The sequence below is a fragment of the Erigeron canadensis genome, chromosome 1 (assembly GCF_010389155.1).
Source record: "Erigeron canadensis isolate Cc75 chromosome 1, C_canadensis_v1, whole genome shotgun sequence".
In the NCBI taxonomy this organism is placed as follows: Eukaryota; Viridiplantae; Streptophyta; class Magnoliopsida; order Asterales; family Asteraceae; genus Erigeron; species Erigeron canadensis.
Window position 1 is genome coordinate 41,525,311 of NC_057761.1, and position 72,089 is coordinate 41,597,399.

Consider the following 72,089-nt stretch of genomic DNA (forward strand, 5'->3'; position numbering starts at 1 on the left):
GTGTATTGAACATGTATGTTATGAAGATGCTATTAAAGATGATAAATGGGTTGATGCTATGAACAAAGAGATTGAAGCTCTTCATAGAAATGACACTTGGGAGATCACTGATCTTCCTTTAGGAGGGGAACCAATTGGTTGTAAATGGATATATAAAGTTAAGTATAAAGCTTCTGGTGAAATAAAGAGATATAAAGCTAGGTTAGTAGCTAAAGGTTATAGTCAAAGACATGGATTAGATTATGAGGAAACCTTTAGTCTTGTGGTTAAAATGGTTACTGTGAGATGTTTAATTAGCCTTGCAGTTTGCAAGGGTTGGCCATTATATCAACTTGAAATTAATAATGCATTTCTTTATGGTGATTTGGATGAAGAAGTGTATATGGACATACCTTTAGGGTGTGGTCATGATAATAAGAATAAAGTATGTAGGTTAAAAAAGTCTTTGTATGGTCTTAAGCAAGCCCCAAGGCAGTGGAATGCTAAGCTAACTGCTGCCTTGGTTGAGCATGGCTTTGTGCAAAATATGCATGATTATTCTTTATATATTAAGGAATCCAATGATGTATTTATAGCTTTGTTAGTATATGTTGATGACATTGTTGTCACTGGAAACAATGAAAAGGAAATTCAAAACTTTAAACAGTTTTTGAAAAGTAAATTTATGATTAAAGATTTTGGGTCTTTAAAGTACTTTTTAGGAATAGAGGTTTTGGAAAACAAAAAAGGTTTGTGTATGTCTCAAAGGAAGTATTGTTTAGAATTATTACATGAGTATGGTCTTTTGGCTTGTAAACCTATTGACACTCCTATGGAGACTAATGTTGTTCTTAGTTGTGTTGAAACTGAAAAAGATAAGTATCTTAATAGTCCAACTGTTTATCAGAAACTTGTAGGAAAATTGATATATCTTACTCATACAAGGTCTGATATTTCTTATTCTGTTCATTGCCTAAGTCAACATATGCATGCACCCTTGCAGTCTCACTTTCAGGCTGCTTTAAGGGTGTTAAGGTATCTTAAAGGTTCACCTGGTTTAGGTATTCAAATCAATAAAGATAACAATTTAAAATTAAGTATCTATGCAGATTCTGACTGGGCTAAATGTCCTAAAACTAGGAAATCAGTTTCTGGTTAGTGTTTTTCTTGGAAATTCTTTGATCTCTTGGAAAAGTAAGAAACAAGCTACTTTGTCTAGGTCTTCTACTGAGGCTGAGTACAGAAGCATGGCTTCTGCTACTTGTGAAGCTATATGGATTTCAAATTTGCTGTCAAGTTTTGGTCTAAAAGACTTGCTTCCTATAAATATGTTTTGTGATAATAGTTCTGCAATACAGATTGCAGGAAATCCTATATTTCATGAGAGATCTAAGCACTTTGAAATCGATCTTCATATTGTAAGAGAAAAGGTTTCTTCTGGTTTCCTTAAAACTGTCAAGGTTAATTCAGATAACCAAATTGCAGATATTCTTACTAAAGGTCTTGGAAAGATTCAACATAAAAACTTGAGATCCAAGCTTTATTTGGTGGACATGTTTTGTTATCAATAGTATTGTTTGTTTCTGCAGGTTATAAGATTGAGGAAGGGTGTTAAAAATATTTTTTGATTATGTGCTATACAATCTTAAACCTGCAGGGACTATTCTTGCCTAGTTACAAAGTTATACAGGTATGTTTAATAAAGATTGTTCTAGTTTTGTATTGTTTATTTATGCAGGGACTAAAAGAGTAACTTCAAGATTGAGAGCTATATATACTGGTCTTATATCAGTTTTTAGGGATACAACAATTCGATATATATTTTCTCTCTGTATCTATAGTCTGTATCTTCTTCTTTGTCTGTCTAAAAGATCATCTTGATCTTGATTGAGGGTTATTGATTCGTTTGAGAGTTGTAGTGAGGATTTATGTAAGTGTGATTCTGTATTAGTGAATCGAATCCATTAAGGGGACGATTCTTTCTCTTGTAATAAGTAGCACTCGTTTGAGGACTACTTTGTTTGATGTAATCTTTAAGCAATAATATTAGATTATTGCATTATTTTGATTGTGTTCATATTTCTTTTCAGAGCACTCCTAAATCATATAGTGTGAGTTGTATAATTTAGAATAAGGGTGCCCTATTTGGAATCCCTTTTCGTGGTTTCCTTTCCTTCGGAGATATCTCTGTTGCATTATGTACACCATGATCCGACTCTTCTTCAACTTTGATTTCGGTAATATTATTATCAACAGAAATCCTTTCGGCGTTTACATTTTTCATATAAATATGTAACCCCATTACCTTAGATGGAAAAGCAGTTGAAAATTTGAACATATGTAACCCCATTACCTTAGATGGAAAAACCACAGAAAGTAAGGGAGTTCAAAAGCTAAAGCAATCCGCACTACAACAACAACCTAAATACACACGATCAAACCCTCGAGTACAAGCCTCAAAGTACAAGAGCATCTAAAACGAGTGTTTAAGTGTGCATGTAGTTGGGCAATACAAAAGCAACTGAAAATTTTATAATATATGTAACCCTATTTAATAAAATATCATCAAAGAATAGGTGGGAAATACAAAAGCAATTTGAAAAAGTTATAACATATGTAACGCCATTAACTAAAATGTCATCAAAGAAAATATAGCAGTCATAAGAAAAATACTTAATACATACGATGAGTTATATAAAAAACAAAGTATATTATTAAAATACATAAAATCAACTCATATAAACAGGAATATTAGCTATACTATATATGAACAGGTACACTGCCCGCAAGTGTGTAGTAGTCAGTAGTTAGGTGAGTTTTTGTTTATAAATTTAAGACTCGATTTTACACATCAGTTGATTAGCCTAACATTTTAACCTTAATCTTCAACTAAAAACTCTTGTGTGTGTTTTACCTCTCACGGCTCTCACTCCTAACCATGAACAACATCCCATCATAATACAATCATATCGTTTTGGGACCCCGAAATGACTGATAAGTATGCTTAATGCTATTACAGGTTCATTAGGATCAACGGGTATGTTTTGCTATCATATTTTTTTATATTATTTATTGAATTAAATATGAATCATAACTATTCGAACAGTTTTAAAGAGTTAAGGTTTTAACTCATTCTCTTTATACATATAAGCAAAGGAGATTGTAAGAAATGGTTGAGACTTGAGATAGCGCGTTACAAATAATGTTACAAAACACACACAATGATAAATATTAGAGATAGATTTACACTTAGCAGAGATTCATTAATTTATAGCTTTTAATTACTTTAAGCACATTGATAATTTACATTATTGTACAGGCGTTGTCTATGTCGTCTTCATTGTCCGAATACATCCCGCCTGCTGGATGTTCTATGCCTTCTGGCTTATCTCGTCGAACTCTGCGTCGCGTCCTTTTGACGACCTCTGTTGCTTTTTCTTTGAATGATTCCAAAGTAACTGGAGATTCAAAAAAAGAATTACACAGCGGAATGATATTATATATAAAACATGTTTTATTTATAATAAAGATATTATAGAACATGTAATTTTGATGTTTTAAACCACCTTCGTGATGGTCTTATCAGGTTCGAACACCAAGTAAATTTTCGGGGTAACCAAAAATAAAATATTTCAAAGTATGAACATATTCGAGTTAAGATAATGTCAATTACTCGTAATTAACAAGTATACATATGAACATATTAAAATGTGCAAACATAATATATAGCCCTAACATGCAATTAATTAATTTATTGTTGGAAGTTTGGAACAACATTATCCGAGCAAATTACTTCGGATCCTAACCCAGTTATTTTCATATATATATCAAACCTGGTAGTTGAACAGATATTCAAAATAGAATGCAAACAAGTATCAGAGCAAAATTGCTTTATAACTACGTACAGACTAAAATGAGAACAAAAAATGAATACATACATGCGGTGAAAAGTTTTTTTAGAAACCCTAAAAATTACAAGAATCTTTACATGATGATTATTTTTGATTATTTTTTGAGTAATTTTAGATTTTACAATTATGTAGACACATTGATTATCATTCGTTATACAATTATGTGGAGATATAAATTATATGATCACATGTGCATGAATAGTACTATGCAAGTATTGTATAAATCAATGTTTTCATGAGATAAGTGGTAATCAAATGTATGTAGATAGTCATATGAACATAAGTAATCATATAGTATATAATCTCTAAATATATATAAAAGAAAAACCTTAATTCATAATTGAAGAAGTATGGATCTTTAGATGATATTCAACTTTTAATTAGAGTATTAGATCAAATAATGAAGTCATATACCTTATTTAACTTTTTATATTTAATTTAATTTTAATAAATTTAAATTATTAATATTACCTTATTTAAGTTTGTAGAAATTAATAATTAATATTTTAAATGATATAATTATGAAAACTAATATTTTAGTGTATCACTAAATTTTTCGAGCAAAACATTAAAGCATAAATACAATGACAATACAGACATATGTGGATGAATGGAAGACATCCATTTCGGGCCATTAATTTATCAAAATTTTCTTATAGGCCGTCAGAGTTTCTATTTCGTTTCTCATTTAACAATTTTATATATTATATCTATTTTTAAATTAGTATTGTGTTTACAATATATATAGGGAAAAGTGAATATAAGGTTGTCCGGCATTTAAGCTTAGGTGTGGAACCCCTCACTTACAAATTTTTTAATATTTCTTGATGAATGAATAAATGTTTGGGCCCCCATGAATTTATGGATTAAAAAAACAATATGTGAGTGTTCCACACCTAAGCTTAGGTACCTAACAATCTTATATTCTCATCCCCCATATATATATATATATTTGTAGGTTTTAGGTAAAATAAAATAACTATTAAAGTAAAACAAATAAAACAATAGGTTTTTGTTCTCGAAAAAAAACCGTGCATCATGAAAATCATCGTGTTTCAATTGTTTCTTGAATCTTCGTGCATCAATTTTATCATGATCTAAGTCAAGATCTTGTCCTATTTATTTTACGTTAATACTTGTTTTACAATTCTCAACTTCTATATATATATATATATGTCTTAGGTAAAATAAAACAAGTATTAAAGTAAAACATGTAAAACAATAGGTTTTCCTTCAGTAGAAATTACCGTGCATTATGAAAATCATCGTGCATCAATATATATGCGAATCTCTATGCATCAATTTTATCATGATCTAAGTGTCAAGATCTTGTCTTATTTGTTTTACTTTAATATCTGTTTTACAATAACTAACATATATATATATATACCAATAAACTAAAACAGGATTGAGATATTTTTAAAACAACATGTGACGTAATCCTTGATCGACACGTGTCCTTTTGATTTATATATTTTGTTGAATTAGTTTTTTTAGTTGTATATAGATTCAATTTATTTATAAACTTACATTTAAACTCTAACACTTGCCTTATATAGATACAAAATAAATATAACCTTATTTGATTGATCGTTTAAACTCTAACACTTGCCTTATATAGATACAAAATAAATATAACCTTATTTGATTAAATTAAACTCTAACACTTGCCTTATATAGATACAAAATAAATATAACCTTATTTGATTGATCGTTTTCTCATTAATAAAATTTGTTTATGTTCTTTCTCAATTCTTCAAATTCTACAACTTATATTACTTATAATAAGTTATTAACATGAAGACTACAAACTTTTGAATTTACGATCGAAATCACAAGGATATTTACCGTCATCCACGTACTATGCTTACAACTTCCAAATTTGATGTCATCGTAAAAATTTAAGGTAAATCCAAAACTCTAACTAAACATATTATATTTATCATTAGTGCTTATTAATAATTAAGCTTCGATTATCAGTTTACATTAACCATAATTTATTTCATACTCACGAATCAACTATATATGAGTCATATTCGAATTTCTTTATGATGCAATTGATATAGCTACCGTACATCGTATGGGTATTAGATTTAATATATATATATATATATATTAATATATATATATTTTAGAGGTGTTAAACATTTTTATTTTAATCCATGTTGTAACGGTACGTAGGGGTTTGTGAAAGGATGACAATATGTAAGTGTACATAATAATTTTCAATTTTTTTTAGTTGGAAGTGATCGAAACGAAGTAAAAGACATAATAAAATAAAAATTTAAAGTTGGATAAGCCAAAAGAAAAATGCTTAACATTTGGGTGGCCTCCGCGTTATCTTATCCCTTGAGAGATGGAATGAAATAAATATTATACGAGTACCTTTTATATCATTGATGTTGCGGTTTTCGTTGTGGTTAGTGACAGCATAGGCAGTCACACCTCCTGTAGCAGTCATGGCTCCAAGAATAATGCCAATCCATTGCAGTACGTCACTACTGCCGCTTCCTCCTTCACTACTACTGCTTTTATTGGAACTAGAGATACCTTCATGTTCATGACTACTATCACTATCTGCGCGCAAATTTATTTTATATATGTGATGCTAGCTTGTATATAGTTAAAATATAAGGATCAAAGATTATCCTAACATCTAGTCATGTAGTAATTAATTAGGAGTAACTTGAAGGAACCATGATCGCCCATATATATTAATTTAATTAATTAAATAGCGAGCTAGATTAAATTACGTACGTACGTACCATGATCAAAATATCTTATATAACATTTTCCTAAGTACATGTCGCCCCAAGTGGAGGTCACACACGCTGATCTCAACCGCCCACACGCCTCCGAAAGACAATCTTGACAATCGCTTGCGCTTAAATCTTGGACGCATTGTGCCACGCCTTGTATGCTTCCATAATCACACGAACGGAAGTATTGCCCATTCCCCGCGATTAGATTTGCCAACGCAGCATCAACGCGGTTCAAGACGTCTGAGTTATACTCGTAACCAACTGAAGGCCCACATCTCTTTGATACCTCCATCTTGTTCCCGGCTCCAAAAAAAGATGAATTATCGTATTTCACCAAGCATCCGTCTAATTGTATTCCACCACCCGTTGAAACTGGACAATTTGTCTTTAGTTGATTTACGGAACTGGTCACGCACTCTTTGCAGTTGGAAGAGCTTAGGTCGCCTCGACATTGGAAGAGACCATACACAACGTCGTCGTTTCCGCTGGGAGGAGAGATTTGGAATTTGTTGAAATTGTAGACAGAGGACGAGTCGACTAAGGAAGTGAATAGTGAGTTGACATTGGACTCGTAAGGAGTCATTGAGTCGAAATAGAGCGGAGAACATTGGACATAGATGTAATTAGAGTCGTTTGTAGTGGATTCTGATAAGACTACCAAGAACATGATCAGAGAAGATATAAACAAGGAAAAACAGAGACCTGGCATTTTTAATTAGTTACAATTAATTATGTCTACCAAGTATACATATATATATATATATAGACAATAAGCACGGCATAATAATTCGTTATAAGATTTGTTTAGTTTTAATTTCTCTTTAGTTGTAAAATGTCAAAATAAATGGTTAATCTATGGGTTTCTAATACATCTAGCTACATTAATACTTTTAATGCATGGATAAATTAAGTCATACACTTATCACAATATTCAAACGTGCATATATGAATACAGAAACTTAATTCAATATATAGGAGCATCTTCAATGCTTAAGCTATTTGCAATTCAAGAGTTAAATTTGAAATTAAAGAGTTACGGGAGAGAAAAAAAATTTACTCATATAATATTGACATGGTGATCTGCGATGTTTCGAGCAAGAGACGTCTAGCTAGCTCGAAAGGAGTAATGTCCTTCACCACTTTAGCCACATAATTTGTTTTTATTCCTGTCATTTGTAAGTTGTAACGAGTATGATGTCCGTGCAATGTGGCGACGGTGGAGGGGAGGCGGTGGTAGGAAGGCGGTATAATGGTGTCGGTAATAATACTATTAATTGGTGGTGGTGGCGGTGTCAAGTGGTGTAGGTTGGTGTAATTATGATAGCGGAAATTTTTAGAAGATAAAGGCTTAAAGTGTTAATTATTAAAATAAAGGTTTAGTGTGTAAATTAATTCATTAAAGACAAATTTGGTACTTTATAAAAACTCTTTCTATAGTGGGTGTTCATTAAAGGTAATTTACTAATTCCGTATATAACTATTGTGTAACTATTTCTAAAAATAAGGGTGTAATAATTTTTATAAAGGAGTATAGATAAGGGGGGAGGGAGTCAATCTTCTTATCACTTTTAAATTACCCAATCATATTACTCCATCTCATTTCAACTCGCTAATCTCTTCTTCTTCTTTTTTTTACCTTTTTTTATTGACAACCAATAATCCTAACTTTTTTTAAAATTTTAATAATTTATCTTTATTATTATAAACTTTGCATAATTAACTTTTTTTTTCCTTAACTTATATGTTTTCTTATACAAAGACATTTTGGTTAAATTGTCTTTGCATGTATATTTTTTTTAAAAAAGTTTAGAAAAAAGGTTGGTGTTGAATTGAGGTGAAATAATTTGATTGAGCAATTTGAGGGAGACGGGGATATATGACTCTCTCTCCCCTAGATATATGACAAAAATAAAAAAAGTAAAGGTATATATGTATAAGAAATATGTCTAATAATTACTTTATTCATTTGTTTATATATGTGTTATACATTTTTTTTTTTCTAAATCTCCGATATTGATTTTGTCCGGTGTTTATTACACATTGTTGGGCACATCCTTAAACTTATTATCTAAGCATATAAACCAATATATTTTAACGAAAAATATCAATTTAGATTGTATGTACGGGAATCAAACTGCTAACCAACATTTGAAAAAAAACGAACCTTCCTGTCCACCAACATGTAACTTTGTTATTATTTCTAAAAGTGAGTATGAGATTATTTCACAACTTCTCACATATTAATATTTTAATAATTAAAAAACACGAGGTCTCAATCATTTATTCATTATACAAAAAATATTGAAAATTTAATATGTAAGAGATTCATATCTAGTTTTAGATGTGAGACAATCTCATATTCACTTTTGCCATATATATATGTACTCCATTATAAAAATTATAGGGGTGGTGTTAAAAGTTTGAAATTTTTTGGACATGGAAAATTATCAACTTACCTTTCCTCTTAAAACAAACCACAAATATCATTATTCTCTCTTTTCCAAACCAACACACATAAAAAATATTCTTTCTTTATATATACCAAAACAACACACACCTTTATTTTCGTCAATAACCACCGCCGTCGTCCATCATCACCAACACCCCGGCCACCGCCGTCCATGATATCCGCCGCAACGCATAGGTACCATGCTCGAATAAAAAAATGAATATAAGATTGTCCCACATTTAAGTTTAAATGTGAAACTCCTCACTTTCTAATTCTAATATTTTAATATATTTACAAAATAATTAAATGGACATATTTTGTTTTTAATTGACTAGAAAGATCGAATGTGAAGTATTTCACATCAAAGATTAGATGTAAGATAACTTCATATTCACTCCACCCCCCACCCCAACACACACACACACACACACACACACACATATATATAGCGATTGGGTATTGTAAAACAAGTATTAAGGTAAAACAAATAAGACAATATCTGGACCTTTAAATCATGCTTAAATTGATGTACGAAGATTCACAAAACAATTGATGCACGATGATTTTCATGATGCATAGTGATTTTCAATGAAGGAAACTTATTGTTTTATATGTTTTACTTTAATACTTGTTTTATTTTACCTAAAACCTATATACATATATATAGGGGAGCCTTATTTTGAGAACTCTTAAATTATGTATTGGATCACATGTTTTTTTTTGTTCATTCACAAATAAAATGTTATAAAAATACATGTTGTAAAAGAAAGTTTTTTTCAAAACCTTATATGTACCCATTTGTTAACATGTGAACGAAAACGTGAACATATTCATTCACAAGTTGACAAAAGGCTATTTTGAAGGTTTTTTAAAAAAATTTCTTCTACAACATACTTTTTTATATCATTTCACATGTGAATGAACAAAAAAAACATGTGAATAAATATATTATCTAAGAGTTCTCATGGTTCTTACAAAAAAAATGGAGAGAGTTTCCTTATTGAGAATCATTTTTTTTGTAAGAACCATGAGAACTCTTAGATAATATATTTGTTCACATATTTTTTTTGTTCATTCACATGTGAAATGATATAAAGAAGTATGTTGTAACAGAAATTTTTTTTAAAAACCTTCAAAATAGCCTTTTGTGAACTTGTAAATCAATATGTTCACATTTTCGTTCACATATTAACAAATGGGTATATATAAGGTTTTGAAAAAACTTTCTTCTACAATATGTATTTTTATAACGTTTCACATGTGAATGTACAAAAAAAACATGTGATCCAATACATAATTTAAAAGTTCTCAAGGTTCTTACAAAAAAATGGGTTTTCAAAATAAGGCTCCCTTATATATATATATATATATATATATATATATATATATCCATGTACTTACATACTTATAAAAAAGTACGAGTAGACACCAATTTTTCTGATCGGGTATTGAACCGTGAACCTTTTTCGAAACTGATTTGAGGTTCGGTTGGGTTTTAAAATGTTAGTGATGGGATCCCACCAAACAACCTTATAACATTCCAAAAACTAGGAAAATTAAAAACTCATTACATAAAAGAATACATTCAAGTCTCTTGGTACATGCGAGTTGTGCTTAAGATTCGGTTTGAAAATGTGTGGAGGTTTTAACCTATTGGTTGGCAACTAATTTTGACATACAATAACATGACAAATGGTGATTTTTAAAATTGTCATGAGAGAGATGTATCCCCTAATTGAATCTTATGTTTAGTTAGAAACTTAGAATTCATAACATATATGTGCTTTTTCCTTATGTTTAATAGTCATATTATACTTGACATCTTTTTTGTTAAAAAAAAAGAAGATTTGTTAAAAAGATAAGGATAAAGCTATAGATAGTTTATATATCTTTTGTTTTGTCATAGTGAAGGTAGTAAACACTAAAAAAGTTACCAAATAGAAGTCAAGATCGAACGTTTACTTTTGTGCTAATGTAAGTAACGAACTTTAAAAAAATATCAATGTAGGCAGCATAATTCAAGTTTTGCACAAATATGAACAAGAAATGTTTATATAACTTTTTTGTTTAGTAGAAGTATTTTATATAATCTAACAAGGACTTGAAAACCTTTTTATCCAAAAAACAAGTGTTGTAAGTTCATTTTGAAACAAAATTTAAAAAATATATTACCTGCATTTGACATTACTTATCAAAATCTTCAACTTTCAAGAAGTGACATATAATACAAAATATTTTTAAAAAAAATAAAAAATCAACTTTACTTACTCATTCAACCATTTACAAATCGTTATTATAGATTACTTATATGTATACACAACTACACAAGTCTCAATCTAGTAATATAAAATGTAAAATGTAAATACTTTCATTAGATTTACGAGCATGGTACCTGCGCAATGCGACGCCAAAGAAAAAAAAAAGGTATTTCAAAAGTCCAAGGGCAAATAAGATATTTGAAAGACAGAAATATTTAATAGGGGATGGGGGATTTGCTTTATTAAGAAGTAGAGATAGAATCATCTATCTCTTTCCTTTTTTAATCATTCCTTTCTCTTTTATTTTTTTTACTAGTTAATTAATCCGGGTTCAACCCGGACATGTTAATTAAAATTTTAAAATTATAAAATATATTAAATAATATATATAATGTTTGTTATTAAAGCATTATAACTTGATACAAATCTAATAATTCAACTAATTAACACAATAATTATATAGTTAATAAATCAACTAACACAATAATAATTTTAAAAATAAAAATGACTACTACATTAAGTAAATAAAAAAAGACATTTTATTTATAATATTATATAATAAAAAAAATTTAATTATTTTTATTAAAGATGTAAAAGGCTTTTTTTATTTTATTTATATATGACATCATAATTAAATAAAATAATTTTTAAGGTGAAATATGATTTTACCACATCAAAAGTTTTCTAAAAATATTTATAAGAAACAATCTTCTTTTATTATATATATATAAAGATAAAGATTTTTTTATCAAGATTAAAAACCTAAAATAATTTATAATATCTTTATCGAATAAACACTAATGTTTAATTTACACCATTCTCAAATATCTAGTCAAACTTTTTTTATTTAATTAATTGCTTTATTTAATCACCCACTTAATTTGTAGAGTATAACACATATTTTTATAAACTTTAATTATAAAAATAAATTTTCAACATTACCTACAAAATTAATAAACTTTTTCTTGGTATAACAAACAAGTACCACTAACAAAAATAATTTGATCATATTGTATTGCACGGACTATTACTTAATAATGTTATCGAAGTTTTAACGTTTCCTAGAAAACTTTTTAGGTCCAAATAAAAGTGTATTATATTATAAACATGATTATAAAGAATAAGAATCATAAACAGACAGATGAGGTTTTGTCGTGTTCAATTCTATAATATTCATTAATTTTTATAATTTTTTTTTATATATTTATTCCTTAATTTTAACATATTCATATTGCAACGAAGGTCCAATTAGTTAGAGCAGAAAATTTTGGATTTATCGCATATAATGTATGCCAACACTTTGTCAAGAATAAAATCCAAATTATTGATGTTTATTTATTTTATTTTTTTGTCATTTTTCAGGCACTTGTATATTTCTTTCAAAAGTTTCTTATTGAAATTTTTTAATGTGTCCGTACCAAATTATTCCATTAACAAAACAAGCATTGCTAAAAGGAGACGATGACGGATTTTGATAAACTTGCTATACGGTATAAATAAGTTTTATGATATACTATACAAGCTTCTAATATACCGTTTTATAGTAAATTGATCAAAACTAATAACACTCATACCTCCTTCTATTGTAAAAGTGATGGAGAAACTTTGTGGACCAGGGAGGGTCCCACCACAAAATTTCGTCTTAATGAATTATAAAAATGGATTTGATTTGCAGCAACTTTTGTAACTCTTATTAGATACTCTAATAGTATCTAATGTTTGTTAATACCCGTTAGAAAAAATGACCAATTTGCGAACGTTATTGTAACCCCCGTTAAACACCCAAACAGGGGTTAACATCCGTTAATGTTCGTTAGAGTTTTTTAATTTATTTTAATGTTGAGGACCGTTTTTGTAAGAGTATTTAATGGTAGGTACTATGGTTGTCAAAAAAAGCTGTGAGCATTTTAACGTTGAGGACCACTGTTGTAAGATTATTTAACGACAGAGACTATATTTGTGAAAATGTGTATAAGCACGAAAACCAAGCGACGTGATTTATATAGAAAGTTCCTACGTGAAACTATGAAATAAGAAGCAAAGAAAAAGATCGCTCAAATGAATGTGGGTCCCACCAAAATAATAAAATAAAAGGTGTGAGGTGGCTCGCAAGAGTTTTAATTTATTCTAATGTTGAGGACCGTTTTTGTAAGAGTATTTAATGGTAGGGACTATAGTTGTCAAAACAAGGTGTGAGCATTTTAACATTGAGGACCACTGTTGTAAGATTATTTAACAGCAGGGACTATATTTGTGAAAAGGTGTATAAGCACGAAAACCAAGCGACGTGATTTATATAGAAAGTTCCTACATGAAACTATGAAATAAGAAGCAAAGAAAAAGATCGCTCAAATGAATGTGGGTACCAGTACCACCAAAATAATAAAATAAAAGGTGTGAGGTGGCTTGCAAGTTCACATACAAAATTTAAATGTATATAGAGAATTTGATTCAGATTAGGTATCTAACTATTTGGGAACCCTTTTCTTTGATTAGACACCCGGTTTTAATTGAATTAGCTGAAGCGTTGTTTCTTGTTTATAAGTTGCCATTACATCACGGCATTTCAAAAGAAATATCAACATATTTTATGGACGAAGAAACAAGTTCCATAAATTTATAAGCAACACTGCAAGATGCATTTTGAACGTGTTATTTGTGTGTCACATAAGGCACTGTTGTGAAGTGGAAAACAACATGTTGATTGTCGCCACAAGAAAAAGAAGCATACAAATTGTATCATAATATTGTTGACTATTATAGTAATAGTGTTGTGTTGTAGACGTAAAACTTTCAAAACTCAAGTTTTGGATGTTATACTTTTGACCCAGGATGCCCATAACAGTGCAGGATTTTAAGTGCAAAATTGCTAAACATTTCATGATATTAAGCATAAAATTAAAGTACAAAATGAAATTACATTACCAATTACCTTTAAGCTAAATAAATACACAAAAATAATACTAGAAATATATAGTTCTATAAACTAAATTTTAAACCCGTGTCCAACACTGGACACGAGGTTTACGATATTATTAATATTAGATTTTCATACTTTTAAATCATAACAACTTATAATTTTAAAGAAATACAGTTCTAAGTGTTATATTTGTAGTACAATAATCATATGTTTGTCACTGTAATGATTAGCCTAAGACATATTGATGGAATTGTTTGTCGTAGTCATTCCACAAGCCACATGCTATATATAATAATTTCTCTATTATAAAATATTTTGAAACCAGTTATACTCATAATGTGATATTATTATGATAGATAATTAAGAATTAAAATATAAACATATTTGTGATCCTGTACTTGACATTCAAGTATATGTATTTAATCATGATATGCGTCTATAACACGCATAGGGTTATTTTCAATCACTTGTTCTATGATAATATGATAACAATTAGGATTGTTTTTATATTCTTTGATAACAATTAGAACTCTTGATTTGAGTAACAACTGTAACATTAAACATTAATATGTAAAACTAATATATAAAAAGGAGAAAATTATGTAACTTTTTTTATTGAGAGATAAAATGAATCTTGAATATAGTTTATATTGATTTGAATTTAAGATTCAAGTAACCCTTTGTTGTAAATCGTGTTTGGGATATGTATCTAGAGTTTACATTGTATTTATATCAAATATTAAACTAAATATTAATATTTATAATTATATAAATCTAATATAATATTTATTAATAAGTCGTTAGGTTTTAAAATAATTTTTTTGTAGAAAATACTTCATATGTTAAAAAAAATTTTAATTTAAATAAATGATTGTAAATTTTAAAAATTTCTCTCAAGTTGTTGGCTAAAAAAAATATAAATTAAGTATTCAGGGCTAAAAAGTGTAAATTATTGATGAAAAATAAAAAAGGTGTAAATTAATGAGACTTTTTCTACAAATTAATATAAATACTAATATAATAATATATTTAGATAATGATTATCAGGGTTTTTAATTTGTAGTTTATCTAAATGATGACATTATCAAAAGTCAATTTAATGAAATTGAACGATGTAATTGGTAATAAGTCATTAGTTCAACTGTCTTATAGTATATATTAAGATAAGATAAAATAAAATTAAGATATTGTCAGATTAACGGAGTCACTTTTGGCCACCAAATAACTCCCCACATAACTCCGCCGCTAGCCCACAAGAGAAGGTTAACATATAACAATTTTTTCTCTCCTAGTATGAGGATACTAATCCTCTATCAACTTTTTATGATGAAAAATCACAGAACTAGAATTTTAATCTATGTTTAATAATTATCGTTACATTAAATATTCTGAATAGAGCACATTGACAATTATAATTATCGTTATATAAATATTTTGTATAAAGCACATCGATAATTTTGACCCATATATGATTTGGGCTTAAAAAGTTGGCTAAATGGAAATTGAACAAAGGTGAAAAATGAATAGAAAGTGGATCAACCTTGTATACTCGATGCATAAACTATCCTAACATATTTTGTTAGTGAAAAAAATATATTTTCATAATATGTTTGATAGTCATGACAATTTATACAAGTTAAAGTAAATAATTAAGGAGCCAAGTCCAGTTTTATTGTTGCTATTTCAGCCTAGTTTATTAATGCCGCTTCCTAACCCAACCCAACCCAACCAACATGTTACTACTTTTGCTAAAGATATTTGTTTGACCAAACTCGTCTAACCTGTTACACATACTCAAGTACTCAACCCACATTTTTCATTTCTAAGATAACATGATAGAGCACTATATTACCTTGCACAGGATACTGCAACAAATGGAATATATCAAATCTGTTTGCACACTATGCAGCTATGGTAACTCGTGTTTTGTTGTCATTTTACTTGCAACATGATCCACATAAATTTAAAAGAATATTTGTTGTTACTCGTCATTAGGGTTGGAAGATGGACTGATCAGGCTAACTAGCAAAAAGATGGGTCAGATAGGATATCAAAACACAGAATGACAGGAACAAATGAAGAGGTGCATATCAGAACACAACCTACTGACAACAGGGTAAATGCAGCCTCCTTCAATAAAATAACCCCAACATATCCTTACAATAACACACCCACACAACTGCAGAATAGCAAAATCACAATAATGTAACTATAAGAAAAGCAACCACAAAATCGTAAAACGAAGTGTGTTACATACAAACGGACATCTGAATTTACGGAGGCATGCAAAATATGAAGGTAAATCGAAATCTCAAAATCCACTCCTGCAAGAAAAAAAAAAAGGAGCCAAAAGCCCAAAACCACCAGATACTTTTACAAAAGTCCAATATATACAAGCATCTTGTTATGAGAAAAACCGGATGATAAGAAAGAAGAAAACTACCATTATACCCATTGAACCATACCATTTCAACCATTGGCAATAATGACAACCATGTCTTGATTGATTGCTCACAATTTTTTTTTGGGAATACTTATAGCCAAGATTACATTTACATGCTAAACCAACCACTTATAATGCAGGGCCCTTAACTCCTTAAGTGTGACTTATGCTACAGTTGACATAGGCGATACCCAGACTTATATGCTACTACTAACTGCACTAGTAGAAACAAGCAAGTATTCAACTTTTAGTGAAAGTGTTTTACCTCTTCCAACCCTCCTTGCTTTATCTGAGCTTGGGACCGGCTGAGTCTATACACATTCGGTAGACCTATGAATACATAATACCAACAAATTAAGATACCAATGAAACACCAGGCATCTGGCAAGAAAACCAACCCAATTGGCGCTGCTACAGAGCCACGCTACTCCACTCATGTAGAGCATTACATTGTACTGTGTGCACCATTACAACATCATAAAACTATACCAAGGTTTACTCCATAAAAATCTACCAACATGGAAACAAACAAAAAAGTGCTGAACACACATCATACATTCAGACCTACTCTAGGTTTATTTGCAAGGCAAAAAATCACACAACATACACGCTCAATAATTGGATGTATTCATCTTCCAGTTTACAGATTTAAAATTGCGGTCGGAGACACTAAGCAGCTATATGGTATTGAAGATGATATGCTTTGAAAATTAAAGAGAGCAATGGTCTCAAGCAAGTCTTGTGAAAGGTCAATCCTTGCATGTCCTATCAGCAAAACTCTAAAACGAAACTAACAAAGTCATACCTCCATTCAATCACCCTATCAGGGACTTGATATGGTTGTTGCCTCTCAAAAAGATGCCAGAAACGCAATCATTATATACAGAAAGAAGTCACAATCCACATGTGTCATCTAAACTATGTATCATATAAGCCATGGCCAATGCCTAAGCTACAAATACATAGCTCCTGGGAAAAGAAGCACATGCACCTTGTTTCAAACAAGCAAAGCTGAATAATAACAGACTATAATTCTGCCAATCTTGTACCACCAATAATAACACAATTAACTAGATGTCTAGATGATAACATTACGTGAACAAAAAAACAAAATATCAGAAGCACAATGAGAAAGATGAGATAGAAGCACACAAAGAGTTTGAAAATGACACTTTCTGCTAACACAAGTACTCCATAGCCTACAAAGCTAGCAGTTAAGCAAGCACTAAAGAAGCACCCTACACTCCTATAGAATCTGCACAATAAAAGATGACAAGCATAACAATAACAGTATAATACAACTTTCAAATAGAGTAACAAAGTACCTAGATAACAAAATTTTAGAAGTAAAATAAAGCCAAGAAGCATCAAACATTTCCGATGAGATCCATGGGGCTATTCTTAGATAGCAAGCATGTGGTACTTCCTCCATTGGACCTTTAATCCTATATGACCGATGCATTTAACAAAGCAAAAAATTAAAGATAGCCTGTTAATACAAGATTTACACACAGAGAAGATGAGAAAGGAAGGAAAAAAATGAACATAATAGAAACAAAGGAGAAAAGACACGTGTTGGTTATCTACCGACTACCATCACCAACAATGATCCAATTATTTTGAGTTCTATCTTGACATGAAGATGTAACCATGTCACGTAATGCGTCTCAGCAAAGGCGAATAAGAGATGGCAAAAAACAGACTGACAAACTGATTACCATTATTACTACTGCAGGAAAACAAATCATTTTAACTTTTAGACTGAACTTGTAAAGAGCCAATGAGCTCTGTAGCCAAGAAACATGTTCCAATCATGCACTCTGAAGATTAACAAACAGCACAAAACAGGCTTCTTGCTAAACCAGCAGCCTCAAGATAAAATACAAGTACGGCAAAATGTCAAAGATGACCTCCAAACAAAGAAAAAAAAATTCATTACAGATAGACTACTAAGCAAACTTATTACATCGGCAAAGTAAGCATTATTCAAAGTGCACAATTGACATAAACTGGTCATAAAGTATATCACTTGTGCCACCGAGCTTTAAAGGTAAACACAAAAAGGAAAAAAAAAAAGTCTCGGTTTGATTACCGATTAAACGGAGGTTCTGACCAGCCTGTAATAGAAGTACACGGAACATCCTACTAATAGTGCATGACTTGGAGCATGCCAAAAAGGAGAGGAAAAGAAAAGCATGACCCGTTAAGACTAGAAAAAAAAACCCATAGAAGCACCACTAATGGTAAATACATATACAAACTGGCAAAACTATGTCTAAATCAACTGAGTTAGCCATTTAGAATCTATCTACAAGTTAGTCCACCCAAAATCACCATTGCAACGGCAAAGCACAAAATACAAACCCATACAAAATGAACCACATAATCACAAAGAAAGCGTGACAGATACACAACGGTATCCGAACTACAGAAGCACACAAAAAATCGAGCTAAATAGAAATGCTCGAAGTGAGATCAAGAACCGTTCAACTCCTAACACATATATACTGCTACATTGCCAATCATGATAGTCGGAACATCATAGCGGACCAAAGAGCGCAAGCCAAAAATATCAGAATGATATTTGGCTGGCTATCCTTACATCTATGGACCAAAAACAATGAATTAATGACATACAAAATAGCTTTCATTTAAGATCAGTTTACTACCAAAGATACCTGGTAAACCATCTAGTCATCACGCAGTGAATCCATAACCCGAATATATCCACCAAAACAAATGGCTTGCCAATCTGCAGCGAAGACTATAACCCAACTAGATATATCCACCATAAAAAACGCCAATCCTTGCATGTTCTATGAGCGCAATCAGAGGCGGAGATAATAACCCAAGCAAATTACAAGCCAAAATCTTACCTTTTTTAAGAAGTCAATGGGACATGATCTGATTGTTCCCTCTCTAAAAGATACCAGAAACCTAACCCTTATGTATGCTACTCGAAGAAATATAAAATCCAATCGTGCCTCACAAACGCATGAAAAGAGAGAAAAATGCCGATGGTAGCAAGGGTCATGGGAAATCCAATAACAAAAATCCAAATAAGCAATATTCTCTTTAACACCTATAAACAATATTGCGATAGTAGATACCAATATAGGAATTAACATGGCGCTACACATTACACCGTTTAAAACAGAGTTGTAGTCAATAATAAGGCCCGGGATGGCAGCAATACAACAAATAGCAAAAATGAACACAATAACAATAACCATACCTGCTGGGGAAGGAACCCATATTTATAACCACAAAATTTGAAGATAGTGAAGAGGTTAGTCACTGCCTCGCTGGGAGAATGCGGCAATAATATTGTGTCGAACAAACACTAGAGCCCCTCATGCTCTGCCTACCCATCGAGAACTATCAGAAACCAAAAGCCTAACAGTGACACACAGATAACAAACAACCCTCTTTCACAGGGGAGGTGTGCCGGCATAGCCTGCTATAAACATGTATTTTCAAAAGTGAATCCAAAAAAAAGTGGAAACATTACCCCATGGTATACAGCAATTGACAGAAACTGGTCAAGAAAGTATCTCGCCTGTGTCACCAAGCTTTTAAGGTAAAAATTAAAGAATGAAGCTGTTGTCTCGGTTAGAATACCAATAAAACTAAGGCACAAAAAAGTGTGTGATGAAAGAATATAGACAACCTATTTCAACATGCATAACCTGCCAGAAAAAGGGGAAAAAAAATATCTTACCCGTGACTGAAACAAAATCCATGTACAGAAAGACCACGAGAAAAAAAGCACAGAAGTACCAATCATCGCAGTTTAGTTGCCAAGCAAACCCAAAAAAACGCAAAGCAAATCAACAACACATTTTCTGTTGACGCGAAAGATCCAAGTGACTTGTGACAACATAACCCAAGCCAACAAGTCAACGAAAGATAAACTAATATAACAATATACACGGATTTTTAATCAGTATAAAGACAACTAATTATAACTAGAGCCATAATCTTGATGAAGCTGTATTATGAAGGTATCCAAATATATATGTAAACATGAAAAGTAACGAGATTTTATGCCTCCAGAGGAATAAAAGGAACCAATAACACAACAACACACAATAGATCTAAAGTTTAATCTTGTTAAACAAGCAAACAACAGCAAAGGTCTAAGCAACTGTCATATGGTCTATACCTAACCGACATTACACTAGGTTAGATAATACATTAAGTACCAGTGGTCAAGGATGACACAAAGTCTTACACATTCTAAATATAAACCCAAAGATTAGTTAGGAATACCATTCGCATGGCAACAAAGGACCGTACTCAACAACCTATCAACAAAACAAAGAACGTAGACCTTCCCCTCTTTCTTACAGAAACTAAATGTAATACAACAAAAAACAAAATGCAACTAATTATGAGTTATGATCGAATAGTTATGTACAATAAAGACTTACAAATGAAAAAGAAACATATTAGCCGCGAAAGGAGACCAAGAACCCAAACTCATATTTTTTCGCAATGGCAAACTGCTGTACTTCTACTCCTAAACGACACGAATGGTTAGGATGTAATCTAGGACATCCGGAATCCCCCACCCCACCCCCCCCCCCCCCCCCCCACCCCCCAAAAAAAAAAAATCAAATGTGAGAAGTGGGACTCAAACCCTGGTAGGAAACCCAACAGCAAAGACCATACCAATGGCCTACCAACCTAAGAAAGGCCTATGAACATAATGATATGTTAAAAACAAGAACATATAAGTACTATATTGCCTCACAATGATGAGTGATGACATCCATCTAATAACAGAATACTATACCACCCAGCTTACAAGGATACACAGGATAGAACCCACAGTCATGCTTTATATATTGATCAACACCACGTATGACAAATTGGTCATGAGCTATTCTGGCAACGCTTTCTGATGACGATGTATCAAACAAAGCATAAACATTGTTTTTACAGTAAGCCATGATGCATAGTGTTATAAAGGTACTTGTATTTAGTCAAACTATCGCAATAAAATAATAATACCTATAATCAGTTTTCATGAACTTCTTGGATAATAACTTGTGAATCAATAACCTAATCAAGCTCTAAAAAATAGCTGTGCAAAATCGACATTCCAATTACAAATTATAAAAAGTAACTAAAGCAAGTAGAACAAAGAAGCCCTTCGACAACCATCCAGTTACAAGGAAGTCACATGAACTGATGGCCATGGATCTTTCTAAACCAACAACAACCTCAATTATAGTGATATGATAAGCTTCAAAAAACTGTAGCTAAAGAGAGCCACTACTAGTAAAAACTTTATCTGTCCAAAGCCTCTAAGCAATAAGACAACCATTTAACTATGAAAGAAACATATATTATACAGAATACCATGGGACCACAAACCTAACGAAGAATTCACAAAACCACAAATCAACGACAAAAACTTATTCCTCAATGATCTAGTCCTAAGTTTAAGAGATTTTTATATACCACCAATCTATTATCAAGAGCTACTTAGACATAAGCAGACAAATTCGTAACTCGACTTTAATAAGAATAAAAACTTTTGATCAGAAAATTTACCTGTTAATATTGATTGAGCACAATCATCCAATTGCAAGGAAATAAGATATAGAGATCACCACGGATAACCTTCTCAGCCAGCACAACCCTACAAAATCGTTGACATTAGATACAAAAAAATAAATTTAAATAAACCCCAAAACCAAAAGAGATAAATAAATAAATAATAACAAATAACAAAAGAAAGAATAACAAAGTATACCCACATACATACAACGAATGAAAAAAGCCCTAATCTTGATGGGAGGAGGAACACTCTAGGCAGTTGTTATCCCCCATATGAAACAGCAAACAGAGAGGAGGCTTCACATTCGATCTCTGTCATACAGGTTGAAATAGTCCATGTACCTCGCATTGAAATAGAATAAATTAAAAACAATCTGGACCAGGGCTGGGGCTTTAGAATCAGGTAATTGCAAGTAATAACCAGTTAACAGTGCAGGAAATCCATATTGTGGCTCAATTGACATGCCAAACTAATATACTATGAAGGTAAAAACTCCGCATGCTTTTGACATAATATGAAATTATCCATTTCTGGTGTGGATCTATTGAAACCAATTCCAAATCCATGTTAATATAGCAAAACAAGCACTTACATTATCAAAATTTTTGAAGATTTTGTGTAGTACTAAATTAAAATCTAGATAATATCGAACAGTCCATTTTTACTCTATCTATTTTAACCTGATCCCATGTTCGTCTGTATACCACAAAGCTAAACTTGCCTTATATCAAGTTTGACTTATTTTTCTTTTAAAACCAAGTCTAGATGATATCAAGTTGCAAATCTTTAGTTTAAATGTTGCACAAGCGATTGCCTGACTACATACGGTTCTTCTAGAATATCTGAAAATTTCAGTAGAATATGTAACCCCAACAAGAAAAGTGTGAAAAATCACATAAAACAGAAGAATTCAAAAGCAACTGCAATGCGCACTACAAGAACATCCTACATACACATGATTAACCCTGAAGTACAAGCCTCAAAGTACATGAGAAGTTGAAACATGTGTTCAGGTGTTCTGATACGGGAATACAAAAGCAATTGAAAATTTCCCCAATACAGAAAATGTCAAAAACACATAAAGTAGGAGAGGTAAAAGCTAAAACAATTCTTGCTACAACTATCATAGATCAACCCTCAAGTACAAGCCTCAAAGTACAAGAGATGCTTAAACGTGTGATTAGGTGTTGTAATAAAGTTGATAATATAGAAGCAATTAAAAAGTTTAGAGCCATATGTAACCCCTTGATTAAAAATATCAAAAACACATAAAGTTGGGAAGTCAAAAGCTGAAGCAATCCTCGTTACAACCACCACCTGAATACACAAGATGAAACCCTCCAGTACAAGCCTCAAAGTACAAGAGAATTCAAAACGAGTGATCATTTGTTGTTGCAGTTGGGAAATACAATAGCAATTGAAAACCTTAAGGACATGTAACCCCATCATTAAAAACATCAAAACCACGAAAACTAAGGGACTTCAAAAGCTAAAGCAATCCCCACTAAAACAACAGCCTAAATACACACAATCAAACACCCAAAGTACAAGCCTCAAAGTACAAGAGTATTTGAAATGGGTGATCAGGTGTTATAATAGTTGGAATATACAAAAGCAGATGAAAATTTTGAACATATGTAACCCCATTACTTTAGATGGAAAAACCACAGAAAGTAGGGGAGTTCAAAAGCTAACGCAATCCCCGCTACAGCAACAACCTAAATACACACACGATCAAACCCTCGAGTACAAGCCTCAAAGTACAAGAGCATCTAAAACGAGTGTTTAGGTGTGCATGTAGTTGGGTAATACAAAAGCAATTGAAAATTTTATAACATATGTAACCCCATTGAATAAAAAATCATCAAAGAAAAGATGGGGAATACAAAAGCAATTGAAAAAGTTATAAGATATGTAACGCCATTAAGTAAAACGTCGTCAAAGAAAATATGGGTGGTAGTCATAAGAAAAATACTTCATACATACCATGAGTTATACTAGGAAACATAGTTTATTAAAATAAACAGAAAGTCCCCATGTCAAGAACGCAATCCTTGGTGCAACATCCTAGAGACACACGATGGACCTCAAAGTACTTTATTTTCCAAATGAGAGATTGATAATCAAAATCTAAACAACCAGGAATACGTAGCAGCGAAGATCAAGTAAAAATTTCATATCTTCAAAGCTTCTTAGAAATAAGACAACCATTTAATTAAGAAAGAAATATGTATTATACAGATTTACCATGGGACCAGGTACCTAACGAAGAATTTACAAAACCACGAATCAACGGCAAAAAGTTATCTAGACCCAGTTTTGAAAGATTTTGATTTACCATCAATTTGTTATCAAGAACTACTTGCAGACAGATTTTCTAACTAGACTTTAATACAAAAAGATATTTTTTTTATCAGAAGTGTTACTATTATTTGAGCACAATCATCCATATACCTTCATTGAATGAAAAAAGCCTTAATCTTGATGGAAAGAATGCAATGTATGTTGAAAAATCCCCTTCCTTTGAGCCCTACACAAATATATTTTGAATATCGAAGTGTTACAAAAAATAAATAAATAACAATAATAACAATACATTGAAAAAAGAAAAAGAAAAAAAGAACCTTTAATCTTGATGGAAAAAGGTATCCTATCGTATATTCAATGTCATCGTTCCTTGGAACCCTAACTGGCGAATCGAACTGATCATCTCAGAACATTAAATTAAAGAAGTTGATAATAGTTTGTAAAAAGCCCTAATCTTGATATAATATCGATGGCCATACGAAGAACCTCAGGATGATGATATGTCGTCGGCCGTTGGGATGGCAGTGAATTTGGGCGGGGGGAGGTGGTGGGTTTGTTTGGCCGTTATTTTACATTGCAGTTACAGTTGGTATATATATACATTCGTATATGTCGGTTTTGGATATCGCGTTCATTAGACGCGGGGGAAGAGCTTAACGCGGGGTTTGTTTAATAGTTTCTTTTTTACAAATTACAATCTTGGGTTGTATATTTTGAACATTTGCTGATGTTTATAACGTATAACTAGCATATTACTCGCGCAATACGGCGGTGGTCGTTGTGGTGATGGGGTGACTGTTGTTGACGGATGTGGTATCGAGTGGTGTAAATTACTAATGTAAAATTAATTGATTTAAAGGGTTAATGGAGATACTTTAAAAGATAAATGACTAATAGTTTAGTGTAGATAAAAATAATTTAAGGGGTACTATGTGTAAATGTTCCACAAATTTCAACATTTCCAAAAATAAAAAGCTATTCTTTTTATAATAAAACTAGATGGGTGCCCGCGCGTTGCAGCGGTACCATTTAAAAAACGGTAGCTAAGTGTGGTGATGATGAATACGGAAGGCGATGGTCTGGGTGTCGGTGATGATGGACATTGTCACACTGGAAAGTGATAGTATCAAATAAAGGGAGACAAAGAAGTAGTGTGAAGTAAACGTGTGTTACTTATTTTAGGGTTAGGGTAATTTAAAGATATTGTAAAAAATGTTTAAAGTCTTAAACCTTATTCTCTTTATAAGGGATTATAGATTAAAAGTTATTCTTTTTGTAATATAATATAGATAAAATAATAATAATAATAATAATAATATATCAAGACTATATTTATTCGTTTCAAGTTACTTGCATTAATATTTGTCACCTGTGGTTCGAAATTGAAGTTTGAATTTGCAAACTACTGTGTGTCCTGATTTATTTTTAATTGTTCATAATAATGTTTAGATGAAAAGATAAAGTTATCTTTCGTTTCATTGTCATTTGACATTGTCCAAGTAAGTTCAAAGTCATTCTTTTATTGTTATATTTTTTTTGTAAGTAACGTCAAAGTCGTTCTTTTTTTAAAAAATTTTTGTGGGCACTTGATCAGATAGTTACAATTTGAAATAAATAAATAATAAGATCATCTAATTCAATTTTTTACTATTTATCAAGCCCAAACTAACCTATCTACATATTATATGGCCCAAGTACACAAGGCCTAAAGTGCCCAAATTTTTGGGCGTCTTCTGTCTTGGAGTACCTTTTAATATTTATATATGCATGATAGTTAAATGATACGAGTACCATATACATAAAATTTAAACGCATTGGTAGGAAAAGTTTCAATCTATTAGATGATTATAGTGACTTAGTAATATGAATCAAATAACAAAGCCAAATAATCATCTAAGATAGTCGGGTTCGGATGCATAACCTCGAGCACTCCTAAATCATATAGTGTGAGTTGTATAATTTAGAATAGGGGTGCCCTATTTGGAATCCCTTTTCGTGGTTTCCTTTCCTTCGGAGATATCTCTGTTGCATTATGTACATCATGATCCGACTCTTCTTCAACTTTGATTTCGGTAATATTATTATCAACAGAAATCTTTTCGGCGTTTACTTTTTTCATATCAGAAACCTGTCCGATGTTAATAATGGAGAAACAAAGTAGTTTAGCAATATAGAAGAAACTATAATATATTTATAAGATTATTCTTTATTAGTTTTAACTCATTGCAATGGTGAGGAAATTATGATTTTGCTCATTAAAATTATTCTTTATTACAATGAGGGTATTATCTTTCTATCAACTTTTTCATGATGGAAAACCAGAGAATTATAATATCTAATCTACGTTTAATTATAATCTTTTTAGCATATATTGTAACACCACACACGAGAATACGAGATACGAAGTTCATTTGTTGGTTCGACACATTGAATGGAACTAGCAAAACGATTTAGTCTACTTTATACTATCCAATAATCAATAGAGCACATTGACAATTTTGACCCATATATGATTTGGGTTATGCTCATTATTGTTGGCTAAAATGAAATGGAACAAAAGTACCTATTGGATTGACAGTGTGGCCCAACGCGTATACTCGAAGCATATGCATCCTAACAAAGTTTGTTAGTGAAATACTCTTAAGTCTTAATATATATTCATATAGTATAAGTTTGATATACTAATTGGTCGATATACTAATTGGTCAAACTAATCCTAAGGGCTAAGGGGGTAACGAAGTCAACAATTAAGAAGCTACGTGATCGATCTCAAGCTAGTTTGAACAAAAGTCACTACTCACATAGTTTTATGAGCCCAACTTTTATAGTTCATTTAATATATCAAGCCGAATAGGACTAGCATATACAAGGATTTTGTGTGCTAAAATCTTAGATATAACTTTTAGAACCAACGAACTTAAAAGTACAACCAAGCTGATAGTTATCATATGAGTTTATCAAGCTGGAGCATGTAAACAACTTCAGCTTGAAACTAACATAACAGAGCATGTATAAAAGAGAGATTAATTACCTTGCACTGGATGCTGCAATAAATGGCATCGATCAAAGTCTGATTGCAAATTATGCAGCTGCGGTAACTATTATTTTGTTGTTCCTTGACTTGAATGTTATCCCTAACCCTCAGGAACAACACCTTGTTTTTATTTGTTACATAACCCTGCATACAATCATTTGTTTATCATCAATTAAACTTTACATTCCATTGAAATTTAATAATAAGGTTATTTAGAAGTTGCTAACCTGAATTCCCGAACAATCAAAGTGTTTCTGGAAATCTGGTCTATTGATTACATTTTGATATATGTACCTACGAATCTGTCATTTATCAATGTGTCACGTATATATTAACAACATAGCATGTTATAATTCTTGCAACATGATCCACATGAATTCAAACGAATATGCATTTGTTACTCATCGTTAGAGTTGGAAGATGGACAGATACAGTTTTGTGACGGGTTGAAAATGATAACATTGATATGGATGGAAATGTGGTTAGTCAGGTTGACCTGAAACAATTTTAGCTTAGAGATATTAATTCATTGAAACTAAACAGTGTGGCAAATTAGATTCTAAATATATGTTATACATATTAAATTCTTCTAGGAAAATGTCAAAGTATTTTCTCACATATTCCACATCAGTAGAAGTATTTCATTTTCTTCATTTTTGACGTCATTAAATAGCAAGCAATCAAGCATTCTCAAATGTTTCTCTATCAAAATCACGGGATAAGTTGTAGAAAAAATTCTTTGGAAACAGGACACTTTCACTAAGTACATCTTCATTGTATTCCGGAAATGTTTTATCAAATTTGGTATAAGAAGAAATCTCTTAGTTAGAAATGACATTGAAATACAATTGTTACTAGAGGCGAGAGTAAGGATCCAAAAGGACCAAAAGCATATATTTGATTGTGAGGTTCTCCATTGATTTTTCCTTAAATACCTATTTAGGTAGCATTGAATGTAGACCTGAATGACTATTTTTGTCTAATAAGACCCTCGTCTTTGGATGGCAGGGGACTGAAAGCACTTTCTGTGATTGTTACCTTTAAAAAAAAGTGACATCAAAAGTCCAAAACACTAAAGTTTTTGATGTACTTTATATATCGAAAATGATGTAACTATGTAAGTTTAATACTGTGTATATCAATGATCAATGTATGTCATTTGAGAAAACATATTGATAGGACTGACTTTTTCTTAGATGTGGCAAATCCAAGATTTTACACATATCCGTCATCTAATATAAATTATAAAAGAACTTTGAATTTCAAGATGCACATACCTATGTATTTAATTATGATATCGGGGCTAGGGTTCCCCATTACCCTTTTTTTATATTTAATTTTCCTATAATTACTAAGAATTCCAATTCAAATCTTCATTTTAAAAATAAAAAAATTCATATTCATTATTGATCCATAATCAAATGCTTAAGGGTAAAACAAATGAAGTAAGGGCTTTAGGCCCCAAGTATCTGGACGGCTTCACATTTTTTTAGTTATGCATATGATTATGTAGAAACAAGAATTAGAGAACTTAAGTTATATCAACTAGGTGACAGATACAAGTTTTTCAAACCTTAAGTTGTGTTGAAAAATTTATATGGTTAAACATCACATAAAAGATTAAAAATTTTGTATTTAATCATATTTAAAAAAAATAAATTTTATTTAAAATATCAATAGTTTTATTACTCGAAAAAGCTCCGTTAATAAGAAATTGATTTAGGCCTCCGAATTGATTTAGCTGCCACTATGATCAATTATCTACGATCATAAAGTTTATGGACCAAATAATTAATTCTACATGCATCAAACAATATTCATGCAATAAATGATTGCTACAATTTAATCATATGCACTAATTAAACAAGAAGCTAGCAACACATATACTTAATCCTAGCAATCAACAAAATCTTAATTAGGTTTGTTAGTTGATATATACAATACCTTGATGTGCTTGTGTCCTTGATGTTTTGAACTACATTCATTACAAAACGATCCGATACAGTTGATGCAAAATCGATCCAACTTATCGTTAGTATGAATAGGGCAATCTTTATATTGCATAATCTTGATCATAACCAAAACCCATGGTGGCACTTCTCCACTTTTTTTCTGCAATTAGCATGAATTAAAAAATTCTTATAACTTAAATCACATCAAAATCCAATTTTAAAAAAATCCAACTATTGATCAAGCTAGAAAACTTAATTAACAAAAGTTATTAGTAAAGTATATATGATTATACTTGAGTTGGCGATCGCATGCGTTTGCTGCCACTTCTGCCGCCGGTGGTAGTGATGGTGGTGGAGGAAATGGTTGGAAGGTCTCCCATTGTGGTGATTATGGCGGTGGCGGGAGGTAAGCTTAGGGTTTCATTAGATTGTTTATTTTTCCCGGGGTAATTAATTATGGTAGTTAGTGGTATAAGAAAATCTTCTAATGATTTTCTTGTTACAAATCGTATCTACTGCTTTTTTGAATTTTAATTACGACAATGTCGCTTGAATTATGGATAATAACGTATTAAGTTTTCTTATCTTTTAAGTAGTTTATTTTTGTTTTTTTTTTCTTCTGAATTCTAGTCATATCAATATGGTTGTGACATAATTTTATAAGTTGCATGCTAAGGTTCATGTAGGTGTACACCATTACACCATTGAGTTATGTCATTCATAAATGTAACATACTAATAAATTAAATTCTTTTTTTCTTGCAACATTTATCAAACTAAATAATTGTTGTATCGATCCCATCACATTGTGTCCAAATTTATAATATTTGTTTGTGATGGAACAAAAGAAACTTTCTTTTAGAAAAAGAAATTATACAAAGTGTACGAAAAGGACCTATTTTAAGGTTGATAAAAATGTTCTTTCGAAAACATGTAATTATATTTTTCTTTTTAGCCGTTTAGGGGAAATCAAGCAATGAAAAAATGGCCTATAACTCGATAAGCACCAGGTAAGTAGGACAATTTGTTAATTGGGCTGACGTTGGGCTTATTTGGCTACAATAATTAACAGATAAATATAAATATGGGCTTGCTGTGAGCCTGATACTCCGTATATGTTTTCTTAGAATAAGAAAGGCTGGGTGGAAATGACCCAATGAGGTAATGGTGACAATGTTGAAACCTGGGCCGAAGCCCGTGAATATAAAAAAGGGGATGTAGATAAGTAGATTGAGGTATTTCTTAACTCTAGAAGGTTAGGCCGATACGAGTGTATCTTTCAACTGATCGACAATGTAATGATTTTATTGTATTCTAGAGTTTAAGCCATGTATGTTTATAACCAAATAATTTCATACCAGTGAATGTACTCATGTAGGTTAATTGAATACACTGGTTTTATATCCAAAGAACTCCGATTTTGGAAATCTATTCTGGACCTCACAAAAGCTTGAGACGTGTATCTGATATAATGTATATTTGTATTTGTATATTTAATTGCAAATATTATACGATTTGAGTCCAACATAAAACACAAACGTGCACATATATAAACCGTAATATGTTATGTGTGCTAGTGTTATGAAGATAGCCACTTTCTTGCCGGTGTAACAACTAACAAGGAGTCAATTTGGTATATATTAAGCAGAAAAGCCAAAAAACATATGATGTTTTCATCACAAATCCACCCAGCATTGACTAAGCAATTTTGTCATCAACTACTAATCTAAATCTCAACAGTAATTAGTTTACATCTATGCGTGTATGGATAATAAAATCAAATATATAAGAAAGATATAACTTTTATTTAATTGGCCTTGTCACACTCATATCACACATCTGTTTGTATGTATCCAATCATATGGATTGTTTTTAGTAAACTATCCATAGATAAATGGGCTTATTGTCCAAAAACACTATTTTATCATTTGTCCAATGTGACAATCTACCTTTTCTTCAGCATTTTAAATGATCTTTTTTAGTTCTTTATTCCTTTCATCCCATGCTGTTAATTTTTTATATGGTCCTAACAAAATTGCTGACCTAATAGGCTAATACATGATAACATGTATGATATTTATCTCTTAATTTTTATTTCTCTTATGTGACAACTTACCTTTCATTTTATCCCTCGTGTCCTATTCTTATCATTTATTTTGTCTTCTTTAGCCATATGTTTTAAAGAAAGTTGCCAAATCAGTAAAAAAGAAAATTGTCACATTAGATAAATAATAATAATAATAATAATTAGGTATAAATATCACGTTTGACATGTCAGCAATTAATGCCGTTAGCTACATAATTTAACTGGAGTTTATGACGAGTAAGGGTGAAAGTAATAAAATATAAATGTAGCCATGTAGGTTCTTTTAATATGTCGAGAGAGAGAGAGAGAGAGGTATATTTTTACATAAGTGACAGATTAAAAATTAAAATAGGTTGGATTTTTCACACAATAAATCCTAAGTAAACGGCATTGTTTTATGACTTTTGTCATGTGCACAATGCATTCTTATACGTATTCCCATGTCTATGGTGCACTTGACCTATCCCATTTTAAACACATTTTTCATTATAACCACGGGTGCATTCGACATTAAAATACAAGATGGCTACGCCTTTTCTAGAGGTAAAACGACGTTAGTTTTGGATTTTGCATATCTAGCTAGTCCTGATCAAATTAGTTTTATAATAGTTAGAAAAGCATATAACTAATATGTGAAAGAATTAAATAGAATGGGGTGCAAAATTATGTCCCAATCGAAAAGAAGAGATCAAATGGAATTTGATAGGTTAAGCTTCAATATTCAAGAATAGACAAATATAATATGAAAGACGACTGACTAGAGCTAGTGTGGCACAAGTGACAAGTCACTAAGTCAGTGTTCATATCCATCCATGGACTCGATATATGAGACCAAGATGCAACTACTTCGTGTTGTTTGTTTCTTATTTTTAAAGTCATTAATTAATCATTAATTAATCACTTCAATTTTATTTCATAATTTCTGTGCATTCAAATGTGCCAAAATAAAACGTTAATAAATAAACTTGTTACAATCTTATGTTTATACGTACTTTAATCATTGATATATCAATTTTTGACACATTGTTCTCACAGACCTTTTATTTCACGTACAGTACTTTAAATGGAAAAATCCATAAAAAAGGTAACTTTTTTATTGAAAATTTTTAAAAATGTGAAGCTATTTAGTTACAATTTCTCAAAAAAGTAACATCGTTAACTTTTAACATCAGAACTCCGTTAAATACCACATCAGCTTGTCATGTCACTAAAAAAGGCTGACTTGGATATCTGACCAGATAAAACCCTTATTTAGCTTTCACTACCTCAAAATACAAACAAATAAAAAATGAATAATGTTTCACCACCTCGATCAACCACAATCCTTCATCTTTAAATCTGCCCAAACCCACCTTACTTTTTGGTCTAAGAATTGTAACCAGAATATATAAACACAAGACTATATATAACTAATCGACTAACCAAAAGTAAAAATAATTTGAACTCTAAAAACTTGTATAATTAATAATCCAACCGTACAAGAGTTCTTGATATACATGTGGATTTCAGAATATATATATATATATAGGGAGAGGTTATTTTGAGAATATCTAAAAAGGAAGAACTTTTAATAACCTTTTATATAAAAGGTGTAATGGTAAATTAGTAAAGTTACCTTCTTTTGAAAAGTCAAAAGCCAATTTTGTGCATATTTTCAGGAACTACATTAATCGATTAACTTAAATTCATATGCTTTAGTAACTTTTCATTCGTAATAACTTTTAAATAATAGCCTATTCATAGGAAAAATCAAATACCAACGTGGTGGAAGCCGGATAAAAAAGAAATTTTTTTAAATAACAAACAAATGTTCGGGAGGAAACACAGAAACTTAATTTTTTTTAAAGGTGTTAACACAAACATTTTTCTATATTTAGATATCAGACATTCATTTTATTAGGTGTGTATAACATTAAATTAAAACATAAAAATTATAATGCATATGTGCTCATAAAACATATATAATTAAAAATAAATAATCATGAGAAATATTTACACTAACCATCTTTATATATGAATCAACTAATCATTTGAAACATTCATTTACAATATTTGGTACACATGTGATCAACAAGCAATCTTATGAAATATTTACATATAAAATTAGGTTTTTTACCCGCACGATTTGCGGTAGTTTTAAAGTTGATGTATTTCTTTTTATTTTGCTGGAAAACAATAATGAGTGAAAATTTTACCATTAAATAGTATGAAATCCGTTGAAAGGGATGGTCCTTATCAATAAAAGTGTAGATTAAATAGGCTATAACGACTGTTGTATAAAGATAAATATTTATTTTTATATATACTAAAAACTATTAATCTAACCTCAATTGACCAACTACGGTCCTCAATTTCTCCAATTAAATTAAATTAACACATGTCTAAAATAATGTACACTTTTTGATTTTTCATTACCAATTTTACACTTTAACCCAATTTAAATTGAGAGATTTACATATATATCGCACTTTGAGATATAATTATATATTTATTCAAAGCATGCTTTAGAAACATTGTATTTATGCATTAAAAACTTGCATTTTGGATATCTCTATAACAAATAAAAGACAATCGTCTTTCAAAAGTATTTTTAGAAAAAATATGATGTAGCAAGTCTACAATTTTACTTAAAAATTCTTTATTTTAATTATGATGTCATAAATAATTCACAACATTTTTAATTAAAAATAACTCACTAAATACTTATTTAAAGTTCTTAATCTTTTATTCCAAACAAAGAAATTTATTTTATATTGTATAATATCTTTTTATGTTTTGTTAATGCAATGAGTACTTTAATTTACAAATTATTTTGTTATTCAATTCACTATCTCCAAATTGATTTAGAATATATTAATAAAAAAATTACATGCATATTTTCTAATTTTATAATTTTAATGAAAACGCTCGGATTGAACCCGAGTAAATTCGCTAGTATATATATATATATGTAATTATGCCTCTTAAGTAGGATATATATGTAAAATTTTCATTTAAAGTTAATCAATTTACACTTTTTGGTTTTCATCATCAATTTACACTTTAACCCAATTTAAACATAATAATTTTCAAATTTTTGATTTTCCATTACCAATTTACATTTTAACCCAATTTAAATTTAAATATATATATATATATATAAAACTATATTGCATAATATCTATTTGAATAACATAATATAGTTAATTGTAGTATTATTGTTATAGTAATTGTTAAATATATAATTGAAAATAATGTTATATTTTAAATTAGTTATAGATTACTATGAATATAAAAATCAAAATAAGATCATATGGTCTTAAAAAGATTGCACACTTAATTCCGAATAAATTTACTTCCTAAAAAGTTGACGATTTGTTCACCATTGTTTCTTTTCTATTTTATTTTTAATTTTATGTTTATTTCTATTTTTATTTCTTTTAATAAATAATCTATATATATGAGATAAAATATTGTGAAAAATTATGGGAACGACACTTAGAATAAATCCTAAGTGGCAATGTTTAAAGATAGTTTTAACTTTGAATAAGGTTTTAGAAAGTTAAGATTTCTACTGTTTTAATATATATATATATATATAGATAGATACTTGCATACATATGCTCATCATTGTACACATGTGATCAATGACTAATCTCATAAAACATTCATTTATAAAAAACTTGCATACATATGCTCATCATTGTACACATGTGATCAACAACTAAATACATGAGACATTCGTTTACAAAATACTTGCATACATATATTCATCATAGTACTCATATGACCAACAACTAATCTCATGAAACATTCATTTATAAAATATTTGAATACATATGCTCATCATTGTACATATGTGATCAACTACTAATCTCATGAATCATTCATTTATAAAATACTTATATGCTCATCATAATGCACATGTGATCAACAATTTCATGAAACATTCGTTTATAAAATACTTGAATACCTATGTTTACCATTGTACACATGTGATCAACAACTAATCCTATGAAACATTTATCTATAAAATACTTACATATTGCTCATCATAACAATGTTCATACACATATGAAAAGTTGTAAAGTATACACATGAACAAACATAATATATTGAATAAGAACAAAATTGTACCATAGACTTTTTTTTAACAATAGTAAAATAATAAATTTAAAAAATACACATATGCGTATATATGAATGCACCAAGACGATTAAAAAAAAACAAGTAATATATAAACTCAAATATCTAAATAAATATAAAAAAAAAAAACCTTTAGGCGAGATGAGATCCACATCACAAACATACTGCTACTACAAAACTAAAATAAAACAAAAAGGAGTACATTTTGGATTGGAATAGTCAAACATGAAAGTGTGATGATTTCATATTGTTTCAAGATCAAGAATTCCTCATTGTTAACTTTCAGCGTCTCATCAAATTAATTCAATGGATTTATTACTCCTTATTGTTAACATCAAGATTTTTATTGTTCACTCCATATTATAGCCTTAATACTAGAATTTAAACCCATGTCCAACACTGGATACGGGGCTTATAATATAATCAGTATTATATTTTCATACATTTAATTCATAGAAGTTTATAATTTTGAATATATACAATAATTAATCTATTATGAAACTTTTAAAACCAGTTGTACTAATAATGTTATATTATTATGAAAAATAATTAAGAATTAAAATATAAAAATAATTGTGATCTTGTACTTGACATTCAAGTATATGTATTTGATCATGATGTTGACCCATAACACGAATAGGTTTATTTCAATCACTTGTTCTATGATAATTAGATAACAATTATGATTGTTTCCATAAATTTTGATATCAATTAGGACTCTTGATTTGAGTTTCAATTGTAACTTAAGAAAATTTAATATAAATACTATTTAAACTTTTTTAAAAAATTATCTCAAGTAGATGGGTAAAAATATATATATAAATGAAGTATTTAGGGGTAAAAAGTGTAAATTATTGTTTGAAAACAAAAAAGTGTAAAAGAATGAGACTTTTTTACAAATTAATATAAATACTAATATAATATTATATTTGGATGATGATTATTAGGTATTTTTATTTTTAGTTAATCTAAATAACGACATAAGCGATAGTCAATTTGATGAAATTGAACGATTTGATTGGTTAATAAGTCATTATTTCAACTGTCTTATAGTATATATTAAAATAACACCAGAATCCGTTTTCAATGTTATTTGATTTATTCTATTTTGTCATTTTTAATAGCAAACGATTGTAATTAATTTTTTGTTGACTAAATTACCCTTTTTCATTAATAAATTGATATTTAGATTTTTAGTTAATTATCAAAATACCATATTTATTTAAGCCATTGATCTAAAGATTTAAAGGTCATGATCATTTTAAAAGGTTCTTAAAAGTTTTTGACTTTTCAGAAGTTCTCAAAATAACTTTTGAAAGTTGTTCCAGCATATATAAGGCATAAGGCACGACCATAAGGCTGAGAAATCAGTTTTAAACCCTAGAAAACTCTTATATACAAAACCCTAGGTCAATTCTTCAATAACTAGTCGATTTCAGAGGATTTCGGAAGGGTTTTTGCTTGGTTTTCGATCCGTTAATCAACCCTACAGGTATTGTATCATCAATTGATTGTTGATTAAGTTTTAAAGTAGGTTTTGTCCCTGTAGATTCGACCATGAGGGCTAGGGTTGTTGGAAGTTGATGTTTTCGGTTAAAAACGACGTTTTCGTGAGTAAAATAATTAATAGAGTTGATTAACTATGTCAAGATGCAAACTTTAATGTTGAATAATGTTGTTTATATGTAAATAAGTGAATCTCAGGTGTTTAATTAGATACATGTGTGTTCAATTGTGTTTTTGAATCAAACGTTGCGGTTTCGAGTCGTTTTGATGATCAAAAAGAGGGATTCATTTATGTAATTGATTCAAGGATTAATTGATGTTTTCAAATGTTTAATTGGGACCTATTTGATGCCAATTTAATGGGTGTAATTTGTGGTGTAGGTTTGGGAACCATTCGGAAGGAGATTAAAGAAAAACAAAAAAAATGGTTTTGCTGGTCGGCACCCGAGGTGCGGCGCACCTGGGCTGGGTTTGAGTTTTCTGTTGTTTGGTGCGATGCACTTGCAAGTCTGGTGGTCGTTTAAGCTTGTTTTAATGCTCATTTGACCCATAGACCTTAGATATAAGTTATGATGATGTTTAGAGAGCTTGGAGATGTTCTTTAAGGTCCCGTTTATGCTACATGTCGATTATATGTGTGATAGGTAGTCGGGAACTCGAACAAGATATTTTAAAGTTGCTTATTGATCGTTGTGCTCGTCATCAGGTAAGATACATGACTTTACTCACGCTGGAGGCATAACAAAAGTAGTTTTCTTTAATTAACCTCTTAATCAGATTATCTTATGTGTCTTGGGTTATCCGGGTCATGCGGGAGGTTATATGGGAACATATGCATGTTGAAGTAGTTAATTATGTTGTGATGACGTTTAAAGTTGAAGTAATTATATGCATGCATAGTGTGATGATTACAACGATGTTTCCATGAAGTGTTTATGATATGTGTTGTTGAAATGATCTAAGTTGATATGTTGACGTTTAAAGTAAAAGTAAGTATGTGCATATAAAGTATGATGCTTATAATTACGATGCCATGATATGTTTGATGTGATGTTGATAAAGTCGTTGATATGCCTAAATGTTGATATGTGATGGCTTATATGTGCACTTAAGTATGAAATGCCTAGTTCACTAGATACACGAAGAAATGTTATGAGATGTGCACGTTAATGTGGTTATACGTTGAAGTAGGTCTGAAACTCATTAGGTAATGAATATACCTAAAGTTAAAGTAAAGTAAAGATGTTGATATGTGATTAGTTTAGGTGAAAGTGTAGCCTAAGCTAATATAAAGTAAAGTAAAGATGTTGATAAGTGATTGGTCTAGGTGAAAGTGTAGCCTAAGCTAATAAAGATAAGAAGTCTCGAGCATATGTTGTGTTAAGCTTAACCCGTGCTAGTTGAAAAGCTAGTGCGTACGTAGTCGCTTGAGTGGCTCCTTGCGGCATAGTTATCTTGATTTAGTATTTACTGGTGGACTTACTAACCACCAATGTTAAAGGCATGACGGGATACTAAAAAGTGGTCGCTTGAGTAACTTCTTGCAGCATAGTTATGTTGATCTAGTATTTCCGGGTGGAGTGACTAACCACCAATGTTAAAAGCATAACGCAATGCTTAAGTTGATTAAAGTTGATAAGTCGATACGTTGATTAAAGTTGATAAGTCGATACGTTGATTAAAGTTGATAAGACGATAAGTTGACATGTTGATAAGTCGATACGTTGATTAAAGTTGATCTAAGTTGATAAGATGATAAGTTGATTAGTTGATTAAGTTGCTTACATTGATTAATTTGATTATAAGTATGATGTATTGTTGATAGGCACAATTAGGAGTATATATCCTACATGTGCTATACATATATGTGCGATATGTTTAAGTGTGGTATGTAAGACGTGAGATGAAGTTGATTAAGCTGATTAAGTTGATAATAAGATCGATATATATGTGAAAGAAGTATATGTGCTTTACATTATGAGATCACAATGTGACCTGAGAATATGCGCTAATATGAATACGTGTGACAAGTTTATGTGTGATATGCCAAGATATGATATGAAGTTACGTTTAAGTGGTAAGTTTATGTTGATATGATATAAGATATTGATTAAGATGTGAGTATATGATGATATGATGTATATGTTGATATGAAATGTGATGCAATGTGGGAAAAGGGAAGTGTGGGTTGATCAATGATTGTTGTGGATGATATGTAATATGGTTGTATTTTGATAAGTAAAATATGACGAAGTTTTATGAAAGTAAAATGAAGAACGTTAAGTTTTATCAAAATGTGTGTATCTTACTTAGCTAATTTTATTAGCTAACACTTGCTTTTATGAAAATGTTATGTCCTTCAGGATAAGCAGGTTTGGCTATGAAAATATTAGATCGGTGAGATGGGTAGATGCAATAAAGATGACTAGCATAGTTTGTTGAATGCTTAGACTTCCCTTTTAGCCTTATGTCTTGGCTACTTTCATTTACGATTTATGAACATGTAATCATGGTAGCATTTATGTTGGTGCCATGACTTGGATTTCATTTATATTGTTTTGATGATGCACGTTAGTAACACCATTTTATAAAGGTACCATCCGGTTACGGATGGAGCAGTTTTAAAGTAATTATTTTCCGCTACTTTTTAAACGCCGTTTGGAAAAGTTTTTTTGAAATCCAAGTTTTTTGAAATGACGGGTGTTACATCTGGAAATATAAACAAACCCACCAGCCGCTCGCCAACAAAAAACGGTGAAAGAGGGCCACCAGAAAAAAACGTAACTGAGGGTTTTCTTGGTTCATTAAGGTCCGAAAATCTCATCTAGGTTTACTGATGGTTATTGATGGTTACTGATGGTAGTGATTGGTAGCGGGGCAAGGATGTCTTAGGTTGTGCTCCAGTAAGAGGGCAACGACAGCGGTGGGTGGTGGCCGTCGCGAATAAAAAAGAAAAAGGAAAAGAGAGTGTTGTTCTTTAGAGTTTTAAGAGAGAGAGGTCGAAGATGGCGGCTGTTGGTACTGTTACGAAGACTTTTCGACGATGAACAGGCAGTGGTGGCTGGATTATTCAAGGAAGAGACGAGAGAGAGGTATGATGGTTGGGTGTGTTTGGTTTGTTTTTTGAGGTGGTATAAGAAGGGGTTTTATCTAATAAATATACAAGTCAGCTTTTTTAAGTGACTTGTTAAGGTGGTGTGGCATTTGACGAAAGTTTGGTGTTAAAAATTAACGATGTTATCTTTATTGAGAAATTTTAAAAAATGAAATCCTTTTAATATATCAAAATTAAATAGGTTTCCCTTTTTAAGATTTTCAATAAAAATGTTATCTTTTTGTGGATTTTTCTCTAGTTTAAAATGCAAATTTGATTATTCATGCTTATTGATGTAAACTATTTAATTATTTATATTTTTCTACATAATTGCGTAGTGGGAATGAATATTTAACATAACATTACACATATTTGTATTCCGTAGAATATTTAAGACGTGTACGATTGATATATTTTATTGTAGTACGTGTACGTGTGTGTTAGAACTAGGCTTTGAACATCGAATCTATGACCCAATTATTAGAGATTGTTCTATATATATGCTACTCAACATCGATCTATGATATGATGCATATTGGGCATATTTCGTTGATTGTGCCTATTCGATCTATTGATGCGGTTCTCTTTATGTTTACCGATATGTTATGAATTTATAGATATGGGTCCAAAAGTTGCAACTTGTGTACACCCCAAAGTAACAACATATAATAGGGATAAGTGTCTGGAAATGTAATGAATTATGCACGAATGTTTATGTTATGTAATGAACTACTTGGATGTTTATTGTATGTAATGAACTTTCAAATCCAGGTTATTGGATGTATCTGACCAATCAAAAACTTACAAGTGACAGCTTATATGGTTGCCACATATACCCGGTTGCATCCAATAAATAGGATTTAAGAGTTCATTACATATAATAAACATCTAAGTAGTTCATTACGTAACATAAACATTCCTGTATAGTTCTTTACATTCTAGGTACTTATTACTCGTATAAAGTAAGTAAGGGGAAATTGTGGAATCAGTTTTTCATTGTTTTTTTCAATTCGTTGACGATTTTTGGTATTTTATTTTGGTTTCCTTGCCCGTTATTTTATGGAGAAAATCGGCTAGGTGATAATCGTTTTTTTTTATAACCCTATATTTGTAAGTTTGTAATGATCTGTACAGGATAAAAGACTTGCAAATTGTAGTCAGGCAATTGGTTAATTTGTCCATTTCATAGTTAAGCCTCGATCACTTACATATATATACGTGCATTAAAATGCTTAATAATGCAACGATCGATTTAGAAAACGACATTAGTTAAGTTGATGGCGGTAATCATGGTATATATATTTTTCCTTGTTCTGATGATCGATCATCTCATGCATAGCCCAAAATTCTTGATTGATTAGAGGACTAATTAACATTTTGTTCTTTGTTTATGTACAATGGCAATACAATTAAACTCGTAAGAAAGATGAAGCTGCATCAAATTATTTTCCTAACTAAGAATTATATACTAATTCAAAAAATCTTCTTTAATTAGTGAAGGTCGACGTTTGTGAAGAAAGTCTCTCTACAAAAACATCCAAAGCTTCCTTCATCCACCAACTCTGGCAAACTTCTCTTGCTTCTTCTACTTTCATCTGCAACAACAACATCATTTATTAATTTCATTCTATTAACTTTTTTCTATCTAAACTTTGGTTAATTAATTACTTAATTTTTCATGTATCCCTAGAAATGCTAAAGATTGGGCATGGTCATTATTTTATGTATGAAAAACATTAACATACTCTTTTGCATGGTTGGTCAATTTTAATCAAATCAATTACATATATATAATAATAACAACTTAATTGTAGATTTGTGGACTTACCCAAACTCTTTGCCTAAGGTTTTTCTCTGGCCAAAGCTCAAGTTGTTCGGCGACGAGCATTGGAAACATGTGTCCTTCACGGTATATACCTTGACTCTTGCTTTTAAAACTCCATTTTCCTAATTCACACTGCATTATTTTACATCATAAAAATTGATTAATCTCATGTACTTCATTTAAATCCAATGTAAATGTATAATATACAAGATATATAATTAATACTCGTATTAATAATAGTATTCGAACGTACCTCGACTATTCCAACAACACCAGCCTCTTCAAAACACTCTCGGGAAGCGGCTTCTTCAACAGATTCATCGAGCTCCCAACCACCCTGAAATTGTCAACGTATTTTTTTCTAGAATGTCAAATATATATTAAATTTATATTAATTAGCTAGGCATGGTATGTACATTGAATATATAATAATGAAGAAAATGTCTTGGGAAGACTTTGGAATAGTCCTTTTATTACACTATAATATATGCTTATTTTATTCAAATTAAGTGGTCTCCCTCCCTCTCTTTCTTCTTTTTCAACTACTATTCTAATAATCCAATTTAACAAATTAAATAAAAATGAGTTAGTAATATATATACCTTAGGAAACATCATAGCATGGCCCTTCTGCGAGCTGATAACGAGGACTTCAAGCTCACCATTTTCTGTTTTATATCTATATGGAATACATCTGCAATAATAATTGCAAAGAGAAAAAAAATTATTAACTTTGATTTTGAGATTTAAAAGTCAACGACAATAAAATAACTTGAGATTTCTATATATAGTTTTTGAAATTTCTCAAAGCATAGAGAAACAAGAAATGCTAGCTATATATGGCAAAGTTAAAATATATGTACGGAGAACGTAATTAAGTACCCGACAACAAGTCGACGACCCATGTCGTAACGTTGCAATTCTCGTCCAGTTCTAGAAACCAAACACATCATCTTCGATTTTTCGCTTAGTGTGCGTACGCCTGTTTATTCAAGAAATTATTTGAATCTTGAGAAGAAATTAAATAGACCAAGTTTGATGGACTTTTTCACTTGATTGATTTTTTGTGTGTGTGTGTGTGTTGTGTATAAATTTGTATGTAAAATGTAAATATGGATAAGAGAGAGTAATGAAGAAAGTATGGAGGGTGTTGGGGGTATATATAGAGAGGCATGGTGGGGGGTGTAAGTGTTAAAATAGAATAATTGAAGGTGGATGGTGGGCGCAAGTCACAATCAACAAACACTCACCGGTCTCCGTGTGCTTGCGTGGCCTTAACTAGAAAGAAAAAAAAAAAATACTACTCGATCGCGTCGTAATAATTACACACGTACTCAACAACAATCCACTTGTGTTAATTAACTTCCCGAGTTTATCACTTAATAAGGTCAAAATAAATATTTGTTGATGGATCTACGAACGTACACGCAAGCTAGTGATATATATAACTGAAGACTTCAGATCAATGGAGAGCTTATAATAAGAGGTAGACGTTAGCTCAATCACTTCTAATTAAACTTGTCAATTTGTCATTGAAAAAAAAAATATGAATCTTAAAGTTAAAGCTAACATATATACTCCTCTAATCTTAATTTAAATGTCCTAGTTTGGATTTTTGGGTTTTTTTATTTTAACTTAATTTGACCGTCAAAGTTGGAAAAAAAGACTTGAAAGTGAAACTAAGCAATTTTAATTGGGAATGAGAGCGTATATAAATCTAAGGTTAAATTTTGGCTTCAAACTCTTTTCGAGCTTATGTATCACGTGTTGGGCTAAGTAGTGATATACAAGCTAAAAATAATCATCAAATTAAAATTGGTATAAAGCTAGCTATCAGCTGCGATGATGTGCGTGGATATGTCGTTGAATGTGCGTGGTTCAACAATTATAAATCTAGCGTCATGTCCGAAGTTGAATGTGTGCATGATTGAAATGGTTGGATCGTCTGGATGATGTTGAAGCGATTATCATATCCGATATTCGTTTTGAGTTAATTAAATAGGAGGGCAGTAAGTAAATTTCTAATGCCAATTGCATTTCGTTGGAGCGGTTAAAGTATTAACTCGAGATTTAAGTGACTCAGGTTCAATCCTTATACTATTTGTTCTCCAGCACTATGTTTAATTAAGAAGATATATGACCGGCGGGGCTTTAACTACCATATGGATCCCAAGAGCGATCGGGTATTATCACCATGGGCTTTCAGGCGGGTGGTCTATTTTCCTGAAACATAGATTTGAGTGAGCTAAGGGCTCTATCCGTCTGTATTAATGAGGTCCGGGACTCTGGGCTATAGAAATGTCTCACACCGATTTTGTATAAATGGCATTCGAGTGGGCTGTAATTCTTGTTTTTTTCCAAAGGTAGCAGCAGATTAACGGCAAACACTTCTCATGTAGGTGCGTCCACGTTGGTTCGACTCTTGGTAATGCCTAATGAAAGGGTTTTCTCTAATGTGTTAGATGAGTATAGTGACAAGATTCGAACCTGAAATCCTCAGGAGAAAACCAAATTGCGTAAAACCTCTAACCACTCGGCTAACATTTCAAGTAGGCCTAATTAGGTTTGTGATAATTCATTTCAAGCAGGCCAAACTCACAATTTAGAGTGATGGTGAAGAAGCCAAATTCTCTAAATATATCGTTGTTTAGAAATGTTTAATAACATGATAAACGTGCAAGTTGATGTATCGAACATTACAACTTTCGTGCAACCAAATATATACTATATTATATAGATGACGAAAAACACTTTCCATCATTGTCGTTGACCAGAACTTATGTTGATACTCGTTCAATTTGAGGCTCTCGAACCTTTGAAATAGTGTATGTCATGGTCTACGCTACATATACGAAAGTTCATGTACGTAACATCTACTATATATTAGTATGTAACATTCGTGAACCGGAACTAAAAGATAACTTTCAAACAAATAGACTAACCGATCGATATATTAATGCGTGAACCACCAGAATTAAAAGTGGCTGGTTTTGATGAATACCAAAAGATAACTTTCAATCATTTTAGTCAATTTAAGAAAACAAAATAACTATAATCATCCAACATAATGCATGTTATTGACTTATATTGTTAACTAGAAGAAAAGTCTAAAACCAAAAATACACTTTTAAGCGATTCATAAAAACCCGTATATATGTGTGATAGACGCGTTCCAAAAATGAGAACCCGCACGTCTTTAATAAATTTTAATAGCCGAATCAATGAGTGAACCGAAGCCGAGTCTTTTATTCTTTGTTGCTTCCCCGCAAGTCTTCTCCCCATTTGTTACGGAGTATTTCTATTATGGCGGTTGGTTTTCCCTTTTTTTTTTTTTTAATATATATATATATATATTTTTATATACAATTCAAGTTAATGAAATCAATAGTAATTGATTGATTTATAACAAGTCTATATGTATAATAAGGCCGATGCTTATAGGCATCTTTCACCCGCATCTGGCAGCGTCCAACGCTGGCCGGGTGGAAGACCCTATTAGCACCGCCTGCGTCTGGCGTGCGTCCGGGAGCCGGCTTCCAAAGTTAGACGCGAGAAAGGTGAGTGATGTGAGGCCCGAAGTAAAAAAAAAACATAATTTTTATTTTTAATTCAAAAAACAAACGGCTACTTTATTTATTTGTTTTTTTTTCAAACCTCTATTTATTACCAACTTAACACTACCGTTTCAAATCACAACTTATCTCATTCTACTCCTTTTCATCTTTCATAAACCATTTTTCATAAACCATTCCATTCACAATGTTTAGAAGTGTGTGGACTCAACCAGGAAATCTTTGTTTGTCAAGGTGTTGGGTGTTGAGTAGATTGGACCCTGTTACGGATATGTGTGAAATGAATAATCCCGGCGAATCCTTTTGGGACGACGTTACTGAAATGTTCAACACGGACACCACTGGAGGACCACGAACCAAGGATCAATTAAAAGGTCACTGGAGCATGATTCAAAAGGAATGCAAACGGTTTGAGGCAATTTGGTCGCAGTTGATTGCACAAGTGAGGACTGGAGATGCTGAGCAATATTATGCAACGGCACATCAGATATATCGGGAGAAGCATGGGAGGGGCTTTAGATACGAGCACTGCTTCAGACAACTTATCTTTGTTCCTTTTTAATTGTTATGGGTTATGAAGTGAACTTTCGAGTTTGATTAAGTGTGGTTTAGTATTATTTTTTTTTTAAGTTTGTTTTAGCAGTTTGAATTGTGTGTTGTCTTTTACTATTGTAATGTTTTTTTTGTGTAATAAAATAAATCTACTTTATCATTTTATAAAAACATAAGTTTATTCATAATTTTAAAAACATTACAAACTTAATAAAGAGAAACATACAACATAATATTAAAAGAGCCTACTTATTTCTTCATCTCATAAACTCCTTTGGTAGTTTTGATGAACTCATTCAAGGTGATGACCGCACAAGCCACAACTTTTGAATCTTGTCGAACTTCCCCTGCAAATAAGTAAAGTATTGACACTCAAGATCAGTACAATTCTCCGTTTGTATATAATTGATTTGTTCTTGACACCAATTCTTTTTCGCTTGAAGTTTTGGACCAATTTCAACAAGTTCGTCTTTGAACATTTGGTGGTCGAGGATATCAGTTATGATACTGTCATCCACTTGATCGACAGTCATTAGTGGTTTTAGGTTAGGAGCATTTGATGAAGAAGCCATTGTAGATTTATAAAAGTTTGAGTTTTGAAATAAAATATCTGGTAAGGAGGTAGTTTTATAGCTAAAGTAAAAGACGCTCCTCCAACATTAAAAATTCAAAATAATTACAATTATAGTCCCTCCAACGTTGAATTCAAAAAATTTACAATTACAGTCCCTCAAACGGCCAAAAATTCGAAAACATTTACATTTCCAGTCCTTTAACGACTAGCTACATTGTCATTCTATAAATACCAACCCAGAGCATTAACCAGTTTCATCACCATTCCACTTGTGTTTAATCTACAAACTTGTTTCATTTGCTAACTCACTCACCATTCCAAATGGCTTCATCATCATCAAAGAAGAATGTTCACTGACCTCGTCTCACCGAAGAAAACACGAATCATGACCGATATCAAAGAGGACACCTCCTTCAAATTGAACTCTCAGGGGTCCTGGGTTACCTACGGAAGAAGAGACAACAATGCGAGCAACACGTTTAGGAAATAGAAGCACCATGCCACAAGGTCTCGAAACACGAAGAAACATATTCGTTGTTTCTGCAAGATGAGAGCAAAAAGGTCAAAAGGGTGATCGATAATGTTTTTAAGGCCGGTCACACGTTGACCGACCAATGCACTTGGGCCGAATCGTACCACGACAACTGCAGAGAAGACAAATCAACGTGGGAAGTCAAATGCCCAAAACACGACAAATGGTGGCTCAATGAAAGGGCTTACCGTGGATTGGAAAAAATGTCAATAAAAGATAACGACGACAAAGAGTAATCATATCATTATTATGTATTTCATGTTTTTATCAAGTACCGTCTTTTTATTTTTTGTATTATCTTTTATTTTTAAGTAATATAATGTGTTTTAATTATAATAAAATATTTTTGTTTAGTTTTGTGAAAAATAAAAATAAAATAATATAATAATGGATGAATAGTGTTAGAAGTGGGGTTATAAGGAGGGGTGTGTCTTGGTGCGTCTAGAAGAGAGACAAACTGATTAATAGTGTTATACGTAGGTTAAAAGTGGTTCCCTCCCCGATTTTGCTTCTCCTCCCCCCCCCCTAATGCTAGGAATGTCTCACCACCTCTCCCCACCCTTTTCTATTTAATTTCATTTCTATTTATTTTTAAAAACTAAAACATTTTATTTAATAATTTAAAACTAAAATACAATTAAAAAATAAAACAAACAACAAAATAAAACACCAAACTACAATATTAAACGAAACGATGACACAATATATAAATAAACTAGCGATCGATGCCCGGGATAAATGTGCGATGAATATGGTCAATGAGATCCATCCGAAGATCTTCGTGAACGTTTGGGTTCTGTATCTCTGCCGGTCGAGCATCTGATGGCTGTGGCGCAACCGGGGGGATCTGGAATATAATCAGGACTTATTGCATGGTCCTCGTCTTTTAAAATCATGTTGTGAAGAATACAACACGCATACATGATCTTACGGATGGGTGTTTCTTCCATTTGTCGTGCCGGTTCTCTAAGTATTTTCCTTTTTTTTTTATAATACCAAAAGCTCGCTCCACATCCTTCCATGCAGCCTCATGTGCCTTAGCAAATCGAATCCTTTTCTCACCGGTTGGATGGGAAATTGTTTTCACAAATATCGCATATCTTGGATAGATCCCATCTACGAGAAAATACGGGTAATTATATTCGGTTCCATTTACAGTGAAAGGAACCAGCGGGTCTGTGCCGTCTTCAAAGGCATTGAACAAAGGAGATTGGTTCAACACATTAAGGTCGTTGTTTGAACCGGCAACACCAAAGTATGCGTTCCAAATCCAACAATCCTGTGACGCCACTGCTTCAAGCGATATCGTCGACCCGTTATGATCACCTCGCGTGTACTGGCCACGCCAAGCCACTGTACAATTATCCCAAGCCCGGTGTGTACAATCAAGACTCCCTACGTAATATATATATATATATATATATATATACATTATTAAACCGAAATTATTAAACTACGTAATATATATATATACATATACATTATTAAACTACGTAATACATATATATATATATACATATACATAACCGTATATAAGTAAATATATACCTAACATGTCGGGAAAACCATGATAAGACGCATGATGATTCAAAATGCGTTGCGTATCATTACGCGTTGGCCTACGTAAATTTTCATGCCGGTATAATCTAATGACTCCATCACAAAAAGAATTAAGGGTGTCATACGACGATCTTTCTGACATATTTAAGTAATCATCTAAACTGTCGGGATTACTATCGTATGCTAACTGGCGAACGGTAGATGTGCACCTCTGTAAAGCCGAGAACTCCATTTTCCCACGACCGTCAACCCTCATTTGAAAATATTCAAAATTGCTTTCCAAATATGTAGTTATCTTTACAAACAATCGTCTACTCATCTGAAACCGTGTTCTAAAAAAATTCTCATCAAATTTCGGTTTCTCGGCAAAGTAATCTCGAACAAGACGGTCGTGCGTCTCGACACGATTGTCTCTGTATGTATATTTTCTTGAAGAGGAGGCAGTATCACGGAGATCTTGTTCAATCGCATAATGCGCCATTGCGAAAAGATTAATATATCATTCCGTCTCGTCGGATAAACTCGAGTCCGATTGGAAATTTGGGGGTGTTGGGCCATGATTGTCAAAAAATATAGGATTGTTGAAGAAAGGGTTCATGATTGTTGTTTGATAAAATATATGTATATATATGAAAGTGCGGTTTGGACCGATTAAATCACGATCTAACAACATCTAAGTGTGCGGAATCCACTTAGATTTGTCCTTGAAGTTTCTGTAAAATTATGAACATATAAACACGAATTACATGAAGAATAAGAGATAAGAACAGATGTAAAACTCGTGAATATCATTAATGATATGGATATTACACCAAATCAGTATACATCTGACCGGCACGAGGTATAAATCTCTACCTCGTGCGCTATGAATGAAATCTGTTGCAACTAAGATCGTTAACCTACAATTGTAACCTAATTCTAGTATATATAGGCTGTAGAAACGGGCTGGGCTTCAATCTCGTTCGTGGGCTTTAAGCTCATTCACACGAACTAGCAACTTCGTGCTGACATCATCACGACCTTGAAGACATCTTTTCTTCTTCATAATCAACCCTTGGAATTGTATTGCAACGGACAACAAAAGCCTCTCAGAAATTGCTTCTACAATATATGATATGTGTGTGTGTGATTTGTGTGTTTTGTGTTTGAAAGAAAAAAAAAGAAACAGAACGAGAGCAGAGGAGAAAAAGAGAAAGAGATCTGTTGGGGGTGGGACCCACTAGCCTTTTTTTTAATGTTGGTAACAGTTGAAAACAATAGGCACAAGAACCGGCACGGTGCTCCCAGTTCTCTCCCCACCCCACCGGTACCGGGGGTCGGCGCGGTGTGCCAACCGGTACCGGTCCAGTACCTGCTCCCTCCCCATCGCGCTCCGTCTAGCCTTATAAGGATAGACCTAACTATACGAAATTAACCAATAAGTATATGAAAGTCTACTACAAGCAGAGGTGGAGCTACGATGGGGGCAAGGCCTAACGTAATTTTTTTTTCATATATCTTTTTTTGTCCCTACATATTATATAACTGAAGATATGTTTAAGTAAAACAATATCCACTTGTAGCCTAGTAGAATTCTCCCAACCTCCTAAATAGGAGATTGTGTGTTCAAATCTAGCATACTACACTTTGATATTATATTTTGTTTTGCATTTGTATATATATTTTTGTTTATATGAAATGTCAGTTTTTTTTCCAAATCTACATTAATATTATAATATAATTAAATAAATTAAAAGATGCAACACAATGTAAGTAAATACTTAAAAAAAAACTATAGTTTTAGTTTTGTTGTTTTTTTTTAAATAGAAAGTATGTTTCTTTCACAAAATATATTTCTAATAAACATACGGTAATAAGTTTTCATTATTTTAATTGTTTATTTTTTTCATTCTCATATATAGATGTAAATTTGTATTTTAACATCTTGTTATAAATCTATAATACATCAAGTTCTAGTTTAGATTAATTTAGTTTTACTAAATTGTTTATTAGAAACCTAATACATTTAAAAAAAAGTTTCTTTGCCCCTATATAAAAAAGTTTCTGGTTCCATCCCTAAGTACAAGTATATATGATATTAAAATGAATGGTTGGTTGGACGTTAGACGTTGGGATTGCAAGTAGCATGTAGCATAGAACATGGAACATGCATTTAATGAAAGCTTTTTTTTTTCAACTTCTAGTTATTCATTAACTTCCATATATCTATGGTAGCATGTTACTCGTATGTTATTATGTGTCTATCCAATCACGTTTGATTGTTGGGTTTTTAGATGAGATTTTTTGACTTTTTTTTATTATTTAGAATAATTGTAGTAATCGGGTGTATATTGTTTGTATCATATCATATGAGTTTTCATATGATAGATACGTGATACATTGATACTCATAAAGTTTTTTATTTTTATCCGGATAAAAATATCGTGTGAGGATTTGTACAACCGCTTACATAAACCAGCAACTCAACAACAAAAAAAAAATATATATGTCTAGCTGGCTAGTTTTTGACTTTTCATTTTCTTCTAGATGCATATACTCACACCATACGTTATTACGTTTAAATATTTACATTAGTTTGCTATTATAAACGCCAGCCCGCAACTTATTAGTTAGTGGACCACATTCAATACACGTGAGCCCGGATCTCAAGTACTGTTGATTTTGATCGATTATCTGTTACTGTATATCGTGTGTTTCGGAGAGATACACTAGAAGAAAACTAGAGAATCTTTATAAAGCGATAAAAATGAAATAGTTTAATTATTTAGATTGAGTTTTATCTCATAAATGAATTTAAATTTCAATGTGAGCAAAATCACTTCGGAGATAGAAGATAATTGAAGCATTAAGTAAACACAACCAAAAAAATTAAGTAAAACTCGTAGATAGAAGATAGATGGCCGTTTTAATTAATATCCTATGAACTCAAAGTTTGAGATAAGATGTTTAAAATTAGGGCTAATTACTTAAAAAGTCTCTTAACTTTTCACTGAAATCTTTTCTAGGGAGCCAACAATAAAAGGTTTTATTTGAGGGTATGGAAACGGCTAAAATTACTTTATTATGACCGTGACCACTTTTTACTGACATGTACAGTTGCTAGCCGGTTTTATCCTATTTTTAGGGGATAATTACTTGAAAAGTCCTTCAACTCGTCAATGAAACCTTTTCTATGGCTCCAACAAAAAGAGTTCAATTTAGCTACCTCTTTATATTCCCTTGTACCACATCAACATCTAGCCACTTCCATTTCAAAACCACCACTGTCGGCGTCAGAAACTTCATTGCATACAAAGTTACCAAAATCTGAACAATGGTTTCATTCCAAATCACTGGATCTGCAAAACCCATCTACCAATTTCAGAAACACAAACAACTATCAAGAACTACCACCACACACCTTCAATTTCTCTGCCATTCCAATTGTCCCTTGATTCCAGATCTAATTTTGGCTTCCTCACAACTGATTAGGTCTCCCGTGAAGAACTATTTTGGGTGAAAAACAAATAAGATTGATTAATTTGAAAGTGTCAAATTTGGGTATAAGGTTCATTATCGGAATAGTAGCGGTATTTATGGTGGCGGCTATGGAGACTTCACGGTGGCGTTAAGTAAAAACTTCACATCTTTAACTTAGGTTGTTTAATAAGAGTTGAACATGAGAATGGTTAGATGGAGACAATGATACAATCAGGATTATTCAAATTGTTTCATGAGTTCTGTGGCCGGATCTTTGGTGTTTTGTATATAGATAAGACTTGGAATTTCCATGTAATCGATAAATGAAATAAAATACAGAGAAATTACATTCAATTTTTTTTTGATTGGCTACTTACACGAGACCCCACAAAAGTAGTTTTAGCTGTTTTTATACCCTCAAATAGAACTTTATTTTTGTTGGAGCTCAGAAAAGGTTTCAGTAACAAGTTGAGGGTTTTTCAAATAATAACCCATAAAATTAATACAAGATCAGATGTTAAAGTCCCATTGAAAAGTGCGAACCTTATAAATCATCTTAGTGGAAACAGTCTTCATATATTCTAACATAAATATTTAGCTGACAAAACATATTAGTAATATAATTTGACAATAGCAATAATATTCTCATAGAAAGTTCCAAATTAAGACTGATGAAGAGAAAGATATATATGACAATTACTAATTTGAACAAGCAGTACGATGTAGCGGGGGTTTGGAGGTGACGGTGACTGACGGTGGTATAACGGCGGTTGTGGTCATGTTGTTGGTGGTGAGTGTAACTGTTAGAATGTACGCATCTAATCATGAGTACGCAACGGAAGAATCATATAAATATGTAATCAAATTAATTAACAAAGAAGAGAATTGAGACGTGTACCTTTTAGCAAAGCTTCCAAATAATAATGATATTATTATTAAGATGAATTAGGGTCTAAAGTAAAACCCCTCTACGATCGCACACTAGACACCCCGTATATTGTATGCTAGTACCCGAATCACGAACCGAACAACCCTTGTTGCTAACCCTTTTGATCGACCTAAGCACTAAACCCGAAAAACCCTTTTCTTGCTTAAAAACCAAAAACCAAAAACCCTATGGAGAGGGGTTTTCGGTCGACCAAAGAGAGAGAGAGAGAGAGAGAGAGAGAGAAGTTTTTCACAATTAGATTGTATTGTGAATGTATTGTGAAAACCCTTGGAATTAGCCCTCTATTTATAGGTAATTATGTAAGGGTTTTAAACTTGGTGGACAAGTAATCCCAAGGGATTTACCCTTGAAATTTTCGGCCCCCTATGGTGGAATAAGGAAACAACTCGTTTTCCTTATTTCAATCCAACACCTCCTCTTTAATTAATTAAATACATAGTTAATTAATTCATGATTATATATTTAAATAATATATTAGTTTAATATACTAATTAATGATATCGAGTTACCGTGTCATTTCGTGTGACCCCGTAGGCTTAAATTATTTCCGGACATATGTTTATAATTTACATGATCACACTCCAACAGTAACTGTGTAAGTAATTGATGTAAATGTAATTAATGGTGTAAAGGGGTAGTGGATATCATTTAGAAGATAAATGATTGATAGTGTAAATTAATTTATTAAGGAAAAAATGATACTTTTTGCACCTAACACTTTTACGTGAGAGTGTGCGATTATAGTATGGGAAGTGATAATAATTGCTATATTTACCACACATGTGTTATACTAACTTATAATATAGATAATAATACCCAAACACCCATATAACATCACCTAATTATAGTCAACGACAACAATGATATCTAAATTGAATACAAGTAGATACGAGTGTGATTTAAGTTGCTTTTCTGTGAACAAACTTGACTTTGTTTAGTGGTAAAGAAATCTATGGTCGACAATTATATGTATCACGTGATAGGTATGCTCGCCAAAACTTTAAATTACGCTTCTAATTACGGTTAACCAGAATATATTATTGTGAAGTCAAACTTATACTAACATCACTCCATTTCTATGCAACTTCAGTATATACTAATCTATCTTAATTTGTCAACCCTTATATGAGTAGGTATGTGTGAAAGATTGCATGGATTTTAGGCTCATCATCGGGCAAGCTCATGAAACACTTATATAAGAAAAGTAAGAATATACATACATATAACAAATTAAGTAAGAAGTCAAATTAACCTACCGTGCCTATATATATTAAAAATTAGAAGTTGTATATATAGCAAACAAGGAGTATAAGAAATAAACTACGTACATATGGAAACGTTCACATTTGTAGAAAATATATAGTAGTATATGTCATCTAGATTATTGTATGTCATTGATCTAGAACATGAAACGGCTAATTAAGCCAAAGCTAATAGATGCTTCCATGACTCTTAATTTGTGCCAAATTCCATATATATGTGCAGGGTAGCTATAGTAATTAAGAGATTTGGTTTCATATCAATTATCAAGCCAAATTTTTACTGTGCCACCAGTAAGATGACGCATTTGATTACTTTGTCATTGTTCCCAAATTTTGTTTTCGATATATACAGGGTACCATTTTAGACCAATATGTGAGTATCTATGGGTTATGATATTCTTTTATGTCGTCTTCTTTGATTTGGTGTTTGATGTATAGTAAAGCGGTTGAGATTCTGTTACTCGGGGATGCCTTTAATCTATATCCAGCAGCTAGCTAGCTTGACAATACTCTCTAGCTCAAACACAAAATTTTTCATTTGACAGTATTATTTCTAATTATGACCATTGATAAGCGTAATGATCAATGGCGGCCGGAATCAGGAATTCCTGTTAACATGTAGCACAGGTTTTTTTCACTAGCCTCATATCTGTACAAATTAACCTTAACGACTGTATTATTACGTTTTTTAAGCGGCTTTAAGGGTTTTACACTATTTTCTAGCGTTTTATAAGAGTACTATTAATTACTTTTGTTAGTCTTTGCTTCTCATTTATTGGTACAAATACACCTTTATAAATTTTATTATTGCTATAAATTAAAAATCTTCCAGAAGCTTAGAGTTTTCCCTATTACTGTAATAGACATCTCAAATTTACTTGACTCATAGCAAAATTATACTTGTAAAAAACTAGCGTATATCAAAAAGTTTTAGACAAAATAGACTCGTTTTTTTTTCTAAGCACAAAATAGACTCGTGGCTGAGGCTACTGCACCTTTAAAGTAGTCCACCCCTAGTAATACTTGTAGGTGGTCCAGACTTCACAGAAAGTTTTAGACTTCACCAGTTAATGTAAAACAAACATAAATAAAAGTAGTAAGGGCGCACGGAGTGGACAAAGGGCTTCAAGCGGGTTGGCCCAACCCTCCGGGGAACACCACTGCCGGTCACGCGGGCTCCAAGCGGGCTGGGTTTGGGCGGTTTAGAAGCCAGCCGAGGGTTGAAGTGTGGGATGAGAGATATGACCGTTCAACGGTCAAAAAAGTGGGCCCCATTCGATTTAGATGCAACGGATATAAAAAAAAAACTTTTTCCCTATTTAAACCCATTATTTTTGTTTGTGCACCGGATCGCGCTAGGGATTGATGGGGGAAGGTTTGTAGCTTTGATTGTTAGCGGTTCCTTAAAGGTAGAGTGTAAGCCTCTTTACGCCAATCAAAGCCGGAGTGTAATGTGTGTGTGTTTTCCTCTCGTATGCCCTTCTGAAGGTCTTATGTCTCCTTTTATAGTAGAAGAATCGTTGATAGGAAGGAGAGTCCATAGGAGGATGGAAACTTCCTTGTAGATAGGTTTTCCCATGATTAAAAGAATAGATTTAACTTCCCAAATTAGTTGGAACCGATCGTCCTTATTTTAGGGAAGAAGAGATTTAGGCAATCTCTTCTTTATTTGGGTATTATTTCCAGCTGGGCGCCTTTCCCACGCAGGTTCCTTCGTAGCGCTACGGGTTAGCACTTGTTCGTTTGACAAGCCTTTCGTAGCGTAATATGGATACGCCATCAAGCCCCCCAGTCCAAGGGGATGATTTTTGCCAAATAAACATTCTCTTGGACTATACTAAATATTGATGTTTTCCAGGGACTTCCTTGCAATTTTTCTGAATCCTAATTAATCCCTTGATTTGAAAGGTGTTAATCGGTATTTAAAAGTGGTAGTTCGGCGCGTATCTCAAGGCACGATTTCGACGGCCCTGATTAGCATGCAGCCTTCCATATAAAGCCGATTTTCATCTTCTTTTTTATTTTATTTTCGACTTCCACTTTTTTTATTTTTCAAAACAAAATCCCTTTTTTCTAGGGTTTTTTCCGAACTTGTCGTCTCCGGTCATCACAGTAGGTACGCCATTCCTTCCCTTTAATTCTTATTTTTGTTCATCGTTTCTCTGTTCTGATGTCGAAAGAGGGCATAAAAAATTACTGAGTCCACCGTTATTCGATCAAAGCTAACTGCTTTTGTTGATAAGTTCTTCCCTGGCAAAATATCTTTGTTTAAAATACCTTTTGACGGTGACACCGTTTTGACCCCCCTGATGGGTATGTAGGTTTTTATTTACAGTCAGTATCTGAAGGTAATGTTAGGTACCCCTTTTCTGCTTTCATGCTTGAAGTCCTTGACTTCTTTGAAATCCATATCTCCACCATCACTCCTTTAGGTTTATCTAGGATTATTGCTTTTGAGGTGATGTGTATGGCATATGGTGGAGAGCCGTCATTAGATTTGTTTAGGTATTTTGTTCAAACTTGCCCCTCTGGTGATTGGGCTACAGTAGGCAATCGCTCCAAGGCGGGTTGTTTTAAGAGGGGTGGTTTAGATATTCGTGACTGAAAAAGTCAATTTGTTTTCATGAAATCATCGTTAATCCCTAAGGAATACGAGTCTGTCACCGATAAAAAGTTACTGTGTGTCCATGCCAAATATGACAACCCTTTCCCAGACTATGCCGTTGATACATTGTGTCGAGAAATTCGGTTGCATCCCATAACAGTTGTAGCATATCCTGATGTTGTTTTTTATAAAGCCAAACTGATACCATCTCTGCCTAGTGGTGTGAATATTGATGGTAAGTATCACATCATCCTTTTTACCTCCTTTTTTGTTAATATTTAGTTTTTGATATCTATTTTTGCAGATATGACTTTTAGAAAATTTGTAAGGAAGGGAGTGAAGGAGGTTACTGTTGTGCCTCGCATTGAAGGACAGGGGAGTGGTACTGCTGATGCGCCTTCTCAGAATGCAGGATCTTCTGGCGTTCATAATGACAATCCTGAGGTGCAAAGTTCTGCAGATCCACCAATCCTGAATGTGGATTACTCTGATGTTGAAGTTCTTGAAGTATCTGCTACTGATAAGAAGAAAAAGAAGTCAACTCCAAGCGCAAGTGTCCCTCAGTTTGTTGCAGGTCGATTGAAAAGAAGGAAAGTAGGTGATGAAGCGAAGGATTCTGAGTTCCGTAAGCCCTCTTCCCCTAAGACTGGTACCTTCTTTTCTCCATCCTGTTTTGTTGTCATTTTTCTCTGTCAATAGCTATGCTTTATTTAATGGCTTTATTTTCCTGACATTCTTGTATTTTCCCCAAAATTCTTGTTTGGCTTTTCCTTTTGCAGCTTTACATGATCAAGAAATTCTGAATTGGTTGAATGGTGACAAAATGAATGCTGAGGATGTGAAGAAAATTGACAATATGGACAATGAGACTTTCCTGAAGGTTTTCAAAAAAGATCGCCAGTTCCATGCTTATCTTGATGTTGTTGCTGCTAGGCTTTTTTCCAGGATGGTCGTTGATCTTAGGTCTAAGAGTTTGAAGGTGCATTCGTTGACAACCACTGTTGAGGATTTGAAAGCCAGGGAGGCCAGGTTCGTGACCACTGTTGAAGCATCCGATCTGGTTCAGAGTTTGAGGCAACAACTGACCATGTTGAAGGCAGACGCCGTTGTTCATGAAGAGTCTTTGGCCAAACTCCAAAAAGAAATTGATCAAGAAAAGGAAAGTAGCCGTTTGCTGCATGATCAGGTTGATTTGCTGAAGGTTGACAGAGCAAGGGTAGTGACTGAGGTGATCCCGTATGTTAGAAAGTCTTTGCTTTATAGCGATGAGGTTGGGCAGCTGTTGGGTGATTTGACCTCTGCTGAGAGGTCTGATGAGAGGTCCACTGTGTTGGAGGAGTTTTCGGCCGAGGGAAAGTGTGACCTGACTTGCAGGGGTGATTTTGTCCCCAATGCCTCTCATGAGCTGGAGGTAGCTGATCACAAGTGGAAGGAAGCTGTTTTTCCTTTCTTGGAGAAGGTTGTTGCTGACCCCCATGTTGCTGTTGAAGACTTGCTCAAGATTGCTCCTGATGTGATTCAACCGGAAGACCATGAAGGACCCCAGTGATCAGGCCTGTGTGCCTTGGTATTTGGCGTGTGTGCCAACTCAGACAATTTCATCTTTTTCTTTAACTATGGTGCCTGTGGTTTTAAAACAATTATCATCTTTTGACAGCCTTATATGGTTGTGTTTATGAATATTTTGTGCAGCTCCTATAGTGCTACATCTGTGAATATAATGCAGGGTGGCTATGACTTACATCTACAGTCTTTTACCAAGTCCTATTTATGCTATATATGCATAATTATTTGCAGCAGTTTGCATTTGCGCTATACTGTCTGCGAACCGTTATATGGTGTTATATACCATTTTTGTATGGTTTGAGAACCATTTGTTTTTATATAATTTTTCATAAAAGAAAATTTTTCTTACATGGTTTGGAAACCATTTTACTTTTTCATGGTTTGAGAACCATTTTACTTTTACATGGTTTGAGAACCAAAACCCTTTTTTATCGGCTAGCAAGTTATATTTTGCTATAAATGGTTTGGGAACCACCTATGCGTAGCAAGGTACTTTATGCTACGTGCGGTTTGAGAACCGTCTTAGCATGCTTTACATGTCAATGTCCGTTGTGGCGGACGTTTGCAATTCTCTCCGGAGATTTTTTTATATATTTATGGGCGTCCCCATTTTCTTTTTGCATTGTATGCGAATTAATGTTGTGTCTCTTTTTCCTTGTGTGTTTTTAAATTTATGCGCAAATCTATGCACTTCTATTTAAATACGAGGAGAGATACACAAATAAAAGGAATATAAGCCTTTATTTAATAACATATTTGAGGTTACATACCATATCCTCTAGGCTTTTCAAAATAAAAGAGAATAATTAATAAAAAGGTTTTTCCTTACTAAAATTGCCTTGTCTTTAGTAGGTGGTTTAGTACCATCCATACGACCTAGGTAAGGTCCTTCGCTCCATGTCAGGTAATGTGGTCCATCCTGGCCTTCCTCAGATAGCTTTTTGTTCTTTGTTACTAAGGTTCCGATGCCTCTGTCCGATTGGTACTTGATCATGCCATGAATGACGGATGGGATCATTTCAAACTTTTGTATCCCGGGTCTTCCCAGGATTGCCTGGAACAGGGAAGTTCCGCTGACTACCAGAAAACTGATTTTCTCAGTTCGCTTCCACCTTCCCTCTCCGATAGCCATCTTAACCGATAGCTTTCCCATGGGATTACCTGTTTCTCCGGAGTACCCTTGTACCGAAGCTTCTGTCCTTTTGAGGTTCATTCATGACACAGGGTGTAACTTCCAGAACGCTTTCTCGTACAGCACATTACATTCACCCCCTGTGTCTACCATTATCTCCTTAACTTTTGATATTTCCAAAATGTCAGTGATTAACAGTGGGTCACGGAAGACCTTGTATGTTGAAGGAAATGAGATATTGCTTACATTACCCCGGTACATCTTTGGGAGAGGGCGCTTTTCCACAGGTTTTTTCTTTAAAATAGCATAGATAGTTTTCTCTGGGCCTTTCTTCTTTTCTCCTTGGTCATCCTCTTTTTTGGGGTTTTGCTGCCTCACACTTTTAACCAGGTGTGTCAGCTTTCCTTCACTAATAGCTTCTTCTATGGCCTTCTTTAGCTGCCAGCAGGTGTTAGTATCATGACCGTAATCCTGGTGAAACTCACAGTATTTGGAAGTGTTTCTTCTGCTCCTTGGGTTCAATCGGGGTGGTGTGGAGAAATTCTTTGCCACGCTTTCGGTGAGTAGGATTTCTTTTGGAGTCTTATTCAGTTCTGGTAGAATAGTCTTGTGGAATCCCCTATCTTCCTTTTGGTACGGGCTATATTTAGGTTTTTCCCTATCATTTCCCCATTTTCCCCTTTTTGCCAAAGCCTCTTTGTCATGTGGGGGACTATTGTCCCTCTTCGAAGCTATTTCTCTTGCATCTAAGAATACATGCGTTCTCTTTTGGACCTGTTCTTAAGTATTTGGAAGATCCCTATATAGGAACTCTACCAGCGATTGTGCCGAAGACCATGAATTAGTCCTGATATCCTTTGGGACTCAGCGAGGTCTACTATATCCTCTGTCTCAATGGTAAACCTGTCGATAAATGATCTACAGCTTTCTGTCTCTCTTTGTCTTATCCCGTGAACCACCACGTGGATTTTCTTGTGTTTCTTCTGTTGACTGAATCGGGCTCTAAATTTTTCCTTGAGGTCGTCAAAGCTAACAATTGACCCTTTCGTTACTCTTTTTAACCATTCTCTGGCATCCCCTTTGAGAGCATACCTAAACATTCGGCACGCAATGGGTACGTTCCATGCTTTCATCTCAGCCACTCCTTCGAATGCTTCCAGGAAATCATCCGGGTCGCTTTTTCCTTTGTAGGTCCCAAGGTGCGAAGGGTATTTCAAGTCTGTCGGGAGGGGATAATTTTGTATCCAGGCTACGAAGGGTGAGTTTTTGACGCTTCCTCCAACCAAACTGAATTCTAAGGCATTTTGGTACGTTGGAGCCCCCCAGTTCTGGAGCCCGTATGGTCTTGGAATTGGTGCCGACCCGAAGGTCTGTGTTGCAAATTGGGGTGCAAAATACTGATGCAGGGGTCCCATCGTCTGATTTCTATATGGCTGTGGGTGATACTGCGGGCCGCTCGTGTTTCCATAACCCTGCCCAGTATATCCTTGGTTATATGGGCCTTGATATGTTTGGTCCGAAGGTCCTGTGAAGGTTAGTCCCGGAGGCCTTTGATAGGTGTAACCCGAAGGTGCCAGGTAGGTTTGGCTCGAAGGTCCTGTGCTTGTCCCCGAAGGGACGTTATGGTTTTGAGGCACACCACGTGATGAGCCATTGTTATTTCCTCCGGGATTTTCTGTAGCGTGCTGCGGATTTTGATCTGGAGCGGGCTGTCCCCGAGGTGCTTCGGGACGCTGATCTTCAGGTCCCATACCCCTAATGCGGGTGCCATCTTGAGTCCTTCCTTCTGGCGGCACGTCTCCAGGTCTGGAGCCCTCGGGTCTTCCTTCTTGTGACCGACTTCGAGGATCTTGACGTGCGAGGCCCCCGCTACCTAGGTCAAAGCCGTATCCGGCTTCGACTCGGGATCTTGGATTTCTGGGATATCTTCGAAGCCCTCTCGGCGGAGTTTCTGCATCGTAATCGTCATTTGTCTCGCCATCAAAATCTAGCACCCTGCTAGTGCTACCTAGTGCTCCAGTTCTCCTAAGATGGCTCATGGTTTGCCGAATATGACTGTAGTTTCTGATAATATAATCAGGGTCAAACAGTTGTTTTCTTGTCGGGGATCCCTGTGAAAATCTACCGTGGCCTTCTGGTGTTTGAGTAGTGCGCTCTGCGCTACCTTCAACAAGGGAACCTGTTTGTCGATTATCACCAACAGGTGTTACAATTGCTGGACCAGAAGTGGGTGGGTTGTTCTCAACAGACTCGTTTCCAGTTGATCGCTGAACTTGCGATTCGAAACCTGGTGGTACGTCAGCCATTTTCCTAGCCTTAATTCGGTACAAAAAACTGGTTTATATGGTGTTTTTTGCAGGATCAAAATGCGGGGTCCCACGGATGGCGCCAATGTTTGTGCACCGGATCGCGCTAGGGATTGATGGGGGAAGGTTTGTGGCTTTGATTGTTAGCGGTTCCCTGAAGGTAGAGTGTAAGCCTCTTTACGCCAATCAAAGCCGGAGTGTAATGTGTGTGTGTTTTCCTCTCGTATGCCCTTCTGAAGGTCTTATGTCTCCTTTTATAGTAGAAGAATCGTTGATAGGAAAGAGAGTTCATAGGAGGATGGAAACTTCCTTGTAGATAGGTTTTTCCATGATTAAAGGAATAGATTTAACTTCCCAAATTAGTTGGAACCGATCGTCCTTATTTTAGGGAAGAAGAGATTTAGGCAATCTCTTCTTTATTTGGGTATTATTTCCAGCTGGGCGCCTTTCCCACGCAGGTTCCTTCGTAGCGCTGCGGGTTAGCACTTGTTCGTTTGGCAAGCCTTTCGTAGCGTAATATGGATACGCCATCAATTTTCAAACCCATAACTACAAACAACTAAATATACATTTTACACACACTTTTTACACAAAACTTTCACCCCAAACATCTTAATTTTATCACAAAATGGATTCATCTTCCGACTCGTCTTCGTATTGCGTTCCCCCTTCTCTTTCCGACTCATCAAACGGGAGCACTTTTCAATTTTTCCAAATGGTTTTAGACGCGTACGAAGACACCGGAAGCTCTACCAACACCCGTAGGTACATCGACCGAGATCGGGTAGACGCGTACGATAGGCTAATGCACGACTACTTTGTTGAAGACTCCAAATTCGACAAGCCATTTTTCCGTCATCGTTTCCGCATGAGCAAAAGGTTGTTTTTGAAGATTGTTAATGATATTGAAGCTAGGTTCGAGTACTTTCAAACAGGATATGATGCTCGGGGAAGAAGAAGCTTCACGGCTCTACAAAAATGCACATCGGAGATCAAACAATTGTCCACGGGTGAACCACCAGACGCGTATGATGAGTATTTATGCATTGAGGAAAGAACATCACGTGAGAGCCTCGAATATTTTTGTGATGCGGTCATTGGTTTATACAAACCGGAGTTTTTACGCAAGCCGACATCTCACGATGTTGCTCTCATCACACAAGCGCATGAAGAAAGACACCACATTCCAGGAATGCTTGGTTGTCTTGATTGTACACACATCGAATGGGCTAAGTGTCCTAAATACTTAAAAGGGCAATACACGAGGGGTGATCATAAGGTGCCGACTATCATGATTGAGTGTGTTGCTTCTTACGACTTGTGGATTTGACATTCGTTTTTTGGTCCCACTGGATCAAACAACGATGTTAACGTTTTGAATCCGTCGCCATTGTTTAATTCCTATCGTAATGGAACCGCACCAGACAGTTCATTTACCGTAAATGAACGAAATTACAAGCATGGATATTACGTTACCGATGGAATATAACCTAGGTGGTCTACGTTTGTTAAGGCATTAAGTTCAAAAGACTCCAAGAGGCGGCAAGAAAGGGTGTTGAACGGGCTTTTGGTGTTCGCAAAGGGAAATGGAAGATTTTGGAGCGTCCCGTCCAGTTCACAACAAAGGAGAAGATTGGGAAGATCGTCACTACATGTAGTATATTGCACAACATGATAATAAAAGACGATGGGAGGGCAATATCACCGGTTCGTATTATGGATCCACCCTCCCCTATTGTTTATGACCGGAACGTGTTGAGGGAGTTACATGACGAATAAGTCCATCATCGCCTCTGGTATGATCTGACAACGCACGTATCTGGTTTGGATTTAGCATACCTTGACGACCCACATGCACAACCATCACCGATTGAGGCATTGATTTAGGTGTCTTTATTTAGTTTATGTATTTTTTAAATTATGTTTATGTTGTTTTTAAATTAAGTTTATGGTTATGTAATGTTTAATAAAATGTTTGTGTAGTTTTAGTTTATTTTAATAAAATGTTTTAAATTTATATTATAAAATGTTTGATTAAATTAAATGAAAAGGAAAATAAAAAATTTTGGGAGGATTGAGAAAGTGATGAATGCCTAAAGAAATAAGTTGGCAGGGTTGGTTGAGAGGGTTAAAAATGAAAAATGAGTTGGAGAGATGTGATTGGTGGGATTTGGGAGGGTTGGATTTTTGGGCTACATGACTCCTTATGCCTTAATATATAAGGTTTAAAAAAAAAGTAGTAATTTTGAATGCTTAAATTCTGTAGTCTAATCTCACTAGCTAACATGAAAAATTGAAAACAATTATCACACTACGCGCAACTAAAGCTCGTTAAAAGTTATTTAAGACCTCGATCGATGATTAGTTATGTGCGGTAAATGCTTTCTATGAAAAATGAATCCTTTTTACTCAAAAAAATGAAATGAATGCGTTATACGAGGTTGTTCAAAAGATGCATTTACTCTTTATTCTAAAAGTTGCATATATAGACAAGTTATAGTACTTAATTGGATATTGTCGACTTGGATTGTACGTATGCCAACATTCTCAAGGCTTCGTATCGTACATAAGATATGAAAGTTTTTGGGAAGAGACAAAGTACATATATGGAACCGTTTTCAACTATGGGCGAAAGTCAATCGTTGTGTATTGACTTTTAAACCAGTTTATTTAGTGTATATATATAACATGTAAAAACTTATAATAGAAGAAAGTGTAAATTGTAGAAAAAGGTATAAAGAACAAATGTTAAAAAGATAAGAAAAAACCCAAAATTATATAAAGTTCGGGGCTAGAAATAATAAAAATCAAACAGGAGGGACATAAAAGAAAAAGAAAAAAAATATGAGGCAAAAAGAGAGAAGGGAAAAAAAAAAGGGAGTAAAGTACAAAAGAAAAAAACAAACCAAAATAAAGAAGGAAAGGGGCGAGGGAGGGGTTCAAACCCATGACCTCCTACCCCAAAAGTAGGTACACAAACCACTCCTCCAAGTTTCTATGAGTTCGTTTATGTTTCATTAAGTTATGTGTAAAGTTTGGTGAAGTTTCGTTACCATCTGATCCTTCGCATGAAAGTTAGTTTTTGTGCTCTCATAAGGTTTTCGGGTTGATTGTGCAAGTTTTAAGGTTGTTACTTAGTTGATATATATAGAGGTTAAGTATCTGAAAGTGTAAGTAACTTTTACATTTTTTCTATTGCGTGAATGTAACTTATATTTACATTGTATGTAACTAACCCGCTAAATTTGAACAATTAATGTAAAATTGCGGAGTAGAGAATACATGTGTAATAGCCGTTTGGTTGAATCGTGTTTCGGTTACAAGTTATTCGATCTCGAAGTTGCTAGTTTGAAACATATTATGTTGACTTAAAAGTCAACTGGGTCCAGCGCAAAAAATAGAATTTACAGGCTAAAGCTGGTCACATTATGCAACCATGTACAAAAAATGAAAGTATAAGGGTGTCCCACTTCAATAAAATTTGATATTATGTAACCGTGTACAAAAAGAAAAGTACATGGTGTATCCAGTGATTAAATCCTATTTATTAATTAGAAGGGTTAATGTGCTAGTATATTTTTGTTTCAGGTTTTTTTGGTTTAGTTGTTTCAGTTTTTATTAATCATAGAGCAAATCATAACCTAAACCAAATAAGGATTGAGTTGTTTGGCTCGGTTTAGATTTCACAAGCTGAACCAAAATAAAATGAGATGATGGGTATTAAGCACTTAAAACTTATCTATCATAACCCGAGCTCATTGATATTATAAGATACTAAACTTATGTACGCGTAATGTAGCGGTGGCGGGGTAGTGATGGCAAAGGTGGATGTGGTGATGGTGGTGGGGGCGGCAGTGGTGACGAACTGGCGACGATAGAGCAGTGGTGGTGAATGTAAAAGTAATTAACGTTAAAGGTACGTGGTAGTGTAGTCATTTTAAGTGTTAAGAGATCTATATTGTAAATTATTTCATTAAGGGTAGGTATATATATATATATAAAATAAAGATGCTTAAATTAGTGAATAAAACAGAAGACATTTTTGGTTTTTCAAATTGTGAAATTAGTTTAAGGGGAAAAAAAAGTGATTTGTTTTATTAGATAGTATAAGATATAGATTATTAACGAAACACTAATCTCAACTCAAATAATCCACCTTGTATAACTCAAACCTTTTTATATATGGTTATTTAATTAGATATATAGTTTTTTTTCTAGCTCCCCTAGTTATTAATATAAGAAAATTATTTTCTTAACGACAAATGTAAGATGCTAATGATTCGAGTTACAACAGTGACATCTAAAGTATGCTGGAATTTAAAATTCGCGCACTCTTGTTTTTGCCCACTTGCTCAAGAGCTAAATAAAATGCCCGAAACCATATAAAATGAATTCGATTTCGAGTCTCCTAATCAACGTTCCCTCCGCCATTTAAAATGCCCACCTAGCCACTTGATGTAAGCCAAATGGTTATAAAAAAATTATTTATGATATACTTTGTCACAAAAAAGTGTTGTACTTCTCTAACGGATTATTATTTTTCTAGCTAACGACACTCCATCTGCGAGTGAACTACTTGATATATCGAACCATGTTCAGATATAATAGAATTGGGGATAACGATTGTTTTGCTTACTATTAATGATTTGTCAAATAACAAATTAATATTTTCATTCATCACCTAAAACTCTAAAAGCATAAAAAAATCTTCTCTTTTTTACGCCTTCCGGCCATAGTTGTCAACTCGTAACTTTTGACTCGACTCGAAAACATGATTTTTTAATTTATTCGTGACTCGAAACGTGACTGGACTTGTTAGTAGAGTCAGGTTATTTTATATATCACATAATATAGTATAATTATATATGTCACATCTTTATATTCAAAATATAAGTTTATTATTTTGATAGATTTATCAAAATATAACATATTCAATAGTCTTGAGTTATACACTTATAATTTGTCTCCATATTCGAAATAAAAGAATCAAAATTACACTATAACACACAAAAATAATGTAAGAGTAAATATAACATATATCAATAGTATCAAACTACAATAATTATAAGTTTACGATTCGTGACTCGTTACAACTTTTCACAGTGACTCGTAAGAGTCTGGACAAAAACAAGTCACCCAGCAAGTCGACTCGTTTTGGGTGTAAATCGACTCGACTCGTAAGAGTCGACTCGTGAGTCGTAAGAGTTTAACGACTATGCTTCTAGCAATCAAAAACCAAAACAAAACAATAATTTGCTAATTTTGCTTTTAATGTTTCGCTCTACAGCCTATCTCTTAGATTAGATCGCGTTTGGTTCAGATAATTTAATGAAATCTGAAAAAATTGGAATTGAATTCCATTCATCATCGTAAATTAATTATCGTCAAACACCTCTAATAAAAAAATGAAGTAATATTTGTACCACATAATTTGATTAATTTACAATAATTGTGCATTAAAAAAAGTGTACATTATGTTATAAGATATGTGCAGTGTGATAAACTAATTAAATTATGTGGTACGAATATCAATTTTCATAAAATAAAATAAAAAAAGTTTTACTCTTATCGTACACCCTCGTAGGTATAAATGAGTATTCTATATTGATATTCAACGTAATTTAAGCTTATACTTCAAGATCAATATCACAATTATTTGGCTTGGCTCTTAGACTCATGGGTGAAAGGGATCAGCCGATCAGTGACTACCAAACTATCAAAGGTGAATCATGAATGGTTAAGCCAACAATGTGAATGGATAGGTGAACATTTATAACATGTTCTTCGGTTTTTTGAAGAAATTAAAAGAAAGAATCCAAATGATTTTAAAATAACTTGTTTTCTTAAGTTTTTTTGAAGTATGAAAGAGAAATGAAAGGATAAGAAGTGAGGTGATAATCTAGTTGATTTTATTACTTAAATCCTTCTTTCACTTTTTAAGGGTGAAAGAGAAATGAAAAGATAGGAAGTAGAGCGATAATCTAGTTGATTTTGTTACTAAATTCTTTCTCTCACTTTTGGAATGATTTGAAAAGATTCGGTATTTCTAATCTTATCTCATCACTTCTTTTCTTTTTATTTAATAAGTAACTCAAGAACATAATATTATGGTATGTCAACACATTCACTGACCTCTTTTTATTTTTATTTTCTAACTTTTTATTGCCTTTTTTATTTTAATTGAGTATTTGACTATTTAGTTCAAATAATAAATGAAAAGTTAAAAGAAAAAAAAAAATGAAAATGTTGAAAAATACTGTTCATATGACAAGAAAAATGTACGTAAGTTTTTTTTCTTTATTTTTTATTTTTTGGATGTATAGTCTAACAGTTTAATTAATTTTTTTCCTTTTAAAGTCCACATATAGAAATAATTTCTTCCCCCTAAAATGTTTTTTTCTTTCATTTTTTATTTTTTTTTTCCATTAGCCCAATTGACTAGTCTATATAATCCATGATGATAATTTTATACATACAAAAAGTAACATGAAATTTAAAAGTTTTTAAGCGTAGAATATAAAAATAATTTATTTTTTTAATATTACAACACCTTTTGTCTTGCTTCTATTTAATTTTACCCATAAACTTTCTAAATTTAACATTTGTCGCACATCAAAGTTTTTAGTTTTTCAGCTTTTTGACACCGATATTTTGGGTTCTCATGTTTGAATTAAACAACTTTTACACATTTACGGTTTTACCTTTAATTATTTGTTTTATATTATTTTCCCTCGTTTCATATATATAACGCTTTTTAATGAGTATATAATAATTTTTACCACCATTACACCATATGTTCATATTATATTTAAAGTAAGATTTTATACTACAACACCACCGACATAATATCATTATTTAATTAATATAGTTATTGTTTTGTTTTATAGTTACTATTTACATATTTTGTATTGTCCCTTGGTCTGTAAAGGAAATCGGTTGATATATCATGTATGGTTAAGAACAGAGCGGGACAGAAAAAGAAATTACCAAACAATTTCCCAATGGCCCAAGTGAATCAAATACATTGTCCAATGTTGACTTAAAAACAACTTGAAGCATTGTATTCCCTTTATCTTGCTTTTTATAAATTCTCATTCCAAATCTCAACAATAAAAAATATAAAAAGACTGTCCTTAAAAGGAAGAGTTACCTTTAAAACGGTAAAATGATAAATTCCAAACTCAATGTATTATATTTTTTGGTTTTATACAATAATAATTTCACTTATAATAATTTTTATTATTCTAATAATATATTAGATGGTTTACAAAAGATACAAAGTAATATTGTATGTAGTCTATCACAAACATATACTCACATTAATGAGAAATACAAAATAGTACGAGTATCTACCGGGTCCTATTCATTAAAAGACCATTGAATCTATATTCGTTTTTATTCATTTTATCGTCTGGTTTTATAACATGTCGACCATATATACTTTCTAAGAAAATAATTAGAGTTATACTTGTGGATTTATAGCCGTTAGCCCGTCATATATAGGAGAATGATTGATCATCTTAAATGTATGTTTCATACCCCCTAATACTATAAATTTGGTTATGTATAATCCTTCTCCAGCGCCCCTCTATGGTATTTTTTTTGTGGCTTAATACTAATTAAGAACATCAATTAGGAGGCTCTGGTAACTAAGTAACATCAAATGTCGTTTTTTACGGGTTTTGTGTCTTAATAACTCGATGGTGTAGGGGTCAAGATATAAAAAGTTTTATCTCTATCTAGGTAAAAAATTACTTAAAATGATATAAAAGGACTTCTGACTTTATATAAGATGAGAATCAAATTCTTTAACCTTTATATTCTAAAACAAGGGTATTAATCATTAGTATGTGAAAACTCATGTTATTATTTTATGTGAAAATTTGTTTTTTCCTATACTTCATCTTTACTATTATTATTTTTTTTCATGAAAACTCATGTTGTTATTTTATTGACAATTTCTTTACCTATTGTCACACTATTCTTATTTTGTAAATACTTTGCTTGATTTTATTAACTTTAATAACATATGCAAGAGGTTGGTTAAATAGATATTAAAGTAAAATAAATAAAACAAAATTTTGAATATTAAATGAAGCTTCACGAAACAAAAGCGTGTATATTGATGCATAATGATTTTCATGATGCACGTTAATTTTTGATATAAAAATATATATATATATATATATATATATATTATTTCATATGTTTTACTTGTTTTATTTTACCTAAAATTTGTAAACTCCTTTTCTTATTCATGTGAAAAGTATTATCATTACCTCTTATAATAAATATGAAAATGATGCAAAAGCATCTTGAAATGTTGTACATAATGATCGAGTATCACACATTGGAATACAGTTCTCCATTCACAAATCACAACGTGTGTACAAAACTAACCGCCCAGATGAACCCATACCACTATATATATGGACAATAGCTCTTACGTATTCGCGCGATGAGTTCGCTTACGACCCAACTTGCGAGTGTTAAACTTTTGTACGGGTTGCCTTATATGATAAAGATCTATATGAAGTTGAAGTTTGATAACTAAATGAGAACCTATTTTTTTTTTTTTAGAATCATGAAAATTCCTAAATTTTATATTGGATCACATGTTTTTTTTTTTCATTCACATGTGAAACGTTATAAAAATGTATGTTGCAGAAGAAAAAAATTTTCAAAACCTTATATATAGTCATTTGTCACATGTGAATAGAAAATGTGAACAAATTCATTCACAAGTTCATAAAAGGCTACTTTGAAGGTTTTTTAAAAAGTTTCTTTTACAACATACATTTTTATATCATTTCACATGTGAATGAACAAAAAAAACATGTGAACAAATATATAATTTAAGAATTCTTATGGTTCTTAAAAAAAAAAATAGTTCTCAAAATAAGAAAACTTATTAAAGTTTCACGCAATATATGTTTATGTTGTTTATTAAGAAATTTGGTTTGTTTATGTTCATACATTTGTATTGTATTTACGAATGAACACAAACAAATAAACAAGTATTTAGAATAGTTCGGATTTAACTTCACCATTATAAATATCCATCTTTAAAAATAGTTATCTGATATGCTTATTTATGTTTGAGATATTAGATATTATATCTATACTCCTTTATAAAAATTCTTAAATTAAACTCACACATTGTACGGGACTGACTGAATACATAAATAAAAAATAGTTACATTATTATTCATAATTTAAGATTTAAGATATAAAAAAACTCTCAGATTACGATACAAACAATAAAATTATTATATGAAAGTATACAATACACGTCAAATATGTTAAAGCATAACTAATGAAACATAAATATTTATAAATCATAAAAATCTTTTTATGAGATATATTTTTTAAATATCATATGATTAATACTTTTCAAAAACATAAACATAATATAATAAATCATCTAATTTGAAAAAAGATAATTGTTATTGAACTTAAAACATAATATAATGTATATAAAAATCTTATACACATATAAAAAATAGAAAAATAAATATTAATAATTAGGATTATGATTAATAAGTGATGGTTAATATCATACACGACAACTTAATATAGCTATTTAAATGAAAAAATGACCCCTTATAAAAAATCCAAGGTGACAAAAAACTAAAAATGACACATAAGAAAAAACATATTCTCTTTTAGCTATATAGAGAGATTCACTCCTCTACAAATAGAAAGTGTTACTCAAATGTTACGAAAATACTAAATTGTCCTTAATAAACACCCACTATAGAAAGAGTTTTTATAAATTATCAAATTTGCACTTAATGAATTA

The 72,089-nt window shown here is 32.4% G+C and overlaps 5 protein-coding genes and 1 long non-coding RNA gene across 6 annotated transcripts; 1 reads left to right on the forward strand and 5 right to left on the reverse strand.

Annotated features, from left to right (window-relative positions):
• Nucleotides 1-3,164: 3,164 nt before the first annotated feature.
• Nucleotides 3,165-7,343, reverse strand: LOC122589128 (plasmodesmata-located protein 6-like). The gene is made up of 3 exons (XM_043761732.1): nt 6,656-7,343; nt 6,276-6,467; nt 3,165-3,437 (listed from the first exon to the last, which is right to left on the reverse strand). The coding sequence occupies exons 1-3, from the start codon at nt 7,317-7,319 to the stop codon at nt 3,283-3,285; spliced, it is 1,011 nt and encodes a 336-aa protein (XP_043617667.1). The 5' UTR covers nt 7,320-7,343; the 3' UTR covers nt 3,165-3,282.
• Nucleotides 7,344-16,762: 9,419 nt separating this feature from the next.
• On the reverse strand, nt 16,763-22,818 carry LOC122585581. The gene is made up of 3 exons (XR_006321734.1): nt 22,491-22,818; nt 22,285-22,372; nt 16,763-17,052 (listed from the first exon to the last, which is right to left on the reverse strand). It is a non-coding gene; the product is annotated as an uncharacterized LOC122585581 (long non-coding RNA).
• A 3,740-nt stretch (nt 22,819-26,558) lies between these two features.
• Nucleotides 26,559-29,964, reverse strand: LOC122592651 (protein RGF1 INDUCIBLE TRANSCRIPTION FACTOR 1-like). Its single transcript, XM_043764937.1, has 5 exons — nt 29,878-29,964; nt 29,577-29,744; nt 27,860-27,934; nt 27,630-27,776; nt 26,559-26,726 (listed from the first exon to the last, which is right to left on the reverse strand). The coding sequence occupies exons 1-5, from the start codon at nt 29,962-29,964 to the stop codon at nt 26,559-26,561; spliced, it is 645 nt and encodes a 214-aa protein (XP_043620872.1).
• Nucleotides 29,965-41,751: 11,787 nt separating this feature from the next.
• LOC122584688 (nudix hydrolase 17, mitochondrial-like) lies at nt 41,752-43,347 on the reverse strand. Its single transcript, XM_043756735.1, has 5 exons — nt 43,101-43,347; nt 42,822-42,912; nt 42,473-42,556; nt 42,223-42,351; nt 41,752-41,989 (listed from the first exon to the last, which is right to left on the reverse strand). The coding sequence occupies exons 1-5, from the start codon at nt 43,169-43,171 to the stop codon at nt 41,882-41,884; spliced, it is 483 nt and encodes a 160-aa protein (XP_043612670.1). The 5' UTR covers nt 43,172-43,347; the 3' UTR covers nt 41,752-41,881.
• A 3,244-nt stretch (nt 43,348-46,591) lies between these two features.
• On the reverse strand, nt 46,592-49,489 carry LOC122592661. Its single transcript, XM_043764948.1, has 4 exons — nt 48,997-49,489; nt 48,445-48,801; nt 47,361-47,456; nt 46,592-46,689 (listed from the first exon to the last, which is right to left on the reverse strand). Exons 1-4 carry the CDS (start codon nt 49,487-49,489, stop codon nt 46,592-46,594), a joined length of 1,044 nt encoding a protein of 347 aa, XP_043620883.1.
• Nucleotides 49,490-62,915: 13,426 nt separating this feature from the next.
• On the forward strand, nt 62,916-63,617 carry LOC122592672. Its single transcript, XM_043764959.1, has one exon. It carries the CDS (start codon nt 62,916-62,918, stop codon nt 63,615-63,617), a length of 702 nt encoding a protein of 233 aa, XP_043620894.1.
• The last annotated feature ends 8,472 nt before the right edge of the window (nt 63,618-72,089 follow it).

What these genes read in the sequence shown, in the direction of transcription:
- LOC122592672 (XM_043764959.1), top strand. Translation starts at nt 62,916, where the DNA reads ATGGATTCATCTTCCGACTCGTCTTCGTATTGCGTTCCCCCTTCTCTT.
- LOC122592651 (XM_043764937.1), bottom strand. Translation starts at nt 29,964, where the DNA reads ATGGGAGACCTTCCAACCATTTCCTCCACCACCATCACTACCACCGGC. An exon ending in GCATGCGATCGCCAACTCAA is followed by an intron (nt 29,745 to 29,877) that starts GTATAATCATAT and finishes TGCTAATTGCAG; the next exon opens with AAAAAAAGTGGAGAAGTGCC. An exon ending in AAGGACACAAGCACATCAAG is followed by an intron (nt 27,935 to 29,576) that starts GTATTGTATATA and finishes GATAAATGACAG; the next exon opens with ATTCGTAGGTACATATATCA.
- LOC122592661 (XM_043764948.1), bottom strand. Translation starts at nt 49,489, where the DNA reads ATGGCGCATTATGCGATTGAACAAGATCTCCGTGATACTGCCTCCTCT. An exon ending in TGGTTTTCCCGACATGTTAG is followed by an intron (nt 48,802 to 48,996) that starts GTATATATTTAC and finishes ATAATTGTACAG; the next exon opens with TGGCTTGGCGTGGCCAGTAC. An exon ending in TGTTGTCTCTTCTTCCGTAG is followed by an intron (nt 46,690 to 47,360) that starts GTAACCCAGGAC and finishes ACTTATTTGCAG; the next exon opens with GGGAAGTTCGACAAGATTCA.
- LOC122589128 (XM_043761732.1), bottom strand. Translation starts at nt 7,319, where the DNA reads ATGTTCTTGGTAGTCTTATCAGAATCCACTACAAACGACTCTAATTAC. An exon ending in TATAAGATATTTTGATCATG is followed by an intron (nt 6,468 to 6,655) that starts GTACGTACGTAC and finishes ATTTGCGCGCAG; the next exon opens with ATAGTGATAGTAGTCATGAA. An exon ending in CAACATCAATGATATAAAAG is followed by an intron (nt 3,438 to 6,275) that starts GTACTCGTATAA and finishes TTGAATCTCCAG; the next exon opens with TTACTTTGGAATCATTCAAA.
- LOC122584688 (XM_043756735.1), bottom strand. Translation starts at nt 43,171, where the DNA reads ATGATGTGTTTGGTTTCTAGAACTGGACGAGAATTGCAACGTTACGAC. An exon ending in ATGCTATGATGTTTCCTAAG is followed by an intron (nt 42,557 to 42,821) that starts GTATATATATTA and finishes TGACAATTTCAG; the next exon opens with GGTGGTTGGGAGCTCGATGA. An exon ending in ACCTTAGGCAAAGAGTTTGG is followed by an intron (nt 41,990 to 42,222) that starts GTAAGTCCACAA and finishes TTGTTGTTGCAG; the next exon opens with ATGAAAGTAGAAGAAGCAAG.